The 72089-nt window shown below is 40.9% G+C and overlaps 1 protein-coding gene across 12 annotated transcripts; it reads left to right on the top strand.

Moving 5' to 3' along the window:
- The first annotated feature begins 12724 nt into the window (after positions 1-12724).
- ZMIZ2 (zinc finger MIZ-type containing 2) lies at positions 12725-33885 on the top strand. 12 transcript variants are annotated; one of them, XM_031951504.1, is made up of 24 exons: positions 12725-12919; positions 14222-14350; positions 15683-15813; positions 16027-16078; positions 16325-16397; positions 20813-20949; positions 21216-21330; positions 21782-21984; positions 22322-22514; positions 23153-23416; positions 23808-23987; positions 24711-24794; positions 24977-25148; positions 26933-27074; positions 27189-27399; positions 28565-28670; positions 28858-29015; positions 29435-29502; positions 29819-29887; positions 30399-30643; positions 31162-31334; positions 31485-31811; positions 31894-31917; positions 32455-33885. In XM_031951504.1, exons 6-24 carry the CDS (start codon positions 20900-20902, stop codon positions 32560-32562), a joined length of 2892 nt encoding a protein of 963 aa, XP_031807364.1. In that variant the 5' UTR covers positions 12725-12919; positions 14222-14350; positions 15683-15813; positions 16027-16078; positions 16325-16397; positions 20813-20899; the 3' UTR covers positions 32563-33885. The 12 variants fall into 12 exon arrangements, with proteins under 12 accessions (XP_031807364.1, XP_031807369.1, XP_031807368.1 ...); XM_031951509.1 differs by lacking the exon at positions 16325-16397 and having other exon boundaries at positions 21878-21984; positions 24714-24794; XM_031951508.1 differs by lacking the exon at positions 16325-16397 and having other exon boundaries at positions 21878-21984.
- The last annotated feature ends 38204 nt before the right edge of the window (positions 33886-72089 follow it).

The following is a 72089-nucleotide window of genomic DNA, read 5'->3' as shown; positions in this document are numbered from 1 at the left end:
TGGCCATGCAGTATAGGGATGATTCCCTGAGCTCTGGAAATATGGTACCGAAGAAGCCTTTCCTCTACTAAGCTGGCCCATGGATTCTTAGGCAAACTTGTGTCTAAAACAGGACTACCTCTTATTTGGATCTACTTTCCTTTGGTACAGGTCCTTGTGAGATTTTAAAAGGTCAGAGGAACCACTGAGGCCAGTGATAGGAGTGTTTGATAGAGCCTATTATAGATGCCTCTGCTGAGCCAGGTAAGGTGTCAGCATAGCCCTATATGACCCAACCCAGCAATGGATCAACATAACAGGCAGGCTTCAAAGCCCTACAAGCAAGAGAGAAACTTCTTGAACTGACTTTTGCCTTTTTGGTATCCCTAGTGCTTCACACAGTACTTAGCACATTGTAGGTACTTACTAAATATTAATTGAATGAACTCCATTTATCAGCTATTCTACATTCAGATGTGAACATAGCAAATTTAAGCAAAAGCCTTTAAGTAACCACTTTAAGTTGCAGTTTGCTTTCTCCTATCTTCAGATAGGGAGGTGAAAGTGTGTTCCGCTCAGGAAATGTTTTATATCTCTGTCTTTGCTATATCTTTTCAGTAATTATTTTTCGAAAACTAATTGATACTAGTTAGATGACATTTGAGCAGCAATAACTAGACACTGACATTAGGAGGTACCCATAGAATTAGATCTATCTTCCAACTTCTTAGTGATACCCCTAAGGCCCTCAGGGATAAGTGTAGCTGAGCTCTGAAGAATGACTGATCCTGCTGGTGCTCAAATGACAGTTGAGATTAAGAACCCTAGAGTCTTTGTGAACTATGTAGCTTTTTTCTTTTCTTAGATCATTGTCACTTCCTAATGATAACCTTCCCCTCCAATCAATCCCTTCCTTCAAATAAAGTATAGCAAGCAAAACAAATCAATTGTCATATCTGACAACATATACCTCAATCTTTAACTTCTTCCTTTCCCTCAGCCCCCCCAATTAATTTTTCTCAGAAGTTTAGCTGGAATATTCTCTCCTTTCCTTTTGCTCTAATCTCTTCAGTTCTGATTATCTTCTTCCTTTTATATCGGCTATCAAAGGCATTAAACCCAAAACATTCAGGCCCTAACTGATTGGCCAATAATAGGTCCCAAGCCTCCCTTGGTCAGTGATTGGATTTTGTGGACTTTGAGTGTGAGTAACAATTGTTTCTGTTCTGGCCAGAAACTCTAAATAGCTTTCCCTCCTAGACTGATTTTTTTAGAGGTAAAAAAGGTCATTTTTGCTTCATTTTTTACTGAACTTTCAATCACTGAATAGGTTTTGCCTCAGACAAACTGAGACCTAGTAAAGACCTTGGTTTAAATAAGCCAAGGTTTCCCATTACATCCAGAGCTATCTCCAGTTATCCTGATCTATGTTTTGCCACTGGTACCAGATGGCTCTGGAGGAGAGAGTAAGGATGAAAACTTTACACAGCTCTGCTTCACTTAAATCCAATTCACTTACAAGGCAACACAGCACCTCCCTGATGTAATTAGTCCTCTTCAAAAACAAAGGACAAACAAGGTCTTAAAAAGTTTTCTGAGCCAGACACCTTTCCTGTAACTATTACTTCAGTTAGTGGGAATCTTAGTGTCAAGTTTTTGACTGATTTGGTAGGTGTTGAGGCCTTACTGACACTTCAGAATCATTGATTCCATAAAAATATGTTCTCCCCTAATAAATATAACAGGGCTAAATGGAGTGGAGATGATTTTAGCACTATATTTTGATCAGTGAAAAACATAGATATCTACCTATACAGATTACCTCTAAGATTCTTTCTATTCCCAGATCTTATGATCCTAAATATAACTCAAACACAAAGAAAATTTTAGGCTTCTTATTTGTATAGTAATTATTTTACTGGTTAGTTGAGCTTCTCTATACATGATGAAATACAGAAGTCCATTAAAGCTGGAATGGACTTCAAAGATCATCTAAGCAGGGGTACTTTATTTGGAGGTCTGCAAAATTTTCAAATTATTTTTATAACTGCCTTTTAGTATAATTAGTTTTCTTTGGATTCCTATGAATTTTATTTTATTTCTTTATATACATTAATTACTTCAAGAAAGGATCCATAAGCTTCACCAAATTAGCACCAACTACAAAAAAATTTATAACTTCTGCTCTAATCCAACCTGTTAGCAACATGAATCCCTTCTGCAACATGCCCAATAAGTGTTTATCCATCCTCTTCCAAGACATCCTGTGAAAGGTAATACACTACCTCCAAGAAGACAATTTTTAGATAACTGTAATTGTTAGGAAGTCACAACCTAATTTCATTTTTCTGCAAGCTCCATCTCCTAGTTCCACTCTTTCAAATAGCTTCATCAATTTTTAAGTGACTCTTTAAGTGCCTCCTATATGCAAGCAAGGTGACATCAAACACTGAGGATACAAAGATTTGTGAATTGGTCCCTGTCCTCAAGGAGTTTTCAGTCTATCAAGTAGAAACATGTACACAGAGGAGGCAAAATATATACAAAATGCATACAAGATAATTTTTTGTGAGAAGACTCAGCAGGGAGAAAAGGCATTCTAAGAGTTAGAAATGAAGGAGGCAGGGGAGAGGCCTGTACAAAGGGATGGAAATAAATGATGAATGTCATATGTCATAGCCATGTCATGCCCTCTTCACCAGACCTTGAAACACACACAATTCCCCCCAAGGATTCTCATACAGCCTGGTCTTTAGTTCCCTCACCATTTATATCCTTGGGTTGTTTTTTACATTTTCCATTGTACTTATGTCTTCCCAAAACATGACATCCAGATCTATATGCAATATTCTAGATGTCTTCAGGCTAGGACATACAGAATACATTGGACTCTTCCTCCTTTCTCTTTCTAGAGTTTAATGAATACTAAGTTCAGTTTTGCTTTATTGGCAGCCACATTGTGATATTCACTTATATTAACTCTGCAGTCTATTAAAATTTCTAAACTTTTTCAAATAAGCTGGTATCAAGTCTCATTTTCTCCATCCTATATCCTGTACTTGTGTCATTGATTCCATTTATTGCCTACTTCAATTTGACATTTTTTAGTTTTCAGTTCACTCAAAGCTACTTAATTTTTTTTTTGGTTTCTTCGTCACTCAATGTGTTACCGATTCCCCCAAGAATTGTGTCATCTACAAGTCTGACAAGCATGTTAGCTTTTGCCTTCAACCAAATCTTTTTTTAAAAGTGTTGAAAAGTATGGGGCCAAGGACAAGTCTCTGAAGACATTTCACTAGAGATCTACCTCCTGAACTGACATTGACCCATTAATGAGTGTGACCAGTTATTGAACCAGTTCTAAATTTAGGATTTAGATTTTATTTTGAAGAGTACAAGAAATAATCTCACTTCAGTGGAAGTGGAAGGCAGGAATTATGTGATCATAGTAATCATTAATTAAGAGATATTCAGTCAAAAACAGATTAAGACACTGAAATAGAAGATTTATAAACTTTTTCTTAGGGTTTAAAAACTTCATTCCCTCCATAATTTGAGCCAAGTCTACCTGCCTAATCTTCTTTGGTACTTTCGCATGATGTGCATTCTCCATACAAGTCAAATGCATCTACTCACTGTCCATCTCCCCTCCATACACATACTATTTTTATTCCTACTTCTCTGCCTGTACTTCTTATTGACCCTATCTCAGCTGCCTTCTCTTCCTCTTCTTTGTCTTGAAGTCTGACTCACATCTTCTTTTATGAGCTTTGGGGATGATCTGTGTGACATGTTGAATTTTTTTGAAGTGGTAGAAACATTCATATTTACCTATTTGTATTTCAGTAAGAGGGTAAGGAAGGAAGAAATGGAGATTAAAAAATGGATTAAGCTAAGTGATTATCAAATAATCTTACCTAGAAGAACTCAAAACCCACCAAGTCAGAAGAAGGTGAATCTAAGTCTGTAATTGGAGAATGGAAAATGGGTTTGTTTTAGTGCAAGAATACCCAATTTGACTTGAGGGTATTCTGGAAAGATGACATATTCCTCTAAAATCTAGTTAGTAGTAACTTAAGGAAAATCATCTCATTTATATTTGGTATATGGTATATGGCTCCACCCAGAATTAATTAAGCTAATGTGGTCTTAGGAAGTATTAAGGACTTAGTGTCCAGAGTAAAGGAGGTAATAGTTCCATTACCCATTGGCCTGGTCAGAATGTTTCTGAAGTGCTGTGTTCAATTCTGTGTGATAAATTTTTTGGAGAAAATTGATTGTAGTCACCCTGACAAGTCACTTAACCCTGATTGCCTTGTCAAAAAAAAAACAAACGAGAAAAAGAAAAAAAGAAAATTAATCGTCTGAAGCACCTTCAAAAGTGATGATGGAACTGGGGACCATGCCTTATAAGGACTGGTTGGAGAAAGTAGGGGTGTTTATCCTGGAGAAAAGATATAGGAAGAAGAACGGTGGGAAGAAAGGAAGGAAGGCAGAGAGTTAATGGTTTTTAAATATTTGTTAAGTTGTCATGTAAAAGGATTAAATTTGTTTTACTTGGACCCAGAGAAGATAACTAGGAGTAATGGGTAGAAGTTGCAGACTTTAGCTTCATATTTTAGCATAGATTTTAGCTTCATAAAAAGAAGAACTCTACCAATTATAGCTGTCCAAAACTGGAATGAGCTGCTTTAGGATGCAATGAGCTCCCCATCAGATTTTTGAGCAGAGGACAGATGACAGAGTTAGGAGGGTAAAGAAGAGAGTTAGCTGGTCCACCAGGATGTCCCATTTCCCTTCAGGCTTGGACCCTGTGTTGTCAATTCATTCTCTTCCATAGTACTAGAACCTTAACCTATTTAATCACCAACTGCCTAAAAAGATTGAGCTAAGTCTTTCAATACATCTCCAATCCATTTAACAACTTGGCGACTGTATTAATAACTTGTTAACACAGTATATCCAAGGTACTATTTATATGATAACAAAAATAGTTTTTGACCTTAAGGAACTTTCATTCTACTAGATAGATATGGAGAGAGGGAAATGACAGGACATGTAAAAATAACCTGTAGGTAGAGATTGTTGCCCCATTACACAGAAACAAATAAGGAAAACTGTAGTTCATCATTTAAGTCTCTGAACTTGCATAAACTGGCTTCAAAGGTGTGGGAGAGGGGGAACTGGAGAAAGACCACCAGAATCACATCTCTTGGTTCATTTTGCTCCACCCAGAATTCTTTCTGGAAACCTCAAATATAGCTTGCATATAGAACTCCATAGATGGGGGTAAAATCCTTATATTCTATGCAAACAAATAGGTAGCAGGTACAAGACTGCCTTTATTTCAACCTATGGAAAATTCAAATTAAGAAAAACAAAACAAAACAAAAAACCCCAACAATGACTTGTAAAGGTTACTCACAATAGCCTATAAACAATTGATAGGGTTCTCTAATATTCCTCTCCCCAGTCAGGACTTTCCCAAGTCCACCAGACTCACAGTAGTACTATCTTGTAATTCTGGATTACCCTGAAAAGAGAAATGAACTTGGAGTCCCTTCAGACCTGCATTATCCAAATGATTCATAGTAATAGTAAAAAAAAAAAAAAAAAAACTCTCATTTATCTTGTGGCTCAGTCCCTTAGAACTTTTCTAGCTTCTAAAGCTACATGGTTAATTTTCTTTTTCCAGATAAGCTGTTGGTATAGTTCCCACAATCCCCCTTCTCTAGAAGACATCTGAAAACTGTTTGAGCTTGCTTGAGAAGTAACAGAGACTAATGCTATTCAGGAACCATTCTGTTTCTAGAAAACTGGGGATCCGAAGTTGGTCATGCTCTTCTCCTAGTACTTGAGAAAATATAGATCTGCAATTTGTCTCTGACACTACCTCTCCAGTTCTGAATCCAGAAACTTAAGATGCAAGGAATCCAGCTAAATCACTATTCACCAGGCTGCTGTTGTCTCTTAGACTGAGAAGCTCTACTTAGTTTATTTAAAGCAGGGGTTTTTAACCTTTGTACTAGGAGATCTGGAGGAATAAAAACACAAAAGGGGGAATGAGATAGGGAGTGACACAGGACAATACTTCCTTCAAAAGTTTTTTGTGCATGCTATTTTCAGTTTTTCTGATTATATCAAAAGGTTTCTGATTGCTTCAGGAAGAGAGACCAGATACAATTGTTCTTAACTTTTTTGTATCATGAGCCCTTTTGACAATTTGGCAAAGCTTATGGGCTGCTCAGAATAATGTTTGTAAATGCCTAAAATACATGTTGTGAAAATAACCTATTTTGAAATAAAGATGCCTTTTTTTGTTTAGATCATGCAAGCTCATGGACTCCCTGAAATCCATCCACAGAACCATTTGTGAATCCCAATTAAGATCCCTAACATGAAGTTAAGGACTAGACTTTTCACACAACTCTTCAAGGCATTGCTCAAGTATCATTCCTTCCTTGAAGAAGCCTTGAACAGACAATTTATCTATTCCCTTCCCAAGTTCCTAATTCATTTCAATTCCTGTTGTACTACGAGTTCTTCTGAAAGTTCTTAGTAATAATCTCTTTGATTTATGATAACCTTTTTACACTTTGAACTCACAGAGCTATTTTTTCGTAAATAAATTTTTTGAAAGCAGTTTGGGATACAGGAAAGATCACTGCATTTGTATAGTTAGAAATCTCCACAGTCCACCTGTATAATCTTGACATTGACTAAGTTACTTTCTTACTGAATCAATTTTATCATCTACCAAATGAGAGAGTTGTACTACATGGTCTCTAAGTTTATACAAGAAAGGGAAAAGAAATATGGAAGGATAACTAGCAGAGATGGGTAGATCAAGTGAAGGTTTTTTTGAGGATATGAGAAACATGGACATGTTTACAGGCAGTAGGGAAGCAACCAGTAAATAAGAAAAAATTGAAGATAAGTGAGAGAGTGAAGATTATACAAGGAGCAGTCCATTGGAAATGGGATGGAATGGAATCATTAGAACATATATAGGGAAGCATTTGCCTTGGCAAGGAGGTCACTGTCTCACATGAGACAAGGGTGCAGAAGATGGTAAAGAAAGGCTTCCCCATGGTATGGGATGAAGAAGAGGGGATAAAAGGGAATTCTCAGAGAATGGCCTCAAATTTTTAAAGTGAAATATGAGGCAAAGTTCTCAAGGTTCCTCTGGGAGGATGGGGAAGAGAAAGCAAGGAAAGAATTGAGGAAGATAAAAAGGTTTAGAAAAGACATTGTGATAAATGGTAGTGAATTGATTAGAGAGGTATAAAAGGATCGTTTTGCCAAAGTAAGGATCTGTTGAGTTTATAGAACAATAATTTGTAACGGATCTAGTCAACATGTTCCTGTGATTTTCTCCTTCATTCAGCAGCACATGAGTAGGAGTAAAGAGAGTGTTTGGTGGGAGAAATCCAAGGCTAAGGTTTAGCAGAGAAAAAAAAATTTATTTATTTATTTATTTAATAGCCTTTTATTTACAAGATATATGCATGGGTAACTTTACAGCATTAACAATTGCCAAACCTCTTGTTCCAATTTTTTACCTCTTACCCCCCCCCCCCCCTAGATGGCAGGATGACCAGTAGATGTTAAATATATTAAAATATAAATTAGATACACTAATAAGTATACATGACCAAAACATTATTTTGCTGTACAAAAGAATCAGACTTGAAATATTGTACAATTAGCTTGTGAAGGAAATCAAAAATGCAGGTGTGCATAAATATAGGGATTGGGAATGCAATGTAATGGTTTTTAGTCATCTGCCAGAGTTCTTTTTCTGGGCATAGCTGGTTCAGTTCATTACTGCTTCATTGGAAATGATTTGGTTGATCTCGTTGCTGAGGATGGCCTGGTCCATCAGAACTGGTCATCATATAGTATTGTTGTTGAAGTATATAATGATCTCCTGGTCCTACTCATTTCACTCAGCATCAGTTCATGTAAGTCTCTCCAGGCCTTTCTGAAATCATCCTGTTGGTCATTTCTTTTTTCTTTTTTTTTTTTTCCATCAATTAAGAGAGTTTTATAAAAACAATGAGATAGCATGCAAACAACTATGTACAAACAAGGTATATGGTGGATAAACTAGGGATGGTCTTGGAAGGAAGATTTTTTTTTTTTTAATTTAATAGCCTTTTATTTATAGGATATATACATGGGTAACTTTACAGCATTAACAATTGCCAAACCTCTTGTTCCAATTTTTCACCTCTTACCCCCCACCCTCCCTAGATGGCAGGATGACCAGTAGATGTTAAATATATTAAAATATAAATTAGATACACAATAAGTATACATGACCAAAACGTTATTTTGCTGTACAAAAAGAATCAGACTCTGAAATATTGTACAATTAGCTTGTGAAGGAAATCAAAAATGCAGGTGTGCATAAATATAGAGATTGGGAATGCAATGTAATGGTTTTTAGTCATCTCCCAGAGTTCTTTTTCTGGGCATAGCTAGTTCAGTTCATTACTGCTCCATTAGAAATGATTTGGTTGATCTTGTTGCTGAGGATGGCCAGGTCCATCAGAATACATCCTCATATAGTATTGTTGTTGAGGTATATAATGATCTCCTGGTCCTGCTCATTTCAATCAGCATCAGTTCGTGTAAGTCTCTCCAGGCCTTTCTGAAATTATCCTGTTGGTCATTTCTTACAGAACAGTAATATTCCATAATATTCATATACCACAATTTATTCAGCCATTCTCCAACTGATGGACATCCATTCAGTTTCCAGTTTTTAGCCACTACAAAAAGGGCTGCCACAAACATTCGTGCACATACAGGTCCCTTTCCCTTCTTTATAAAGTAGAGAAAAAATTTTGATAGGATAAAGGGACAAAGGACTCAGGAGGAATGTGTGATCTCATTCACTAAGGGGTCAAAGTGATAGATTTATCCACTAATGGATGATGGGAGTCAAAACTCCAAATTAAGCCTGGAAATTTGGGGAGCTAGGAATATTCCAATTCTCCCATAGCACCCAGCAAGTTGAGTGTGCATGAATGTGCAACCAATGTAGAATATGTAGCCAAAGAAGCCATCTCTCATCAGGATGGAGCCAGATATCAGTGAGTGCAAGATGGAATGGGCAAGAAAGAAAATGATTTAAGATGAAAATTAGTCTGTTACCTATGGAGCAGGCAAACCAAAGTACTGGAAAGAATGGATAGCTTTAGAATGAGATATAGTGGGGACTAGAGGACAAAGGGGAGTTAGATTGAGGGGGGGTGGTAAAATAAAAGAGCAGCTAGAGATTCTGAATCTCTGGGAGGGGTTGGATAGGATGAGGTAGAATTACATTAATCACAGAAGAGTTTAGATAGGTTGTGGTAGTTCTTAGGAATTTGGCCTCAGGGGTGGAGTTGTCCCAGGGTATATCTAGTAGCTATGTATAGCTGAAAAGGAGATGGGGGAGGGGAGGCAACTGCTTTGGAATTGTAGAAGTCAGAAAAGGTGCTTAGAGTTCTATGGAATGACTGCTGTGGTTGGTGAGGAAGCTGCCTTTCTAGGCTGGCAAGCCCAGGAGAAGCAAAGAATTCTTAAAACCTCAATCTCTATAACTCAACACATTCATGTATTTATCGAGGCAGTTAAGTACAGTGGATACTAGTACAATGCTGTACTAGGAGTCTGGAAACTTAAATGAGTTTGCTAGTGAGCAGGCCACAATCTCTCTTATCTGCAGACAACTCTTTAAGACTTATTAAGTTTTAGACTGCTTGGAGATCTACTTTTAAGGCTGCTCTGGCTGTTCCCACACGAAGGAAATCTGAGGTCTTGTAAATCAACTATTGCTTTTTATTATATGTTTCATTCCCTTAAGCAGGGATTCTTAAACTGGTATCCACAAATTATACACATGCATGTGTTTGCATATATATATATATACATATATATGTATTGTAGATATACCTATATGTATATTGTATATATTCATATTTGTATATATGCAAACATACATATACCTATATAATTTCTTTTAAATTTTTTATTAAACTTTTTATTTTCAAAACATATGTAGGATAATTTTTCAACATTAACCCTTGCAAAACTTTGTGTTCCAATTCCCTCACTTCTCCCACCCCCCTCCCCTAAATGGTAAGTAGTCCAATATGTGTTAAACATGGTAGAAATATATGCATATATATTTATACAATTATCTTGCTGCACAAGAAAAATCTGATTTAACAGGAAAAAAAATAAAATAAAATGCAAGCAAACAACAACAAAAAGAGTGAAAATGCTATGTTGTGAACTACACTCAGTTCTCACAGTCCTCTCTCATGGTATAAGATGGCTTTCTAGATCATTGGAACTGGTCTGAATCTTCTCATTGTTGAAGAGAGTTACATCCATCAAAACTGATCATCATATAATCTTGTCAACAAGAACAATAATCTCCTGGTTCTGCTCATTTCACTTAACATCATTTCATATAAGTCTCTCCAAGCCTTTGTGAAATCATCCTGCAGATTATTTCTTATAGAACAATAATATTCTGTTAGTCTGTTTCAGGGTTTTCTTGGCAAACATACTGGGGTGGTTTGCCATTTCCTTCTTCAGCTCATTTTACAAATGAGGAACTGAGGTAAACGGGTTAAGTGACTTGTTCAGAGTCACAGTTAATGTCTAAGACCAGATTTGAATTCTGGTTTTCCTTACTCCAGGCTTGGCATTCTACCCACTGTGTCACCTAGCTGTCCTAGCTGATAATTGTAGAAAGTTTTTCTTTGTAATTTTAGGTAATTTTTGAAGACAGTTCAGTAAAATTGCACTGCACTAAGACTTTTGGGACACCTTATATAAACATTATTCTGAGAAGGAGCTGTTTTACTAGATTGCCAAAGGGAGCCAACAGAAAAAGATTAAAAACCACTGCCTTATGCTGTTTAGTTGTTTTCCTCATGTGGGCTTTTCCATGACTCCTTTTGGGGTTTTCTTGGCAAAGATACCAGAACGGTTTGCCATTTCCTTCCCCAGCTCATTTTACAGATAAGGAAACTGAGACAAGCAGGGTTAAGTGACTTGGCCAGCAAGTGTCTGGAGGCAGATTTGAATTCAGGACCCTATTCGCTATACCATGTATCTGCTTATGTCTTATGCCTTACATTTATTCCAGAAACATAAATAAAGTTAACTATATGAAATCAATCAACTAGCATTTATCAAGCACCTTCTATGGGTCAAGGAGGGGACAGCATGACTGAGTAAATAGAGAGCTGACCCGGAAATCTAGATTTGGATCCAGTTTAACCTCCCATACCAATTATGGCCAATGTGAGTCTAGATAAATCACTTCTTTTCCCAGGTTTTTGCGCAATTTCCAGAATAACTTTCTGTGCCATTACATTGCTAGAGAAAGTTCCCTAAGCCAAAGAAATTATAGGGACTCATCTCTAGCCCTTGCCCTCTGTGCTAGACACTAAGCAAGTCACTGGAAAGGTAACAGTCCTTGCCCCTTAAGGTTAAGATCTGTCCTAGGAAAGTATTATATGTATAATAAGATTACAAAATCTAGACAGGTTCTAAGAGAGATACAAGGTTTAGATAAGTTATTGTTATCTTCATGGAGTTTATAATCTCATAGGCTATATGTACAGATCACTATAATACAAAGCAATATATTAGTATTTAGGAAATGAAAAAAATCAGGTGCTGTGGGAAGGGGGGAAGAAAAGGTGCTTTCTGCCCTGGGGAAGTCAGAGAAATTGGAGGAGGTGTTTTTTGTGCTGAGTTTTAAAGGCTGGAAAGGAATTCAACCAGCCAAGTGGGGGAGAGCATTTCAGACACAGAGACTATCTGGAGCAAAGTCGTTTTCTAGAAAGCAAGACCCAGAAGGCCATGAACTTCCACCTATCCCCCTCCCAAAATCTCTTCCCCAACCCCTTCCCAAAGACATTGGCTCTGCATACTGCAGGCTGCTTGAGGAGCTGAGGGGAATGGTCAGAACCGTTAAGTCTAGCGCTTAACTGTGGCTTCCCGTATTTTCCCCGGACTACTGTGGGCAGACATACTGTGCTCTGCCCCCCCAGCACCTAGTCTGCCCAGTGAACATTTGTCGGCTGCCTGGCGGCTGTCGCTCACCCCAACCGGAGCTAAGTTCCAGGCACTCAGCGCCCCCCGGCTTGCTCCGCATTCCCACCCCTTCCCCACTGCCTCAGGTTTCCTGCCAGGGCTCTGGGGCGAGCGCTGTGGAATGCACAGCACAATTGGCGGGCACGCCTGGCTCTCCCTCCCATGCGTCGCTTCCAGTCTGGCTACCACGGTAGCGCGGGCTCGGTTATCCAGCGCCGTCTCGTTTGCAGGCTTCTAGTCCGGGGCGGGGGACAGTTCATCACTACATATCTCAAACGCAAAGACAACAGCCTGGAGTAGCGGGGGGGGGGGGGGGGGGGTGTGCGTCGGGGGTGGTGAGTGGAATGGGAATCCGGAAGGATAAGGGAGGGGGAAGCTTCGGAGGACGAGCTCCTCTCCCCAGCTCCCTCCCGGCCCCTCTCTTTGCTTCAGACAGCAGAGCAAGTGCCCCCGGTACTGACAACTCCTGCCCGCGCATCCCCGACCGATCGATCATTCGGGGATGCGTTGCTCTCGCCTGAGGTGGGGCTGGGGGCGGAGCCAGTCCCCCGAGCTCATGCATATGGATGATGCGGCGGCAGCGGCCGCTCCATTGTGCAATCGGAGCCGGGAGGTGGCGGTGGCGGCGGCGGCAGCGGCGGCGGCGGCGGCGGCCCCTGAAGCAGGGTGCCTGAGCTGAGCCCCCCGGCTGGCGCGGCGGCCGCGAGGCGGCATGGAGCGGGCGGGCCGCGGAGGCGGCGGCGGCGGCAGGCAGCTGGCCAGGCGCTGAATCGGGCCCGGAGCCGCAGCCGGACTCGGGGCCCCTCGGCCGTTCTGGGCGGCCGGCCGGGAGGTGAGCGGGCCAGTCTGGGGCTGCATGGAGGGTGGGCGAGACGGCCGCGCCGGAGAGCCAGGCGAGGGGCCCGAGGTCGGGCTCGTCCTGGGGACCGCGAGCCCCGCTCCCTCACGCCCCCGCCCGGGCCGGGCCCCCCAGACCCCCTCCCGCCGCCGAGCGGAGCTGCCACCCTCACTGGGGAGGCCAGGGTCGCCATGGCAACGAGGCCGCCGCGGGGGCACCGGGGGCGCGGGGCTGGCCGGACCGAGGCGCCCGTGCCCGTGCCCCGGGCGCGCGGCCGGGCCAGGCTGAGGGGCCCCCGCGGGTATCGGCGGCCGCGCGCCCGGCGGGCCCCTTCCCACGCCGGCGGCTGCACCGTGTGGGTGTCCGGAGCCAGCCCGCCCCCCCAGCCCCGGGCTTCCTTGCAGCGCCTCCTTTTCTCCCGGGCCCAAGCCGCCCTTCGGAACGAGCCAGCCGGGTCCGAGGAGGCTGTGACTGTTTGCCCGGGTAGAACCCAGGCGGGTGTTGGGGCGCTCCCGAGCCCCCCTCCCAACCCACCAGGCGGCTGATGCTTCCGCTGCATGGGAGAAGGGGGGGTGGCAAGGATGATGAGCAAGACCACCCCATCCCCCTTCTGTTCCCTTCCAGCCTCTCCGGCAGTGTCTCTGTTGGGGCATACCTTGACTGAATTCCTTTTCTTGGGGTGGTCCTATGAAGAAATGACCCTATTGTTAGGCAGAAATGACCCTTTTGTCTCCTGAGGTTTTCTTTTTCACCCAACTTGAGCCATTGTTTGGGGTTTGATTGGGGAAAACCCAGCTGTTCCTGGGAACGAATAGGTGTAGGGGGGTGCCTCTTGGCAACAGAGATTTACTCATCCTTCTGTACCTTCCTTGCCTGTGCTCGCCGAGAGGAGTGGGCCTTTCTGGATCTCTTTTCCCTTTACAGATTAGGCATTGCCAGGCCTACTTTGGTTTGTCTTGCCAGGCCCACTTTGTTTTTTCTATCCCATCATCTTCTTAGAGGCTTCCCCATTCCAAATCCCAACATGTGTCCACCAGTGTAGTCTGTGACCTTTTCTAGGCCATCCCAAAGGGTACCATACATTTCTCTTGGGTCCAAGGTAAACTGTTTACCTTTTCCAGTTCCCTGCCATGGCCTCCTAGAGAGCACACCCCATTCCAGAATGGGGAAACTGAAGCCTGGAGAGGCTAGAATTAGGACACTCAGGGGTGGAGCATAAAATAGCAGTACTAATAATAATGTCAGTAGCAATGTCTTGGACTCAAAGTACTTTATTTGTATTATTTATTCTCACAGATTTTTACTTAGAGAAGATTTCACAGGGAATGTCATAAATCATGAAGGGTACAGATAGGGTGAACCTGGACTTAATCACCAAATCCTGGAATACTAGAACTAGGGGGCACTCCTTGAAGCTTGAAAAAGGTAAATTTAGGATAAATAAAAGGAATTCTTATTTTTCATAGTAAACTTAAAGAATTAATTATTCCAGGAGATAGACTAAAGATATTGAAAATTTAGGTAAATTCATAAGTGATAGATCCATAATGAGTTGCTAAGGGAAATTTGGATGTGGGTTTTTTTTTGGGGGGGGGTACCTCTGATATTTTATGATTGCTATCTAAAAGAACAGTTATGCTATTGCATAAAAGATCCCTTGAGATCAATATTATACCTACATTCATGGTCTGAACAGGACATGTTTCTGACCCAGGGTAGCAATTCTTTTGTTCTTATTCACATGACAGTCCTATGAAATAGATAAGAGCAGGAATTGTTTTCCCCCCTCCCCCATTTTGCTTATTGGAGAGTTGAGGTTTAAAGTGATTAAGTAATCTGGCCAAAGTCACTGTGACTGAACCAACATCAGAACCCAAGTATCCAGGCTCCTGCTTGATGCTTATTCTAGTAGCTTATGCTGCCTCCCAGAAATAGAACACAGCCAGTCCAGTCACACAAGGCTGTGGCCCTTTCTAGTAGTACAAATTAATCCTCCTTCTCCCTATTTTACTTGGGACTGAATCAAGGGAATGTTTCATTTTCTTTTCCCTGCCTCTGCCAGGAATTCTTCTGCTCCATCAAAGCCATCCTATCTGTAAATCTTTTTAAAATTCATTTGGTCTCCTTTATCCCTTCCACATTTAGTTGCCTTTGCCTTTTAGGATTCGAAAGGTAGAAATCTGTAGCTGAAAAAGACCTATTAGCAGTTTTTTGCATCCTCTGGAGAATGAGTTACCACAGGGCCATCCTCTTGGGAGTCTGGTTGATTAGCTGGGAAAGCAGAGGGAAATTGGTCCTGTTGCTCAGCTTCGAAGTGAAGTATAACTCCTCTTCCCAGTTGAAAGCTTGGGCTAGAGTAGAGTTTGAAGAGTGTCTATAGTATATGGAGGTAGACTTAAAGACACACTCAGTTTGGCATGCCTTTGCTCTTTAGTAGGCTAATGTTGTCTTGTCTCGTTCAGTCACTTAGGAGATTCAGGGGGATCCCTTCATCAGTTGTCTGGGTGCTTTTTGAGCTCAGGTTGTCAATAGTGAGAAAGAAGGCTAGAAACGTGTTTTCCCATTTTCTTGTGCTATTTGACTATACAGATTGCTCCTGTATCCTAAGGTAATAGTACTGGGGGTGTCAGTCTGTCCCTGCTATCAGTGAAAGTAGGTTGAAATGAAGCCTATTACAGAGAAGGGAGTTGTAGATGGTGCCAATAGAGCAGAGGGAAAGAAAGCCAAGAGAGATTTTGCTTCTGTGTTTTTCTTTAGGGAGTATAAAATTGAGACTCCTCCTGGGTTCTGTTGTTTCTACTCTGTTCCTGTGCTCAGAAGAATAGAGAATGAAATCTGTCTCCATCTCAAAAGGATTAGGATGATGATCCCCCAAGTCTTTCCCTTTTGTGAGTAAGAGACTGCCTGGTATAGTAAAAAGAAAACTAGATTAAGACTCGGGAGACCTGAGTTTTAGCCCTGGCTATATCACCAACTTGTGTGACATGAGGCAAATCACTTAACCTCTCCAGGTCTCAGTTCCTCATCTGTAAAATGAGGGGTTTAGATTGGATGTTTTCCACAATCCCTTCCAGCCATAACATTCTGAATTTCCTTGCCAGGATTCTGGTCAGCCTGCTGAGGTTCTGCCGAGTGTAATAGTATTAGAGAATGGTAGGTTCTTTTTTTTTTTTTCACCCTAAAAAACTAAACCCATGGAAATCTGGAGGGAGCTGTCCACTAAAATTGAAGGGACCACAGAAATTCACAGTAATGAATACAGTAGAAAATCACCTTATCCTTTATAGGCCTTTGGTTGAGGGAACTGAAAATACCTGTGGTCTCCTGTCCATGGCAGGAACTTAGTTGATTTGGAATTCCCCAAACCCATGTGATAGCAGGCCCCTCTTTTCTCTTCAGCTTCAGCCTGACAGTTTCAATTGAGGACCCAGTCCTAACACTAACCTGACCAGAGTCTTGTACAATTTCCTAGGTAAGCTAAAATGCTCATATATGCTACAGATCAAATCTTGACTCCAAGAAGATTTCTTTATCAGTCTTTCAGGTTTCCTTCCTATATCTTTTGCATTCTGGGACAGCAGAGTGGGAGCTGCAGAGATTATAAGGACCCCTATGGAGAAAGAGAGAATGTAATATTTCTATTCATTCCTGAGAGATAAGACTGGGTTTGGGATTAGATTTAGCAAACTGATGTCCCATGTAACTACTTTCAAAGAAGGAAGCTTGTGGATTAAGCCTTGACTCTAGCTCTTTGAGAATCCCCCCACCCCCTTTCCTGTGTGTCATCCCTGCTTCAGGGATTCGGGGAAGCCTCAGTTTTGTCTGGCCCTTGCTGGGACATTCCAGTAACTGAACCAGCTGATTCTGTTTTTCTTCATCCGGGGGGGGGGGGGGGGGGGGGAAGTAAGTCCTTACCCTTCTGGGTAAGGCCCCAGAAGAATGCTAGTGTATCTCATCACCTTAGCACAGTATATGCCCATGGTAGAAGCTCAATAAATCCTTGTTGAATTGAATTTAGGCCCTAGGGATAGAAAGTTATTGGGCCCCTGTTTCCAACTAAAGCTTGTAGAGTCCAGTACTATGGGGTCAAGTCTTGACTATCACTGAAGTATATAGTCCTGACCCCTCAGATCTTGCAACACTTCCTGGCTCAGAGATACCTGTGCATGTAAGGAACAGGAAGGGGTGGGAGGTAGGTGGGCTTGGCTTTCTGCTGCCTAGAATTTCCTAAACCTAACTGGCAAGCTCTGGAGCTCAGTCTTCCCCTCCCCCTACTGCTCTTTCAATTAAACTGCATGCACTTAACTTCCCTCTGGGCCCCTCCCTGTGACTGCCTTGCAGCTGTCCCTGGCTAGAAACATGCTTCTGAAAGACCCTTGTGAGCTGGGTTACTCTTAAGAGGCCTTATTTGCCCAAGGGTTAAGACTGGGAAACCCCATGTTGTATGCAGAGAGAATAGTTGGGTCTTTTAAAGAATGTCTGAACTTCTGGCTTCTCAAGGTTTGGGTTGGGATAATTTTGGCCTTTTGACAAAAGAACCCCCATTTCCGGGTACTACGTATGAGACAGACTTTCTTCTCCTTTCTATACCTTCCTTCCCTCACCAAGTAACTCCACAGTTCTCTAGGAAATTGACTTGAATTCTGAGTTAGAAATGAAACTTCCCTTTTTCCCCATTACCTAATTTAATTCTGGTCCTGTCTCCCTACTACATCAGCTCACTAATCAGACCATTAAGATCATCTAGAGCTTAGTTCTGAACCTTGACTCTCACCATCCCTTCTTTGTACCTTGGTTTCTTCATTCCTACAATTAAAAGTTATAAAATGGTTAGAAGAGTAAGATTCACTTTTCCTATCTTCCAAGCTGTAAATTATGCATAAAGTACTTTGAGATGCTGGGGGAGGGAGAGTGTCAGAGATTTGGCTTTAGTTATGACTCTCTTATTCAACTATGTTCTTGTTATTTGCTTGTGATGACTTGTGCAGGTAGCCATTCCTTTACTCCCCCCAAAAGGGCAACTACCTTTTGGTATGTCACATCATTGCTGAGAACACTGAGACTGTCTTTAGGTCAGAGTTTCCTTTGTTTCCTACTACGGGACACAAAGGGCTAGTCCTCTAGGTGGGTTCCTTTAACACTGAAGGGCATTGATCTACATCCACTACTTTTCATGGGACGGCTAATGGACCAGTTGAAATAGCCCAGCTGTAGGAAGGAATTGTTTCACTGGTGAAATTAATCTTTTGGTCCAAAGAACTAAAATAATCAGAGTTCAGGAAAGAGGCATTTTGATTCTTTCTCAGCCTCTCAGCCTCCTAAGAAAGAATGTCTGGACTAGAAAGGATTGAAGTTTTACCATCTCAAATTAGAAAACATCCAGACTTTGAGTCAGAAGAGCTGGGTTTTAATGACCTTAGACTTGTCACATTTCCTCTTCTGTAAAACGAAATGAGGTAACATAATTTCTAAAACTCCTTTCAGCATTTGAAGGATTCTTTAATTCTTCACCTCCTGTAATATGTACTTGTGTGCTGATGTGCAGCTAGATACACATATATTTATTCCAGTTGTCCTTAAGAGACTTGTCTTTACTATTCTGCTCTTGCCTTTGTACGCCCATCTCACCATTTCTGGCTCTTTCTATGTGTCTTGCCATAGCTTATGCCTCCTCTATTTTGGTTCTACTACGCTCCCTCTTTCATAGTGTATCTCCTAGGCACATGCTCTCTCTCAAAAATTCAGATTTTTTTTTTCCACGTTTGGCATTTTCTATGTTGTCCCTTTTGTTAATTCCTTGGCTCATAAATGTCCCTGCATGTCTAGGGCAGGCTCGCCTGCTCTTTGGAACACTGTCATTCTTTTATGTACTTTGTGTCTTAAGTGTATCATGCCTCTCGTTTGCAACATCTCTTGTGCAAGTCTTATCCTCTGTGTGCTTATGCCATGTGTGTGGTTACTGACAATTACTCATGCTGTATGTGTGTGACAGATGGGAGCAAACACATACCCTCTGACAGATGGATGTATACAATTCCTCAGACGGACACACATGTTCCAAGTGTGTCTATGCATGTCTGGTGTGTGCATCTACGATTTTCATGGCTGTCTCTGTAAAGGCCTATCTCAGTAGTCGCTGCCCTATCCCCTATCCCACCTCTGGCTGTGTACTTCCATCTTAAGTGGCCAATATCAACCTCTCCCTCTCTGAAATGACTGAAGTCTTACCAGCAGTGATGTTCCCACTCTGCCTAGGAGACTGGCAGACTGCACAGAAGCCCTAAGTGGAATGGCTGCTGCCTGTCTAACATAGAGCACAGCTGGCCCAGGAATGGAAACAGAACTAATGCCCCCCTCCCCTATTCTAGGAGGGGGGGGGGGGCAGACTGTGTTAAAGGACTCACACTGGATTCCCAGTGCAATGCTCCGTGTGCTAGAGAGCAGCTTCTGTTGCCTCCTGAGGTGACGGCTGCTTGGCCCGAGGAGGAGGAGGAGGAGGAGGAGGACAGGCAGCTGGCTTATGTGCTCCTTCAAACACGGAGAAGGAATGCTGTTAGGTAAAATGTCCCTCCTTTCTAAGGGATTGGGGAAGATACTATAGGGGATCCTGGCAGAACAGCCTCATGTCTCTGCTCTCCAGCCAGAATTTTGTGCATATTTGAGTAAAGGTTTTATTTTGGCTTTTTTCCCTCTTGCCCTTTTTGTGACTTTGCTTTGTCCCCTTTCCTCCATAGCATCAACTCCTGATAAAGAGGGATATAGTATCTGGTGGTTGTGGTGGTTGAACCACATTGTAATTCCTCGGACTCTGCCCTTCCCTACTAATCCTCTCTGACCTTCTTGACCTTGGGTAGGATTCTATTCAGCACCTTTCCAAGAAAATAATTCTCAATCTTCTTTGGCCTTGTTTTTCAAGCCCTCATCTGAATTTTCTGGGAGCTGAGCTGTTGCCCTTTCTCGACCCTCAGGAAGCTGAACTCTGAGGACTCTTGTTCATATAGGACTTGTGATTCTCAAAGTGCCCGAGGCTCTAACTTTTGACTTCTTCCATGCTTTGTTCCTCTAGGGAAATTTTCATTTGTCAACTAAGAAAATCCCTTTGAGCAGAAAAACACTAGTATCAGCCTTTCACTTCAGTACTCCTAGCAAATGATGGTAAACAAGAGGCAGCAGCTCTCTATAGCAAGACACCTTCTCCTTCTCTCCCTGCTCTCTCTACCTACAAGTGGTGTGTAATGGGAGTCTTTCTTCTACAAGCAGTTCTTACATTGTCACCCTCTCCCTTTGTTACCCCTACTCACCCTTACCACCCCTCCCCCTCTGAGTTTCTGCTGAGAGAAGCTGAGATCTCCATTTTTTTATATGGATACTGAAAAACAGAGGAAAAGTCTTGTATAGAGGAGGAAGGGTGAAAATATTTGGGCCCAGAAATAATAGCTTCATGGGTCATTCATACTGGGGTTCTGGGTTTCTGTGTGGTAGTAGCTGGGACCACATGGGGTTAATGTACTCTTCTTAGCTGAGCTTGCCAGGAGCAGAGGTTTGCCAGACATGGGCAGGACGCCAAGTTCCTCTAGCTGGCCGAGACACCCTGAGTATGGCCCCCTGGGTCCCTAAGCTTAACCCTGCCCTGCCTGGGGTGCCCTCCATGTGCCTCATACTTAGCTAGAATACACATGCTGCTGATGAAAAAAGAGCCCCAGGGACTACACTATCTCCTGAACCCCCAAAAGAGCACACCTGGGAACTTTCCCATTCATCTTTTCTCTGTTCATTATTTGTCATGAACAGGGAATGATTCAATTGCTGTAGTTTCCTATAAGTCCCTCTAGCATCTTCTGTTGAATTTTCCTCAGTATAACAGTTTTTCTCTTTCTATCACGGCAGCTTGGAGCTGAATCCCAGATTAACCCCATTGAAGTCAACTATAGTCAAGTCCCAGACCCCCCTGTCCCTCACGATACTTCACAGCCAATGAACTCCATGAACCCAATGAAACCTGCCCTCCCCCCCACGCCACACGGGTGAGTACAAGACACTCCCATTCCTGTGTTGGGTCTTTCTTAAGGCCAGGACCTATGCAGTTGGTCTCTGCCTGAGTCATGATTATGCTCTCTACTCCCTGTCTTCCCTGGGATGACCTGTCTCTGTACCCAGTCTTCAGTTCCTCTTAGAACAGTGAATCCCTGTTGTACTGTCAGGCACCCCTATTCCACCTAACCTTAAGACTGTGCCAGTTCACTGTCTGGAACTTGAAATATGTTCTTTACAAGCCTCTTTTCCCCCACAGTGATGGTTCATTTGCGTATGAGTCTGTTCCTTGGCAACAGAGCACCAATCAGCCAACAGGATCACTCTCCGTGGTAACCACCGTGTGGGGAGTCAGCAATACATCCCAGAGTCAGGTAAAAGCTTCCCACCCTAATATCCAAGATTTAGTCTGAACCCCTCTACCTCTCCCCAAGACAAATCATAGACATATTAGTCCCCCTCAATCTCCCTTAGTGCATTGTTTTGTGTTGTTTTTCTTGTAATCTTTCAACTGTCTTCAGTAAATCCTCACCCCACCCCCTACATTCCTTTCTTTCCTTTAATATGACATCCAGGCCCCATTGTTGTGAAGTAGTAAAAAGCTGCTGTATTGGAACTGAAACTGTTACTTCCCTTTAAAGAGTAGAGGGCTTTTTTAGCCTAGGGTCTAGGCTAAGAGGTTCCATAAATTGGGATTGAGGGAAAGCATCTTTACCTTAACATTTATTTATGTGTCTAAAAACATTCTGAGAAAAGGAGTCCACGGCACAGAAAGTCCCTGCTTTAGAGGTTCTTGGCAATGTTGAGTATTGTTGCTTTTTGTAGGTTTTGGGAAGCCCCATGGGCCCTGGGGGGAACCCCTCTGGTAGTCCCATGATGCCTGGCATGGCAGGTGGCAGCCCTGCTATGAACTCTCCTCAGTTCTTGGGGCAGCAGGCTTTTCCAGAAGGTGGTGCAAACAAGAGTTATATGCAGCAAGGAATGTATGGCCGTGGCAGCTACCCTGGAGGGCCTGGTTTCCCTACCAGGTAAGGATCATTTTGTAGAAGGGGTTGCTGTCCGACTCTTTTGAATTTTCCCCATTTAGAATTTGGGTCTCTAATTCACAACACCAAGCACAATGCCCCATATCTACTAGGAAGTCAATATTTTTGGTTAATTGTGTATGTACAGACTTAACTCTGCTGCTGTAACTTCAGAAATGATCTAAAATATTTGAAAAAGAATGAATGAAATTCCATTCTGCCTGAGAAGTTAGATAGCCAAGTCCCTTCTGAAAGAACACAGATCTTAGCCTTGTGTGGTTAATAGGAGGCTGCTTCTGAGCCAGGGCAGAATGGAGGTGTAATCTTGTGTCTCCTGCAGCTACACAGGCAGCCCAAGTGGCCCTGGGGGCCTAGGTCTCCCCTCACATGCCACCCGACCCTCCACTGACTTCACTCAGGCAGCTGCTGCTGCTGCTGTGGCTGCTGCTGCAGCTACTGCCACTGCTACCGCTACTGCCACTGTGGCCGCTCTCCAGGAGAAGCAGAGTCAGGAGCTGAGCCAGTATGGAGCGGTAAGGTGCCTTCCCTGACTACTCGCCTTGACCCCGTGTGCCCAGTTTGAGGCAGCATGGTGTAGGGAACGAGTACTGGACTGAGAGTCCAGGTTCTAGCCCTAGCTCTGTCAGTAACCAGCTGTGTGATCTTGGCCAAGTCACTGAATTTTCAAGTCTAGTTTTCTCATCTGTTTATAATAATCAGATAGGTTTCTAGGGGCCCTTCTAGCTCTACAAATGGACAGTTCTGTGAATTCACCAATAAAACACTGACTTAATCTAGGTCCTCAGCACAGCACAAGGAGAGAGCTTTTTGTTCTAAGAGAACATGCATGGATAAATTGAGGGGTGAGGGGAGGGAACTGGGAGGGAAAGGCTGAGGGCTATATGGTTTCCCCTGCACTGTCCTCTTCACACTTCTAGGAACCTTGGGGAGTCTACTCGAGGAAAGGTGGGAGGGGTATTAGATGAAGACTCATGCGGTGGGAAAGATAGTAAAGAAGTAGAGTGTTACTGTAATATGATAGAGGTCAGAGGGGTGGTAAAAATGTTGTGCTGAGCTGAGGGACAAGCAAGGATGATGTGTTATTCTCTCTCTCTCTCTGGGTTATTTTTCATGGGTGTGGTCTTGGATAATTCTTTTTCTCTCTCCCTAGATGGGGGCAGGACAACCCTTTAACAGCCAGTTTCTGCAGCATGGGGGTCCAAGGGGGCCCAGTGTCCCAACTGGCATGAACCCTGCCAGTATAGGAGGGGTGATGGGCCCCTCTGGTATCTCCCCTATGGGCATGAACCCAACCCGGGCACCTGGAATGACTCCCTTGTATGGAGGGCAGAGACTGCCCCAGCATGGGTACCCAGGGGCCCCCCAGACACAGCAGATGCCCCGACAAGGAGTCAAGAGAGCCTACTCCAATGAGGTGAGTATGGGGAGAAGGGAATTGAAAGGTCTGAGAGCTGCTTTCCCCAGGAATCAATCACAGACACCTCACTTATGACATTTATATTCTCAGCTGGTTTAGGTTAGTGACAAGCCTAAAAGGAGGGAGAATGAGTTGATATCAGGTTGGAGTGCCCAGTGGGCAACTGTAGCACAATCCCAAACCAACCCAGGAGTTCTCCATTCAACCCCCTCCCTACCTGATCTATCCTTGTATTCTTTCAAGGGTTAGAGTTAAAGTTCTATGTTCCATGACCCTTAGGCAAGAGAATGGTGCTTTTCAGGCAGTTTTTTTTTCTTCTAGATGCCTTTTCTCTGGTTTTCCTTATGCCCTCTTGACTACTTTTGAGTATATGTCATCTCTTTTACAGGGTTATCCTGCACAGCAGTATATGCAAGGTGGCCAGTATACTCCCAGTGCTGCCCAATATGCACCAAATACTGCACAGCCATCAACACCCTCCCCCTCATACCCTGGCCAGAGGATGCCTATCCAGCAAGCAATGGGCCAATACCTGTCCACCTCGAGCTCAGCAGGACCCTATTTTAAGGTACGAAGCAGCTGCCAGCTTGGCTCTAAGAATTATAGTTTGGAAATTCAATCTAAAGAATAATTGATTGAAGGGAAGTTTATAGGTGTCTAAGCTATTCAAATATTCCTTTGTTGTTTCTGTCAAGTCAAAAGCACTAAGCTTTCTTCATTTTACTATAGAAAAACTAAAGCATTGTAATTGTACCTTGATCTGCTAGTCTATGGAGTGGAGATTTTGAGGATTGCTTCTGCCATGGTTGAACGAGGCATCAAGATGAACCTTGTGCTGATACTTAAATTCTAGAGCTGAGAAGACACTGCATAGTTTCTTACCATATACTGCCTGTTCTATAGCTTCTTTCTTTTTACTCCTTCAGTTCTAGAACTAACAAGAATTAGCAAAAAGATTCCTACAAACTACATGTAACAGGAGTTTACAAGTTTTTTACAAGCTTCTCTTGTATGCTGAAATTTTTGTTCGATTTATTCAAGGGTGATACATATAGATTAGGATAGATTCTTTAGTATCCTGTGGCCTCTTTTCCCTCCTTTTCTCATTCTTTTCTCACAAATGCCTCTGATTCAGGGTTCTTCTATTACTTATCATTGTACTTCTGGCCATCCTTTGACAGTCAAATGTTTGAGAGAATTATGAGCTAAAGGCTAAAGCTATAGGGCTAGGTTCCATTTGCAGGGCACTGACAGGTTGTTGGTTTTTTTTTTTTTTTTTTTTTGTCCCCAGCAGTCCACAGAGCAGTTCAATGGGCAGAACACCAACTTCAATGGAGGGAACTTCAACAGCTACAGCCAGTCCAACATAAACGGGGTATGATGGAAATGGGAATTTGGGCCTCCTTATAAAGCTTGCTTGACACTAGGGCCAGCCACCTCTCACTTGTTCACAGCTCTTCTCCACTGCTCTCTTACCCCCAATATGATTGTGCACTCATTTTGGCTCAGCTATCCAGCCCTTACTTGCTCTCATAGATTTTATCTGTTTTCCTATAGCCTACCCGATCAATGCCTGGCTATCCCAGCTCACCACTGCCTGGGAATCCTACCCCGCCAATGACTCCTGGTAGCAGCATACCACCCTATATGTCTCCTAGTCAAGAAGTCAAATCTCCATTCCTGCCTGACATTAAGCCCAACATGAGCTCTCTGCACCCTTCTCCCTCTGGTAAGTCTCATTTGCAGGGTTTCTAAGAATTTGAACTCCCAGGGGGGAAAAAAAAATTATTGCAGGCTAGTTTGGGAATGAAGACAGTCTTCATCTTCTGCATGAGAAGCCTCAAAAAATCATTCAGTGAGTGTAGAAGACTCTTTATGTGTCAGCTTAGAAAAGTATCCTTCCCCCCCCCCCCACTTTTATTTTCCCTCTGTGGAAATCTTTTTTTTTTTTTTTTAAATTTTATTGATATATTTTGTTTTTCACCTATGCTTCTTATTGTATTTATTCCTTCTCCTTGAGCTCTCTCTTGCAAATGCATTTTAGAAAGATGGAAAAAAAGTTCAACAAAACTAAGACGAGAAAATCTATACAGTGTTCCATACCATAACCCTTCCCCCTTCCCACTTCTGTAAAGAGAAGCTTGGAATTGTCATTTCGCTATCTTTTTTGAGGCAAAGCTTGGTTATCATAATTTCCAAGATTCAGTTACTGTTTTGTTTTTTTATTTATATTGTCCTAGTCACTCATGTCTTGTTTTCCTGGTTCTGCTTACTTCACTTCTCATTAGTTCATATAAGACTAACCATGTTTCTCTATATTCATTGTATTCACCATTTCTTACAGCACAGGTAATATATTCCATTATGTTCATGTACCACAACTTGTCCAACCATTTTCTACTTGATGGGCACCTACTTTATTCCCATTTCTTTTGTTACTACAGCAGCAGAGTATTGCTATATAAATATTTTGCTGTATTTGGGGGCCTTTCTTATTGGCTCCTGATCTCCTTGGGGTTCATATGTAGTAATGGAATCTCTAGGTTGCTGAGACAGTCTAATGAAGAGTTCAGAAAAATACAGAAAGACTTGTGTGAACTGATACAGAGTGAAGTAAGCAGAACCAAAAGAACAATATATACAATGATTACATTAATGTAAATGAAGACAGCAGAATTCAGGTTGTATAGTGGTCAATATTGATGCCCATTGACTAAGAGTGAAAGTTAGGAAGTGATAAACTTAGAAGGGCAGATAGGTATGTGTGCCATTAGTCACAATCACTTGTATTGGATGGTTTTGATTTAACTTTTTATGTCAGAGGATTATAAGGTGGTGGATTTTGGGGGGGGAAGTGACTGATGTGTCAACACATCAATTTTTTTAATTAACTCTAAGTGGATGGAATTTTAAAAAAATCCTCACCACCAAACACAATTTCCTTAGCTTATCCATGGCAGATAAGAGTTTGGGACTCTGAAATCCTCATTAAGCTACAAAGTAAGGGAGAAACCCTTAGAACTTGAGGGTCCTTAGGAAAATCTGAGGAGAGCTCTGCCCTTCATCTAGCTTCCCATCCTCCATAGTATCTGGGTGTGGGCTCCTCCTACCCCCAAAGGTTGGTAGGAGTAACAAAGCTCTGATAGGGGGCCCCCTTTAAGGGGTAATGGAACCTTCAGTTCCCAACATTCCGTGACCGTTGAAAGTGACAGTTGAGAACAGGGGGATGCCCAAACGCAGCCCCTAGCATGGCTCATCACGGCAGCATAGTGCAAGAGAGAAGAGGGGGGTGTGCCCTGGGCCACCCTAAGCAACAGGAGGAAGCTGGGCCACGTGGTTGGCCTGGCAGAAGAGAGGGTAGCATCCACCCCAAGTCCACACTACTGGTCGGCTGCCAGCGGGGCTCCCCCACCGTCCCAAACTCTGCCCAGCACCGGCTCAAGCTGCATGTTCGCTGGCGCTGGGTGTCACTGGCCCCCCTACCCGCCACCAGCCCCTGTCCTCCCCTCATAGGAAACCCATGCGACGAGCTGCGGCTGACGTTCCCGGTCCGAGATGGGGTGGTCCTGGAGCCCTTCCGCCTGCAGCACAACCTGGCCGTCAGCAACCACGTCTTCCAGCTCCGAGACTCGGTCTACAAAACGCTGATGCTGAGGTGAGCTGCCCTCAGGACCTCCGCCTTGTCACGGCCGGTTCTTATTCCTATTCCCCATATTTTGTGGTAGATTTTCTGGGTTATGGGCTCTTTGTTTCCTCTTCCCTGGTTCAGACCTGACCTAGAGCTACAGTTTAAATGCTATCATCATGAGGACCGGCAGATGAATACCAACTGGCCAGCGTCGGTGCAGGTGAGCGTCAATGCCACGCCCCTGACCATCGAGCGGGGAGACAACAAGACGTCCCACAAGCCCCTGTACCTGAAGCACGTGTGCCAGCCTGGCAGGAACACCATCCAGATCACCGTCACTGCCTGCTGCTGTGTAAGTGATTCTTGGGCCACACAGTAAATGGGAGCTGGGAGCCAGGGGGGAGGGAGGAGGGTGACATAGCCAGGGCCTGGAAAACAGGAAACACAGATGAGTATATGATTGCACACACATGTGTAGACTTGTACAAGGCATATTAAGCACAAATATCTGTATACAAACATCCCTATCTGATGATAGGGTAAAACTTCTAGTCCGATTGCAGATGTCTGAGTTGTAGGCTTTATCACTAAAGGAAAAGGTACTGGATTCCCTTCCTTGCAAGCCAAATGTTCACCTTCCAAGTCCCTTCTCAGTGCCCACCAAAAGAGGGAAATGGTTATGTGTGCTTCTGCCAGTGATGTACTCATTAGATTTGAAGTTGACATTAATTTGTATAAATGGTTAAGAAGGGCCCCTGGGTATAGGACCATACTTCTGGAGTCCTGGCTCCTCATTGCAGAGATGCCTGGCCACGTGCCAAGACAGAATCACTGCTCTCCCCAAGGTTTCTTGGTCAGTGGTGGAGAAGGGGGGAAACAATCTTCCCAAATGGAGATTACACCACCTCAATCAGTATTCACCATAAAGAGATATAAGGAAGAGCCTCCCCATACCCAGGTGTATATCTGCTGCTGTAAGGAAGCCTAGAAAAGGCGCTTAAAGGCCAGCCTGTACAGGGCTCTGGAAATTGACTTCAGACCCAAAATGGACAAGAGTAACCCATATTGTGAAGAAGGAAGGCCAACCTTCAGCAGACTTCTCAGGCCCAGTTTTTCCTGTCTTTGATGGAGAGATGGGGACTAGGAAATAATCATTTTGATTAATTCAGGAGGAAGGGGGATCAGTATCTCTTTTTTTTCTTTACAAGTAAACCCTGGGTAACAGCAGCTGTGATTGAGGCTTCTAAATGAAGGCCAATGTGAGGAGATCTGTGTCAAATAGAGGCAGCCACCTGTGTTCCAAATGGGGCCAAAGGAACTTTTATCCCACACCTAAAGACTCACAGGGGAGGGGGACGCTACAGGTACCTAGCTTCTTCCCTCTACTTCCTTCTCCTTTACCCAACAACAGCCCTGATATTATAGGAGCTAGACCCGGGGGCTGGGACCCAGCAAGCGGGGGACCCTCGAACCGCTGTTCTCTCTGCCCCTTTGACCTGAACCTCTTTTCCGTGCAGTCGCACCTCTTTGTGCTGCAGTTGGTGCATCGGCCTTCAGTTCGATCGGTCCTGCAGGGCCTCATCAAGAAGCGCCTGCTCCCTGCGGAGCACTGCATCACCAAGAGTGAGTAGCTCCTGGGGGCCACTAAGCCCACCCTTGTGGAGTGGGGGTGGGGCTCAGAGATTTGTTGTCCAGAGATTTGACTGGGGTCCCTAATTAGCAAGAGCCTTTCTCCATTTACCTCCCTGAAGTATCCCCAGTTTCTCTAAGCTCAGGAAGATCTCATCTGTGTTTTCCTCCCAATGATTAGTAAAGCGGAATTTTAGCAGTGGCACCATCCCTGGCACCCCTGGGCCCAACGGAGAGGATGGCGTGGAGCAGACTGCTATCAAAGTGTCCTTGAAGTGTCCCATCACCTTCCGAAGGATCCAGCTCCCTGCCCGAGGACACGATTGCCGCCACATACAAGTAAGTCGGGAGGGATGGCGCTGCCACGACTGCTTCACGTTTTCTGGCCTTTCGGATCTTTGTAGACCATTGCTCCTCCTCCTGTCGCCTGGAGGGGGGGGGGGGGGACTGAGATCATTTGTTTATCTGTCAGGCCAGTTTGAAGAGCTAGAAATTGGGAGCAGGGATAGGAGGGTGAAAATAATAGGCATTTGCACATATAACTGAGGCAATGTACAAACCCAGCCTTATGCTCTATTACATATCAGTGTCTGCCTCCTCTCCCCCTCTCCCTACCATTAGAATGTAAGCGTTTTGTTAGCAGGGATTACTTCATTTTTTTGTAGACTTATCTCTAGCACCTGTCATTAGTGCCCTCTGGCACATAGTAGGTGTTTGATAAATATTTGTTCATCCGTTGTATCTGATCATCTTTTTAGTGCTTTGACCTTGAGTCCTACCTGCAGCTAAATTGTGAGAGGGGAACTTGGAGATGTCCTGTCTGCAAGTGAGTATAAGGATTATACCTTTTGAAATCACCAAAGGGTTGGGCACAATAGTGGTGGAAATAATGATGATTTGCCTTTTACATGATGTTTTATGCTTATGAAAGCCCTTTAACATGAAACCTCACAAGCTCGTGAAATATGTAAGGCAGGGTCAAGTTAGAGATGGGAAAAAACTTGGATTTCATAGGGATGAAGTGACTCCCTACAGTTTGTCATACATTTTGGATGCTCAGGGGATTGGCTTGTGGTGGAGACAGGAGGGCGTCTCTGAGGTTACTTGTTATTTTACTGACAATATGTCCTCTTTCTTTGCAGTAAGACTGCGTTGCTGGAAGGCCTGGAGGTGGATCAGTATATGTTGGGGATCCTTATTTACATCCAAAAGTAATTCTGATTATGGACTTATCCAGATTTTGAATTGATTTTTTTCTTGGGCCACCAGAGGGCAGTCATGGTCACGCGAGTCGTGTTGCTGAGATCTACTGAAATCTTTTCATCCAAATTACAGTTGGATCATGGAGTCTACTCAGAAATTGGGATTAGTGCCAAGCCAAGGAGATCATATGTCCTACTAACTTAATGATGCTGGGTACAAATGGTAGATAATCAACAATTCATTTCAAATCAATAAGGATTTGAGTTGGAAGATCTCACTTGAAACTCAAGGGACGATAGCAATGCCTTATCCACGTTAGGTATCCAGTAATTGTTAAATCAATTTGGGCAAAGAGATACTCGGAACAGGTTTAGTGAATGGGAAAAATGATATAAAGGGATGAGGGACAGACGGTCAGGTGAGAAATGGGACATATAACATTATCGGTGAAGATAGAACATGTAATCAGAAGATGATTATATGCAAATGATAACCTGGTGCATCCTCTCCCTTCCCCAGCTCAGATTATGAAGAAATCACCATTGACCCCACCTGTAGCTGGAAACCAGTGCCCATCAAGCCCGACCTCCACATTAAGGAAGAATCAGATGGGCCTGTTCTGAAGCGCTGTCGCACCATGAGTCCTACCCACATGGTGATGCCCAATGTCATGGAAATGATTGCTGCTTTGGGCCCTGGATCTTCTCCCTTTGCCCCACTGCAACCTCCCTCAGCCCCTGCCACCAGCGATTATCCCACTCAGAGTGAGTATTAGCCATTAGGCTTTCTTCTATAGTTGGGAGTATAAGCTCTTAGACTTTCTTTTATAGTTTGGAATAAGAATCCTAAGCCAGGAATGAGAGGGACCATTGATGAGGAGCTCATCTCTAATTCCTCTACTCCTGTTAACCTTAAGTCAATATAAGGAGCACATTTCAGTAACTTGGCCTTATTCAGAGTAGAATATGCATAAATCTTTTATGTGTTCCCTTCCCACTGTCAAGGATATTTACAAAAGCTACTGCTATCAGCAACAATAAAGGCTATTCTTTCTCTTTCTGAATAGTCATAACTGGTATAGACTTTTGAAACTGCTGTCTTGAATAAGTCATTTCTGCAAGTAAAACAAAACAATCAGACCCCGAAGACATTTTTGCCAGTCTTCTTCCAGGCCTTTTAAATTTTAATTTGCCTTAAGTCATTGATTTCACAATATAGGTAAGCCACCATGAGACAGTGTTACTTGGAAGAATTGATCTCACAGAACAACTTTGTTTTGCAGGTTCTAACTTTTCAGGCCCTGGAAATTTCCCTGATTCTTTTCCCCCCACCACCCCCAGCACCCCAACTCTTACTGAATTCACCCCAGGGCCACCACCAATCTCGTACCAAGCAGACATTCCTAGCAGCCTCTTGACTCCAGAAAAGCCTCCAGCTCCTTCCCTTCCTGGACAGGTCAGCACAATTTTGGGGTTGGGGAGGAGCAGGTGGCTTAAAGCATAATTCTAGTCTCTGTACCTACAAAGGGAGGAAAATTAGGGGGGAACAAATGAATATGCATCCTCCTGTTCCTCTTCACTGTGTGGCTTCCTTCTTCCTCTTCAGATGGCACCATCAGGCCACATGGACCCATCTCACAATCCTGGCCAGCAGGGGCTGCACAATCCCAATCTCAGTGCCCCACCAGGGTCACAGCTCCATCATCGGAACCCTCCCCCCCCGGCCAGGCAGTCCTTGGGGCCATCGGGTGGGGCAGGTCCTAGTGGCGAGCTGGCCTTTAATTCTGCTACGGGCATGATGGGGCAGCCAGGGATGCCCGGAACCGGAGAAGGGCCAGAGCCAGCTCTCGATGTGAGTGTAGTTTACCTCTTGCTAACCATATCCGTGAAACTCAAGGTTATTGAGAAAAGAGTTGTAGATAGGAGAAGAAAGGTCAGTTGTATTTTTTGGTAATAGAGATTGTTGATTGAGGGCTGGGAGAAACCTCAGCTCATTCAGTTCTCATATTTTACAGATGAGGAAAAGGAAATCCCAACAGGTGAGATTTAAGGAAATGCAGTTTTCTTTTATTTGGTAAAAGCAAGGTAGCCATAGTGAATCAGGAGCTAGTCTCAAAGTCCCAAAGTCCTGGGTTCAAGTTCTGCAAACCATTACAATATTAACTCTCTTAAGACAATAAATTGTGGAGCAGTTCTGAATTGGCAGGGCTCTCTCACTGAGAGGCCCAATAGGTGCAAACACACCTCTACTTTTCAAGCCATAGCTGGGGCAATGGGATAGTCGATGGAAGGCTAGCTTTGGTCATTTGAAATCAAATCCCACCTTGGCTGGCAGTGGGAGCTCCCACGGTTAGTCATAGATCTTTGTCTATACAAGAGCTGGATTAAGGTGGTTTTTTTCCCAAGTTACTTTAACAAATATTTTATAATGAACATGTTTAAGTAGCAACATTTGGAGGGTTGGCCTGTAATTATAATTAGAGGGTTTGTCGAAGGAGGGTGACAGTAGTATCTAGGTTCAGCTGTGAGTAAAAGACTGAAACTCTGGCTCCTGACATTGTTCGCTTTGTCTTCAGCTCCTCCCAGAACTGACCAATCCCGATGAGCTGCTGTCATACCTGGGCCCACCTGACCTCCCCACCAACAGTAACGATGACCTGCTGTCCCTCTTCGAGAACAACTGACCCCTGATTTTCATTTGGATCCCCCGGCTCAGGCTGGGATCTACTCGTTGGTCTCAGAACTGCCATGCCCACTTCTACCACCCACTCGTCATTGCCCCTCGGTCCTTACATACTCACCACTGTTCTCCCTCATCCAGAAGCAGGGAAGCTAAGGAGTTTCAGCTGCCTGTACATCATCTTCATCCAACCAAAGTCACTTCTGTTGTTGGTCAGACCTAGTAGCCACACACCGTGGCTGACCACTTCAGTCCGTCCTTCTTCCTAGCTGTTCTGACAGTTATTTCTGTTGAGGCCCCTCTTCCCTCAGCTCTCTGCCAGCACCAGGACTGAGGCTTCCTTTTCTTGGGCCTGATGTGTTCTTTACATCTTCCTACTGCACAGGCCATCCACAGTGTTCTAGCAGGAGCCTTCCCCAACCCTCCCTTGACTGATACCAGCCCTCCATCTGACTCTGGCTTTGAGCCTTCTGTTTTATCTTCCCTCGTGAATGTGGCAGAGTTGGGGGAGAAGCCGAGCATGATCTGTGGTGTTCTGGGCCTGTGGACTCTGGGAGGGCCCTGGGTTTTTTCTTCCTGGCTCGATGATGAAGTCCTACTGATTCATCTTTAGTAGTCATTATGTATGTGGACCTAAAGGCTACAGCAAGCCCATGCTACTGCCCTTAATTGGGTACTGAGGAGCTGTCTCGTAGACTGGATCTCTCCCCACCAGCCTCGTTCTATCTATGGCACCCATGTTCCTTCTTCCCCACCACAAGCCCAAGTACAAGAGGCTGTATAGGGTGGGGTTTGGGGGGAGGGAGGTGATTAATTACAAAGCACAAAATGTACATAGTGTAGAAACACTAAAAGCAGGGAAAAAGAAAAAGCTATTTAAAGGAAAGCGAATCCCTCTGTTGTACAGCCCCCCCATTCCCCTATTCTTTCCCCTGTTCCCATAAATGTGCATATTCCCTGACTTTGTATGAGTGACCATTCCATTGGGGAGTAGGGGTCCCAAGCTTCACCCCTGGCAGGGAATATATTTAGGGGGAGGGGGGATTGTTATTCACCAGGATGTAGAAATTCTTTGGCTGTGCCCCTCATCCCCCAGATCCCCCTTTCTGCAAAGTAAACAAGTAACAGCCATGTTTTTAAAAAACCACCTTCCCTTTACTTATACCACTAGGGAGATAATCCAAGTGGTAAACTGTCCCTTTTTGGAAAACCATTGCATCCATCTGGCTTATGGGGCCAGAGCCATGTGTGTGAGCAGTACTGCCCAGGGGGCCGTTTTGTGTATCCTGTTTCAGTATCTATATTAAAGGATTCCCTTTTGGTGGGCCTTGCTGACTCACCTCCTTTGTGCTCTGAGGTGGGGAGAGGGGGCCATGGAAGCCTGCACTTTTGACAATTCTCCCAGGAGCTAATGAGATGTGGGTTGCTATAAACCAATATATAAGCAGATCTTTGCTCCGGGTAACATCACAGCCTTAGATTCTCTAGCAGGTAAACTTAAAATAGCCTGGAAACATTTCTGGTGTTCTGTGGCATAAGTATTAAGCTCTAGCTGTATACCAGGCACTTAGTCACCTGGGATTCAAATAGCATGCCCAAGGATGTGGATTTTTTTTTTTTTAACTTTGAGACTAGCTCACCATCATACATAACCCTACTGGGGCTTCATGGAGGCCAAAGCTTTTCTCACTTCTGTTAGTACCATACTTTTCTGTCTGCTCCTCCATTGGCAAGAGAAACCGTTCCAGCCTCCTCCCTGGCCAAGATTCAGTTACTCCAACCCCCATGGAAAATTCCCTTTTCCCCTGGAATTTTCCAAGTTTGCCTTCAACCAGAGGGTGATTCTGTGAACCATAGCCAGGGCAGAAAGGAAATCTGGACTCTGCCTGGATGGAGATTTGCCATCTTTAATCCTTCCTTGAGGATAAGGGTCAGACAACTGGTACCTTGCACTAAGGGAAGGAAAGGCAGACACAAGAGGCCGAGAACCTCATCTTCTACGGTAGCCTGGAAACTGACAGGCATCTTTGATGGAGCTGTCGCCCCATTAAATGTATTAAATGTGCTGTTCCCTTGATGTGGATTATGCTGGAACAATCGGGCTGCAGAGTATGGGCGTGCTAGGAAGCTATGTCATGGAGCAATGGGGGGAGAAAAAAGGCACCACCACAGGATGGGAAGAGGTGTGACAGGGTGTGTTATGCATACGGGGGCATGGTTGTGGCAAATGCTTTTTCAGAGAACTTGTGATGACTTGAAGGGACCAAATGATTTGCACGTTTTTCCTACTGGAAGTAGGTTATTTCTCTGAACCAGGCTTTCAAGGTAGAGATGGTTAAAATCTATTGGCCAAACTTGGATACCCTTGTTAGGAGAGGACTTTGGGAAATCAACGGTTCAGATTATTCGAGCAGGCAAATCCAAATATGTTTTTCTCCATTTAAAATTCTGAACTTGATCAAAATGAGCATTTCCATATAGATAGTAAAACAATTGAATCCGCAGATCTTAATTGTTTATAGCCTTTCTAGATCTCAAATTTCAGCTTCTGATAATCGGTACGTAGGGCCTTACCCTCAGTATCTTGAGTTTGCGTGGCAGATATGTGCCAAGCACATGGAAATACCAAGATAAAAGCAGTTCCTGATCAAAGCTCAGAATCTTAATAGTCTCTCGGTAATCAGGGGTGTGGGTTTATTTCTGGTCTATAATGTCTACATTATAGACTTGTCATTGGGCTTCTGAAATATCTACAGGCTATATAAATGTCTAAAGCAGGCCACAACCATACATAACTACTTGGGAGGTTTTAGTCCAGAATTCCCAGTACCAGTGGATTTTCTTCCCACCTTTTCTGAATCATTCCAGTCTTACCCTTCCTACGAATGTGGGTGGGTAGATCCTAGGGGAATGTAATGACAAGGAAAATGTCGAGAAAGCAATATCTTGCTGAGGCTTACCTGCTATTCCCTCATTTTCATCTTCATGAATACAGTAATATTTATTCCTCACCCCCACGTAAGTCATGAGTCATTTCTATTGTAGCTGCATGGCATCTGAAAATAGCTATTTCCTTCCCACCATTCTCACCTCTCAGGTCAGGATCTTAACTCTTATTTAAGAGAAATGAGAAGCAAAAACCTTGAAATTCATTGCATAGCCAAGATCAGAATTAAAGCCTTTTCTTGTCAGCTGATAAATTTGTAGGCCATTAAAAAAAAAAAAAAAAATTGGTCCCAGGGGCAGCTAAGTGGTGCAGTGGATAGAGCACCAGCCCTGAAGTCAGGAGGACCCGAGTTCAAATCTGACCTCAAGAAACAATACTTCCTAGCTGTGTGACCCTGGGCAAGTCACTTAACCCCAATAGTCTCAGCAAAAAAAGGTCCTTGGGGGGGGGGCAGGGATCCGGGAGGTGGCATGCTTACAGAATGTTGAATGACAGTTCATGTTAGATGCCAGGTGGACAGTCTGAGCATTATGGTATCTGATCATTACTTGGCAAGGTTGGGGATGGGAAAACTAAGGGAAGGGAATATATAATTCCTATTCTGGGCCAGGCTATGTGCTTTACAAATATTTAATCCTCACAACCCTTGGAGGCAGGTGCAGTTGTAGAAACAAGGCAGACAGGTTAAGTGACTTGGCAGTTTAACACAGCTAAGGGACTTCGACTGGATTTGAATCCACATTGCCCCGACTCCAGCCCCCTATTGTCAATATCTAAAGCATCTTGTGTAACACCTGGGAGTGACTGTGTTGTGGGCAGAGCAGTGAATCTCAAGTCTGAGGACCCTAGTGTGAATTCTGCCTCTGCTTAATGCCCGAGTGAGCTTTGACAAGTCCCTTAATCTTGCTAGTTCATTTCCTCTATAAAATGAGATGATTAAACAAGAAAGTCCCATTACTTCCGAGAATTATTTTCACTGTGTTTGGCTTTAATTGATAGGAAATTTTTAGAAATTAAATCGAGCCTTTCTGTAACTCACCCATTTCTCCTTGTTGTGGAATGTTGCTATAAAGATTCCACCCCAACACCCCAAGTTTCCTACCTTAACATTCCCAGTTCCTTCAACTAATTTTCCCCTGGCATGGCCTTCAGAGCTCAGAATTCCTCTAGTAGCTCTCCCTATGGCCAGATCAATTCACAGGTCCACTACTAGCGTATTAATGTTTCCAGCAGCCCTTCCAATATTGCTCGTTTTCCTTTTTGTCAACTTTGTCAATCTCAGATCAGATTTCAGAGTAGCTTGAATTTGCATTTCTCTTCAATATTTATTACTAGTAAGTGCTATATGCAGACACTGGCTCAATGTTGAGGATTCAAAAGAGCTAAAAGATAGTCTCTGCCTTCAAGGAATTTACCTTCTAATGGAGGAGAGGACATAGAAGCAAATATTTAGAAAACAAACTATAGATAGATAGGATAAATAAATAGGAAAGGTCATTTGGAGCCTCCTATCATAGAGCTATTAATTGCTTGGATTTCTTCCCTTGAACACTGTCTAACCATATCCTTTGACTATCAATTGGTAAAAGACTCATAAATTTGAATCATTTTATAGATATATAAAATATATAGAGCACTAGGCCTAGAGTCAGAACGATTCCAGTTCAAATTTAGCTGGAAATGCTGACTAGCTGTGTGACCTGGAAAAGTCATTTAACCTATTTCAGTTCTCTCAACTGTAAAGATGAAGGTAATAATAGCCTCTTATGGTGGTTGTGAGGATCAGATGAGATATTTATAAAGTGCCTGGCATAGGAGACACTAGATAAATGCTGCTGCTATTATGATTATTCCTAACATCTCTCCTTCTTGTACCTTGCCTCTCCTTGCTCAGGGCCTGGAATCCTAGTCTTAAACTTCATTCCCAAAGACTGTAAGTGTAATATTTCCCTGAGGCTTTGCTTACTGCCAGAACTTGGGCCACATGCTCATTTCCAGGCGGTAGACTTCCCTAACAACTTTCTGACTTTTTTCCATTGCTTATCTCCAGTTCCCCCCTTAACACTCTGGATTCTCTTCACAGAATGCCAGGAGGAGTAATTTACTTCATTAGGATCGAGGGAAGATAAGCTGAATTTTCAAATTTCAACAAGACACTCCCTCTTTCTACACACTTAAAACCCCATTGCAAAGCTCTTTCTGGAAATTTTCTCTAACCACTCTGGACCCAATCACTTCTTCCTACATTCACCAAGCCTTTGGGGCACACTGCAATACATTCTATGAGCTCTTTTTGCTTTGGTGTCCTCTCCAAGAACCAGTGGTACCCAAAGGGTGTGCTGCAGCAAAGCACTGTGCTGGGAATTGCATGGAACTTACACTTACAGCCTTCTTAACTGAACTTATATTTGCAATCACACACAGGAAAGTCTCCAGATTTTCCCTTGTTGTGCCATTTCTTCACAGTAAAAATTAATGTGATATGAACAAAAACAATTTGAAGACCACTTCAAATTAGACCCTAAAATTCCCTCACTGGGGAAACTTATAAAGGTTGCAGCCACAGAGAAGAGAGAAGATCCCATCGTCTGAGGTGGGGTCTCCTGTCTCTTCAGCTATTCTGATTCCATTTCTTTCCTCCTCTGTCTCTGACGCTCATCAACAAGCACTGATTAAATTCTTACAGGACGCCAGGCACAATGCTAGAGTGTAGGTCCTCGAAATACATGATTCCTTGAAGAGGTACCATTGTGTATATTAAGGAATGACTTAACTCTGGTGTGTGAATGGAATGGAATATTACTGCATTGTAAGAAATGACAAATATTAGCAATTTAGAGAAACATGGGAAGACTTGTAAGAATACACCGTGAAGTAAGCACAACTAGTAGAACTATATATGCAATGACAACAAAGAATAATTAAATGTAGCACTCCCTCTGGACTCCGTCATCCAACTTGCCCTGGCAAGTTAGGTTCCACCCCTTTGAGTGGTTGCTGCCTCAAGCTGCTTAGTGCTAACTTTGTGGGTGACTATTTTTCAAACACTGTTGTTTATAAGCTATCCCTAGTGTGCTTCCTCTTAACACTCATCCAATAGACTTTATTAGTTTTTTTAAAAAACACATTTACTGAAATGGCATGACAAAGAATAGAATTAAAAAGCATTTTCCCTCCACAAAACCAGGGCAGTATCTCACAAAATCATACAGAATCCAGGAACATGAGCATGAATTTAAAGTATAATGGTAGGGAGATGTACGTGTGGCGACAAACATGACCAAGGCAAAACACAATTCCGAAACAATGTTCAAGGCCCTGTCTTCTGCTGAAGAATGTGGTGAAGTTCTACATGGGTAAAGGGTTTGGTGATGCAGTAAAGTGGCACAATGGACAGGGTACTGGTTATGAAATCAAGGAGACAGACCCAGGTTCAAATCTACCTTCAATACTTGCTACCTTGAAAAAGTAATTTAATCTGCTTCCCTCAGTTTCCTGAATTGTGAAATGGGAAGGATACTAGCACCTCCCTTGCAGAGTTATAAGGATCAAATGAAATAATACTTATAAAGAGCTTAGGATACTGCCTGGCACACAGTAGGCACTTAGTAAACACTGGTTTCCTTTTAGTGATGGATGAGGCAATCTACTGTGGAGCCAGTTGTCTTTTTGTTTTTATTTCTCAGTCACATCTGAATATATCCCTTTCCTAACCACTTAACAGACTCGGCTATCTTTTCTTTCTCCAGGGATTCCACAAGAAGTAAAATGTGGGACAAGGTATCAGTGATGGGTGAGTCAATCTGGTTGCCGAGCTAGTTTGCACAGGTTACTCGACCAATGCGGGCTATTGCAGGAATAGGTCAGGCTTCATGTTAAGAGTAGACCTTTACACTGGGGGAATTTAATCCCATATTCTCAAACCCATTAATACTAAAAGGAACTTTTAAGATTTTCCCAGTCTGTTGTGTCCTGAAACTATCAGTACGGTAGTTCCTTGACCCACACATAAGCCTCTGAACAAGGGAAACCACTTTGGTCTCTAGGAGTACTGTTCTCTCCCTAAGACTGATTTTATTTCTTATTTACCTCATATTAAAAAATGAATGCATTTTCTGGGGGGAAGGGGGGAAATCTGACTTAAGGCTAAAATTTAAAAGTGGGTGTTGGGAAGTTTGAGAACATTCATGATCAGATTTCCACAGCTCCATTATGGGCATGGCACGTGTCTTTTATTAAATATAGATTTGACTTCTTCAGAAATGCTTTTGAAAAGTTTCAGCTCAGAGAAAGCTCAGCTACTGACCTTTGCATAGGGCTCATCTTTGGCACTGATAAGTCTATTAGATTTCTCAAGCTCACTTCTATGAGCATCGCCAGCCTTCACCACATCCAGCCTCTGGTTCAGTTTTTTTCAGCAATGGCAATGACACTTAAATTAACATTGTTAAAAAGACTTATCTCTGACTCCCTCAGAAACAGCCCTAAGGTTTATCCTCTCTAGGCAGGAAGTGGGAGACTTCCAGCCCCTCCAGGACCAAAATTTTTCTGGTAGCCCAGAATATTCTTCTCTAGTGGGAGATCCCATCCTTAAGGTGATCATCCACTTATATACACTTTCCAGATTCCTGTTGAGGGCTTAAACTGATGATGAGTGTGGGGGTGTGAAAGGAATAGGCAAAGGAATTGAGGCTATCGGGGCCCAACAAACAAAATCATTGTCTTTGCTGGCCTATGTACATGCAATTGAGCTAATACTGCCAGATCCTTTATTAGGTTTGGAGTGCTTTCTTCCCAACTCAGAAGGGCTTTCCTTTTATATTTAGATGTTTCAGTTTTTTTTTTTCCTTCCAACTTTCTGCTTCACACAAATCCAAATGAGCATATCCTCATATAAACAAAGTCAAAAGCTCAGTAATTGTAATGACCAATCTTGCCCCATCCCCCCTTTAAAGTAGAGGAATTTAACCTTCCTTCTTTATTTGGAGAAGTGTGGAACTATGGGTGTGGAATGTTATATAAATACTGTTATATAAGGTCACTGTTGGTGGTTTTGTGTTAAAATTTAATTATTACATTGGAAATTTTATCTTGTGGATGAGAGATGTGAATTGTATATTCAGAAATGATTATAAAGCAAAAACAAGATACTAATAAAAACTTTCTTCTATAAGATGGCATCTTTAGCTATATTAGCAAGAAAAGCTGGGAGCATAGCAAACTGGGTTCAAGTCCTAGGTTCTTGTAAGGACTTTAACTTTTTTCACCCTCAGCTTTCTCATCTGGAAAGCAAGGATAATTCTCAAGATCACAAAGTTTTATTTTGTTTTTGTTTTTATGGGAACACTTGGGCAAGTCACATTATTAAATAAGGTGCCACTTATTAGTGGAAATAAGCCTTAACATTTGCATGATAAGCCCTACCTTTAGAGACAGGAAGTTTAAGAGGCTATTGAAAAGTGAAAGCCTTAGGGATGGGTAAGTCATCCCTTAGGTCATTCAAGAATGAGCTATAGATATATATATTTTTTAATTTAATAGCCTTTAATTTACAGGATATATGCATGGGTAACTTTACAGCATTAACAATTGCCAAACCTTTTGTTCCAATTTTTCACCTCTTACCCCCCCCCCCCCCCCCCGCCATCCCCTCCCCTAGATGGCAGGATGACCAGTAGATGTTAAATCTATTAAAATATAAATTAGATACACAATAAGTATACCTGACCAAAACGTTATTTTGCTGTACAAAAAGAATCAGACTCTGAAATATTGTACAATAGGCTTGTGAAGGAAATAAAAAATGCAGGTGGGCATAAATATAGGGATTGGGAATTCAATGTAATGGTTTTTAGTCATCTCCCAGAGTTCTTTTTCTGGGCATGAGCTATAGATATTTGAAGGTAAAGCCAAGTCCTAAGGATCCAGAGCCCTCAACTAATTTTGCCAACCCTCTGGGTGTTTTTGCCTCCCCATTGTAGGATTGTTGTTGTTCAGTAGTTTTTCAGTTATGTCTGACTCTTTGTGCTCCATTTGGGGTTTTCTTGGTAGAGAAACTAGAGTGGTTTTCCTTCTCCAGTTCATTTTATACATTTGGAAACAAAGTTAAAAGTGACTTGCCCAAATGATTTGCTCAGGGTCAATAGTTAGCATCGGGAGGTCAGATTAGAACTCTAGAAGATGAATCCTCCTACTCTAGGCTTGGTACTTTATCCACTTGGCTGCCCTATTGGAGGATAGGGAACTTCAATTTCATAAACATTTATTAAGCATCTATTATTTGCAAGGCATCATGCCCGGCAGATACAGAGATAAGAAAAATGAATTGGTTCTTCTCAACAAAGAGAAATGCAAAGTAATTTGAAGAGGGAGAAAATTTGTCTTATTTCTTTGAAGTTCTCTCTTCTCTGAGCATGACCATAGGAGAAGGACCAGGAAAGTAAACTGAGACCCTGAAAGGGTCTTTGAACTCTTACCTTTCACATTTTGTTAGTCACAAAATCCTATCAACTCTACCTCTCTGCATAGCTTCTTCCCATCATCACCATCCTCTGGCTAAGGTCCTCAATAAATTCTTTCTGTCAACCAGCCACTATGTGCTAGTCCTAGATCAAGGGCATAGGGATACAGAAGCAAAAACAAATCAGTCCCTGCCCTAAAGGTCCTTACATTCTATTGAGAAAAACATGTACACAGACAAGTCCATTCCCCTGGCAAAGACAGAGAAAGGAGATGAGTGTCATGTATGCGGAATATACAATATTGCAATAGCCTGGTTCCTCATCATTTCAGTGATGTCCTCTCCTTCCTCCCTCAGACCTCTAAGTTGTTCACCAATCCCTTCTCTAGTGAAGGAGGGGAGGGGAGGGCTACCTGTCTATCAGGATTGTCTACCAAGGGTCTGAAGTTGTTCTGTAATCTTTGAAAGATTATGGAAAGTGCTCATATTGTCAGTACATATATTAAAAAACAGCTGAGTAGCACAGTGCCTAGAGTGCCAGGCCTAAAGTCAGAAGGATTAATTTTCCCAAATTCAAATTTACTGTGTGGCCTTCGGGCAAGTCATTTAACCCAGTTTGCCTCAGTCTCTTCATCTGTAAAAATGAACTGGAGAAGAAAACAGCAATCACTTTAGTATCTTTGCCCCCCCCCCCCCCAAAAAATTCCCACAAACCCCCCAAAACAAACAAAAACCCAATTGTGATCACAAAGAGTTGGTCATGACTGAACAACAACATACTAGAACTGGAACAATGTAAAGACTACCACAATCCCTAAGCAAGGATGACAAGCAAATTTGTGAAAAGCATTCTATATTTTTTACTTACTTGGGAAGAAGAAGAGAAGATCATGGAGAAGTATCTCAGCAGATAGGGAGTAAACTTATGGGGAATACACTGTCAGACAGGGACAAAGTTTTGCTTTGCTTTTTTTTTTAATTTTATTTTTTAAAATACATGTCTTTTTTGTTTTATTTTTGTTTTTTTAACTTTTGCTTTCCAATTTTATTTTATTTTTAAAAATGTTTTTATTAAATAAGCTTTTTATTTTCAAAACATATTCATGGATAATTTTTCAAAATTGAGTCTTGCATGTCCTTGTGTTCCAATTTTTCCTTTCTTTCTCCCCTCCCCTAGATGGCAAACAATCCAATATATGTTATACATGTTAAAATAACATATTTCTTTTTGAATCATGTTGAGAGAGAAAAATCAAAACAAAAAGGAAAAACCATGGGAGAGGAAAAAAAAAAACAGAAAAAAGAAGTGAACATAGCATGTGTCAATTTATATTCAATCTCCATAGTTCTTTTTCTAAGTGCAGATGGCATTTTCTATCCAAAGTTTATTGGGATTGCCTTGGAATTTTTTTTTCATTTTTTTTTTTGAGAGGCAATTGGGTAATAAATGTTAAGTATCTAAGACCCCATTTGAACTCAGGTCTTTCTGACTCCAGGGCTGGTATCCACTGTACTAACTGCCCTTTGCTTTGCTTTACTATACCTTCTTGTTACAAAGGATAGTTCTATTAGTGTGAAAGGAATCAGTGTAAAGTGAGTTATAGAAGAGAAGAACATCAAAAAAAATTTTTAAGAAAAGAAAGATCACAGAAAATTAGGAAAAGTGAAACTAGCCTAAAGAAGCAAACTTTATTCCAATTTTAAAAAAAAGATACTGTAATCTAAAAAATAAACTAGTGAGCTTGAGTTCAATCATTGGCAAAATTCAAGGATATATCATTTAAAAAGATGGTCTGTGAGTTTTCTTTAGAATAATTTTTATGGATACTTTTGTTTTCACATCACCTACATTTCCCCCCTGTATCCTCCCTTTCTCTCCTCAGAGCCATTCCATATAACAACATATTTTTAAAAGAAAAAATAATAAAATGAAGAAAAAGAAAACAATTGAAGGGTTATCTTAAGAAAGAGGAATTTGACTTATTTTGCTTGACCAAGAACAGAATTTAGGAGCATATTCAGGAGCAATACAAGGAAGTTAGGATGAAACAGATTTGGGTTTGCCATAAGGAAAAATTGCAGAACAATTAGAGCTATCCAGGTATAGAATCTGCTGCCCCAGGGGACAACATGATTCTTCCTCACTATGGATCTTCAAAGGAAGGCTGACTAAATGACAAGGGAAGTCTGAAAGAGGACCTCCTGCTAAGGTTGCCCTAGATGGCTCTGCCATCTGTTCCAACTCTGAGATTGATTCTAAGTTAGTCTCCTTTCTTCCTATAGGAAGTAGCAGGGAGCAGGGTGGGAGGTAGAGGCATTGGTGTTTCATTTATTCAATATGCATTTATATAAATTTATTGGGACTGAAAAGTGTTTGTGGAATAAGTGATTGAATGAATGTATGAATAAATAACCACCAACTATGTCCTAGGTCCTATGCTAGCTACCAGAGGAAAAAAAGACAAAAGTGAAAACAGTTTCTGTTCTCAAGGAATTTAATAATTTTTCCTGGTCATGGTTCCTGGTTCCTTCTCTTCCTTATTGTAGAAACGTAGGCTGCTGAGCTAGGCAGACTCATGACTCAAGTTATGTACTCTATAGAATATTTCTTTATATATATGTATGTATGTATATATGTGTGTGTAATCATGTTAAATATATTTCCACATTAGTAATATTATGAAAAGAAGAATCAGAACAAAAGGGAAAAATCAGGAGAAAGAAAGAAAACCAAAAAAAGTGAAAATAGTATGCTTTTGATGTAATCTGACCTAAGAGTGCTCCTGTTCTAACAATCCTGTCTGTCAATAATTGTAGAGGAATATAATGATATTTCTTCTCTAGGATTTTAGGGAAGATGTATTAGTAATCCTAAAGTCCTCTGACCTAAGAGTATATTGTTCTAACAATCTGTCTATCAATGATTTCAAAGTCTTCTGGCCTTGGAATAGTCCTTCAAACATTACTGACTGTCAGACAAATAGATAGATAATCTGATCAGTAATAACCAAGTTCCTTAGACAAAAGTGAATAAAACCACCCCTCAAACCTACATGAAAGCCACAAAATTAGCAAATAAGTAACATGAAGCTCTGATCCAACTAAATCTATCCCTTCTCTTGGATCCCTTGCTAATTTCTTTTGGCACTTAGCCCGCTGCAATTGGTGTTACAATTACAATAAACTTTGCCCCTTGACTAGGAAATGGGTTTTAGCCTGCAAATTCTTCTGAGACACTTCACATCACCGATCTGTGACCCCAAACTTTTGGGGTCCCCTTTCCCACCTCAACATTTTTGATCTGCATTTAGATTCCATACTTCCTTCTCTGGATGTGGATTGTATTTTCCATCTTGAGTCTATTGGAATTTCTTTGATCACTGTAATGCTGAGAAAACCTGTCATCATACTTGATCATCACACAATGTTGCTGTTACTCTGTACAATGTTCTCCTGGTTCTGCTCATTTCTTGGCATCAGTTCATTTAAGTCTTTCCAGGTTTTTCTTACTTTTATAATCTCATTTTTTTCCCACAGTCACTCTAATAAGCTTGAGTATATCTTCAACTTCACTTTGAATTACCCAGTTCTGCTCACCAACAGGTCTTATTAATACCAAGCTTGTTAGTCCCAACCAAAATCTATTTTTTCTTTGTCTTGATTGTTTTAAGTCTGCTTATATCAGATCACCTAACCTTGAAAGGTCAAGACCATTTCAAAATTTTTCCTTTCCCAATCTATTAGTCACCAAATCCTATCAATTCTACCTCTACTATCACCTCTTTTCCCCCTTCCATCATCCTACTCTACTTAGCTAAATTTCTAAATACTGATCACCTGTCCTGATCGTTTCCTAAATAGTAACAAGTTTCAGTCTTTCTCAGATTCAAGCTATCATTCCCTCCCTGCAGTATTACTCTTCCTAAAGCACAGATTGCACTAATCACTTCAGTCCTAATTTAAAACTTTTACTTTATTAGTTTCCTGCCAGATCAATATTCATTCATTTTAACAAACAGTAAGTGCTCATGTTGTACCAGACTCAGTGCTAGATACTGGAGTTACAAGGGCAAAAATACAACAGATCCAAGACGTTCTGCTAGAAGTAAAATAAAACCTACAGAAAAGTAAGTATAAAATTCAAAGATACAAAGTAATTTCTGGGGAAAAGGGAATTAACAGCTGTGGGGATAATGAAGGAAGCTTAAAATTCTAAGAGGTAGAGTTGAAGATGGAATGCATTCTAGGCATGGGGGACAATACATCCTGTACCAAGACAAGAAGAAAGTAGACCAGCATCCCTTTGCAACCTAGCCCTAATCTATTATTCTAGCTTCATTTATTCTACTGTCACTCATGTATGGACTATGTATTGCATTTCTGGAGTATACTTTGCTGAGTCTATCTTCAAACAATCTCTTGATCTAAAATGCCATTTCCAGTCCCTATCTGTGCCTCACCAAACTGAGATAACAAATAGCACCTTTTTTTTTTTTTTTTTTTTTGTGAAGTTGTAGGCTGATCTTAGAGCATGAAAGAGAGATTTAAAAAGGGAGTGTCCTTGTGTTCCATTAGTATCCATACACAGTGTCAAGAGATCCAGATTAAGGCTCAGATGGGAGCAGCAGGATAAAAAAGCATGGGTGGGCCAGTCTCCATCACTGAAGGAAGTAACCAATTGGTTTGGGCTTTCTGGTTACGGATTGAAGTCTTCCTTTATTAATTTTTCTCTCCTCACATCGACACTTTTCCTTGAGAACTGGAATCAAGTCTTAGTAATGACATTTCCCAAGAGAATATCCCCAGAGGATCTCCTACCAAAGTACACTGGCATTTAAGGAACAACAAGATTTTAATTAATGACCGGTCACCTCTTCAACTCCTTCCTGCCTAAAACAAGGAGGGTCTTTCCCCTAAAAACAAAACATTACAAAATAAGGAAGGATTTGGGTGCTGCAGTAGAGATTTGTGTATCTTGAAGGGAGAGAGAGACACACAGAAAGGCAGAGACAGGAGGTTACTCCTCTGATGACCTCCCTATTCTCTCTGGATCACTGGGACTGGAATTGTTTTTCTTGGCTCACTGGGGCTAAAGGAACTAGTTAAAGACAAGCCTGGTCCTCTCCCCACGCACCCCCTGCAGGCAAACACTCCTGCAGTTATGGGCTTCCCCCTCCCCCATCTCAAGTTTTAAAGGGACAAGTCATCTTTCTTTTTCTCCCCAGCTTTAAAGTAGATACCTGGAAGGACAAGAGAAAAATGCCTTTCCCCCCACCTCCTCCTAGGAGAAATGAGAAAATGCTAACAATAATTAAAATGTTTCTCCTTACCCTTTTTAAAGTGAAGACAAATCTTTCCACTTCTTCACTGGGCAGCTCCTTTCTCTGGGTGTTCTGAGGGTATTCTGTTCAAGACCACCCCCAGTGCTCTCTCACTACGTTTGTCCATTTAATAAAGACATAAAGATTGAAGGGATAACCTCACAAAAGGATGGGAGCTGGTCTCAAGTCAAGAAGACTTTCCTTGGTTCCCTACAAGCGCACTGGAAGCTCCCTGGGGTCAGCAGAGGGATTTGGCTAATGCAGTGATTGCATTAATAGTAACTTGTTTCCTGGACTAAGATGATAATTGGTCCTGCTGTATTTGGCATGGATCCAGCATATCAGTAGTATTATGGTCACTTCTAGACACAAACTATAAGACGGACACTGATAAGCTAGAGAAGATCCCTAAGGTGAGCCCAAGGAAGGTAAATACCTGGGAGTCCATACTACATGAAGCTCAGCTTAGGCAACTGGGAATGTTTAGCTTGGAGAAGAGAAGACTTGAGTTTGACAGGATTTTTGTGTTCAAATATTTGAAGGGTTGGCGTTTAAAATGTTTTCCTTATTGTTTTAATTTTTCTGGTTATACATGTATATTAGTTTTTTTTAATACACATTTCTTTATGAATCATGTTGGGAGAGAAAAATCAGAACAAATGAGAAAAACCACAACAGAAGAAAAAGAACAAAAAAAAAGGAGTGATCATGGTTTTGTTGATTTACATTCAATCTCCACAGAATTATCTCTCTGGATGCAGATGGTGTTTTCTATCCAAAGTTTATCGGTATTATTTTGGACCACTGAACCACTGAGAAAAACCAAGTCTTTCTTTCATAGCTGACCATCGCACATTCTTGCTGCTGTTGTGTACAATGTGTTCCTGGTTCTGCTTGTTTCATTCAGCATCAGTTTGAGTAAATCTTTCCAGGTTTTTCTAAAATCAGCTTGTTCATCATTTTTTAGAGAGCAATAATAATCCATCATGAAGGGTTAGCATGTTGAAGAGAGATTAGATTTAATCTGGTTAGCTCCAGAATGGAAACCAGGAGACAAATTTAGGCGGGACACAGGAGAAACTTCTAAATGGGAAGTGATAGTTTCTTCCTCAGAAGTGATCTACAAGCAGAGGCTAAATGATCACTAAGTGTCAGGCATATTTCAGGGGGGATTCTTTTTGGAAAGGGATTAACCCAGATGGCCACTGAGATCTCTTTCAATTCTAAAAATGTGGTAATTATGTGAAGTTGGATTATAGAGGCTAAACTCAACTTCTTTGAATTGATTTATTCTTTTTTTAAATTAAAACTTATTTTCAAAACATATGCATGGATAATTTTCAACATTCACCTTTGCAAAACCTTGTGTTCCTCCCACCCCCTACCTTAGATGGCAAGTAATTCAATTTATGTTAAACATATGAAATTCTTCTGTACATGTTTCCACAATTAGATTGATGCATTCTTTTGTAAAAAAGAGTACAGCACTTAGCATTCCTCCTTTACAGGATGGTTGTGAGGCTCAAATGAAATACTGTATAAAACTTTTTAAAAAGCTTAAAGTACTATGTAAATGTCAGCTGTGTAGGTTCTTTCCTAGTTCTTGCTTAACCTCTTGCAACAGGCAACTCTGCTCTGAAATTGTGCCCTTTCACCTCTCCAAACTTCTCTGAAGAGATGGCAGATTTTTCCTATGTGTTGATTAGTTTTGCTGAATTGTTCTCTCCCCCTCCCTTTTTTGGGATGAGGAGGAGGGAAAAGAGTATAGTAGGCAATGTAGATGACGTAAAAATTAGAAATAGGTTTAAAAACTTTCTTTTTTATTTATTTTTGTCAAGTCAGTTGGGGTTAAGTAACTTGCCCAGAGTCACACAGCTAGGAAGTGTTAAGTGTCTGAGGTCACATTTGAACTCAGGTCCTCCTGATTCCAGGGCTAGTGCTCTATTCACTGTGCCATGTAGCTGCCCCTTGCTTTTAAGTTGAAAACAAGAAAAGTAGCATCTTAATAAGCATATAACAAAAAAATTTATTTTCAAAAAAATCATGGTCTAAGGAGATGCCTTATGTTTTTTCTCTCTCTCCCTTCCTCTCTCCAACTAAAGATTCAAGAAAAATGGATTTTAAAATGATAATAATACATAAGATCGCAGAGATTTCTCTTTTTGCATCTGGCCATTTTCTTCTGGAGCTTTCAGCTGATTCAGTGGCCCAGAAAGGCACCTTTGCCTTCTCAGAAACCTTTTGTCTTTCTTCCAACCTCAAAAGCTGCAGAGATGAACTAGTTAATCTACAAACTACTGTTGCTGCTCAAGCTGCTGGATTACTCTTAGCTGGAGTGTGGTTCCTCTGGGAAAGTGAGTGTGCTAGTGAAAAGAATCTGGGACTTGATGTTAGAGGACCTGAACCTCCTGAGACTGGAAAATTCAGAAGTGGAAGGGGATCTCTGAGGGTGTCATCTCATATCCTCTTCTTATTGAGACTTAGAGAGGTAAAGTTATTTGCCTAAGGTCACACAGACCATAAATAACTAGCATGGACACTTAAAAGTCAGCTCCTCTGATTGCACATTGAGTGTTCCTTGCAGTGAGCCATACTGCTTCTCGAATGATCTATGGGACTACGGGCAAGTTATTTAATTTCTCTGAACTTCAGTTTTCTCTTCTGTAATCAATTAATAGATATTTATTAAGCACTTACTAATTGTCAGATACTGTGCTAAATTCCGGGAATACAAAGGCTTGCCCTCAAGGAGCTTACAATCTAATGGGAGAGATAACATTCAAATAAAAATAGACAAGTTATATGCAGGGCAAAGAGGTTATAATTAACAGAGGGAAGATAATAGAATAAGAAGGGTTGAGGAAAGCTTCCATTAAAAGATGAGATTTTAGTTTAGGTTGCAAGGAAGCTGGGAAAGTTAGGAGGTAGAAAAGTTGAGGCGGGAGAGCATTCCAGGCATGGGAGGCAGCCAGAGATCTAAGATGTCCAGAGTGAAGAGATGAAGTGTCTTGTTTATGGAATAGCCACAGTAACTGAAATGAAGAGTAAACAGATGGCAGGAAGTAAGGTATAAGAATACAGGAAAGGTAGGAAGAAGTAGGTTATGAAGGGCTTTAAATGCCAAACAGAGCATTTTGATTTTGGAAACAATGGGGAGCCAGTGGAAGCAAGGGTGACGGTATAGCAATTGAGCTTTAGGAAAACCACTTTAGTGTTGAATTTAGTGGATTAGAATGAGGAGAGGCTTAAGGAAGACTGACTCCCCAAATGGTTCTTGCAATAATAAAACTGTGACATGATCAGGGTCTACCCTAGTGTGCTCGCAGTGTCAAAGGTAAAAAGAACACTTGTTTAAGAAAGATATTGAATGACTAATGTGGAAATTTGTTTAACATGATTGCACATGTATAACCTATATCTGATTCCTTGCCATCTTGGGGAGGGGAGATGGAAGGGAGGGAGAAAAATCTGGAACTCAAAATCTTATAAAAAAATGAAAGTTAAAAACTATATTTACAGTAATCAGGAAAAAATATTATTTACTAAAAATAAATAATAGAGATGTTGCAAAGGGAAAATCAACAGGTCTTGGCAATAGGTTTGGATATGGGGGTGAGAGATAGTGAGGCGATAAGATTAGCTCCTAACTTTATGAAACAGAGGGATTGGGAGGAGAATGTTGTCCTCTATAGTATTAGAGAAGGAGAGTAGAGTAGGGTTTAAGATTGAAAGTTAGTCAGGTTTGGGACATGTTCAGTTCCTGTTGGACATTTAGTTTGAGATATCTGAAAGAGTTAGGGATGTGATATTGGAGATCAGCTGAGAGGCTAGGACAGAATGGGTAAACTGAGAATTATCCCTTTAGAGATGGTCAATTAAATTCATGGGAGTTGATGAGATCAAATGAAGTGGTACAAAGGTAAAAGACAAGAGGGCCATGGATGGAACCCTGAGGGTTCTCACATATGGTGGAAGAGATGTGATCTGGAAAGGGATCTAGCAAAGGAGGCTGAGAAGGAGCAGTCAGAGAGGTAGAAGGAAAACCAGGAGAGGGTTCCGGGGCAAAAACTTAGAGAGTAGAGAAAGTCAGAGGGGGTGAGAGTGATCAAAATGTCAAAGGTTGCAGACAAATCAAGGAGAATGTGGACTGAGAAAAGAACATTGAATTGACAAAAGATCATTGGTTAAAGAAAAAAAAGATAAAGAGATAGTTGATAACTGGCAGGAGCAATTGCAAGGGAATAAGGTTTCAAGCCAGATTGTAAGAAGTTTAGAAGTTCGAGGAAAGAATGTAAAATGGAAATAATGCCAACATTATTTACCTCCCAGGAAAGTAAATCTTGACTCCACCCCATTTCAAATAGGAGCTTTTCTTCTTGTTGTACTTCCCAGTCCCCCTTCATCAGCTAGTTCCTCCTATCCTTCGGTATTCAATAGTTATGAAGCCCCTGCTCCCCACTAGGCCCCGAGCCATCTGTGCCCTTGCCTTGGCTGTGTCTCCCCGCTGGGAACTCCCTCTTTCCTTATTGTTTTCTCATAGAACTCCTGGTTTTTAATCCAGTCTCCATTCAAGCACTGACTTCTTAATGAGACCTGTTGGGGGGCCTTCTACCCCCTACAATCTCTTATCCCCTCCCCACACACTTCCTCCTAAAACTACTTGTGTTTATTTTGTATAAATTCTGTATATTCTTAGATACACTTCCCCCTCAACACACACACACACACACACACACACACACACACTGTCCTTCCTGCTTTAAAATAGCTGTTTTTTGCCTTATAGTCCTAAGGCCACCTAGCATTTAGTAAGTGCTTAAAAAACACTTCTTGACTGATAAGAAAATTTGATAAGTTTGTGGGAAAGAATACAAACTAATCCGAGGTGGAAGAAGGCTCTCACACGGTGAGAGTTGAAGAGTTTTAGTTTTTACTAGGAGGCAAAGTAAAGAGAACATCCTAACATGGAAAATCCTAGGAAGAGCAGGACTGTTCCAGGCAGCTCTTTCATCCCTTGGAGATCAGGATCCTTTGGGGATTGCCACAAGGGATTTAAAGCGGCAAGCATGTATTAAATGCCTACTATGTGCCAAGAACTGTTCTAGATGCTAGGGATCTGTATACAAAGAATGTAATAATTCCTATGCATGAGTCATCGGAAAAACATTTATTAAGTTCTTAGACGACACAGTGGATAAAGTTCCTGGGTCCTACATTTTAAAAGATCTGAATTCAGATCCTTCGTCAAATACTTACTAGCTGTGTGACCCTGGGCAAGTCACTTAACTCTGTTTTCAGTTTCCTGATCTGTAAAATGAGCTGGAGAAGGAAATGGCAAACCTCTCCAGTATCTTTGCCAAGAAAACCACAAAAGGTCATAGAATCAGACACAAAGGGAAAAAATGACTCAATAATGAGAAGATATAAAAGAAAAGTAAAAACAATCCCTACTCCCCAAAAGTCTGCATTCTAATGGGGAAATAACATGTAAACAACTATGTACATTCACTAAATATCCAAAGTGGATGGAAAGTAACATTAGAAGGAAGGTACTTTCAGTGGAAGCTGAGGTGCTAAAATAGACCTGCAGAAGGGGGAATTTGAGCCGAGTCTTGAAGGAAGCCAGGGCATAGCGGTCAGAAGGGAAAGTATCCTAGGCACGGGAAAATTCAGTCAGGGAATTTCACTTGTAGAGATAACAAGTAGCTAGATGGTGCTGAGATTTTATTCTAATAGGGAAGACAAATACATATATAGAAAATAAATAAATAGGAAAAAAGTACATATATAGAAAATGCAAATAAATACAAAATAGTTAAATAAAAGTACTGTAGGTTATTAGTTAAATTAACATACAGCAGTTTGGAAAGGAAGAGATATTGGGAAAGGTTTCATATAGAAAATGATGCTTGAGCTGAGTCTTGAAACACCTTCCCAGATTTAGCCTATGGCCTCTGAGGCTGTTCTTGAGACTGAGTGACTTACACATTATTCTTGGCTGTCATGGCAACTAAGAGTATTACTGAGCCTGGGCCACCAAAACTTTAGGATCTGGGAACCACTATACAACATATGAGGCCTGAGCTTTTTAGATTTAGTTTCACAACTCTTGAACTCCCTAACTCCCTAGTCATCATCAGATCCATCTAATACAAGAACATTTTAGGAGACAGAAATAAACCCTGGGTTCCAAGATGATATTCTCCAAAAAGATTAATAATTCCAGAATAATAACTCATTTTTTTAGACTTTAAGGTTTACAGCAATCCTAGGAAGCACATAACTGAGATATTACTCTCCATTTTGCTCTCTGACTTTCAGCACCACATAAGAGACAAGATTTGAACCTTTGTCTTCTCAACTCCATTCTATCATACTGCCTCTTAAAATAATCACCCTTCATGAACTTATTTAAAAAGAACTGAAACAAGGAAGAATCCAATACCTCTAAGAGGAACAACCAGTCAGCAGAACCTTATATGGTACAATTGATTAGGATGGAGAAGACAGGACTAGACAGCAGAGTTAATGTTCTCCAGTTTAGGAACCCCTGCTCTCCAACTTGCCTGGAAAACTATGGAGCATGGCAGCTCTCCATTGGTTTTTCCTATCTCTTGCTGTGACCAGCCCATATCTTCCCCACCCATCATTTACAGTCACAAAGCTTCCATTAAAGCATCGTGTTAAGACACAAACATAGATATTGATGTCACATAAGGCAGAATGTGATGAGTACAGAAGGAGGGGTACGAACTGCTGGGAGCAAGTAGAAAAGAACATTCCTCTTGAGCTGGAGGGATCCAGAAATACTACACGGAGGTGGTGGCACCTGAGTTTGACCACAGAATTAGATTCAGAGCTTTTAGGCTCCAAGGGTCCTAATTCCAACATCCTAATTTTATATTTATCCTCAAAGTATAGAGAATTAAGAAAAATTACCCAAGTTCACACAGTTAGTAAATGGAGCTGAGATTTGAACCTTAGTCCAAAGACAATGTTCTTTTTACCATAATAGAGGAATTTCAATACATAGGGATTCTGGGGGGTTTACAAGGCACAGTGCAAAAGTAAAGGGACAAAGATGGCAAAAGAAGCGTGAGCAAGGTAGATAGGATAAGAATGGTGAGTATCATCTCTGGCTCAAATATAGAATATGAATAGAAAAGCAGTAGGAGTTAGGCAAAAAAAATCTGGAACCAGACTCTGGAGAGGAGAACTGATACTTATTTGGCGCTTCTATGTGTATATATTGCCTCCTTCATTAGTATCTAAGTTCCTTGGGGGCAGGTGCTGTTTTTGTTTGTTTCTGTTAGTTTTTTGTTTGTTTTTCCCCCCTCTGTATTTTTAGAGATTAGAACAGTGCCTGCCACTAGCAAGTGCTTTAAACACTTAATGATTGATTGATTGGTGGCAATAGCTACCCAAAGTAGGCTTTTGAACAAAACCTTGGAGATATACAATAGAAAGACTAAACCAGTACAGGTGTGAATCAGATTAAAATGGGGGGAAATAATGAAGACTGGAAGCTCAATTAGGAGGCTATTAAAATAATCCAAACAAGAAGGGATGAGGTCTTGAACTAGAGTAGCTGTGGTAGGAGTAGAAAGGAGAGGATAGATGCAAGACCTGTTTAGGGAAGCAGAAACAATAGGATTTAGGAGTTGAGTGGATGTTGTAGGAGAGGGATGAGTAAAAGATAAATAAGGCTTCTGAGTTTAAATGATTGGAGAAATGGTAATGCTACCAACACCGACAGAAAAGCCAGAAGGAGGGATAGGGTTTTAGGAGAGTTGAAGAATTCAGTTCAGGCACATTCAGATTCGTTCTCAGATTCCCCCAGTCCTTTTTTGTTTCTTTGCTTTATATATTTTCTCTGGGTCTGGAAGGTATCTTTTTTTTTTTTGTCATTCTACCTTTCTGTAATATTATTATTTTTTCAAAATACATGCATGGATAATTTTTCAACATTGACCCTTGCAAAATCTTGTGTTTCTGGAATGTTATTGAGACAAACTGGGTGACAAACAGGGATAGAATGCAAATGACTCAGAATCAGAAAGTCCTGACTTCAAATCTTGCTTCTAATACTTAGCTGTGGTGATTCTGGGCAAACCTCTAAGTGCTTCAGGCAGCCCCCTTGAACATTTTGTTGGCTTTAGTGGAAGTTTTCCCTGGGCCCAGCTCATTATAAACACTATATTTAACATTTTGAAGTCAGAAAAAACCTAAGAGATCATCAAGTTCATTCATGATGGGTGATATTGCTCATTTGAAAATTCCCATTGCACTTCTGGAGGTCTAGAATATTATTTTAAAAGTCAGTTGAATCTGCCCCACCCTATATTCAAAGATACAGCATTTGCCTCAATTTTTCACAATGTCCAAAAAATCAGAAAGTCTGAGATTGGATCTGGGGCTACTGAAACTGAGTGCAAACCTTGGTCTTCCTAGCTATGTTATCTTGGGGAAATCAATTCCTTCTGTAGACTTCAATTTTCATATCTACGAATATGGAGAGTTGGGGCCAACTTTATCTTTCTAACTTTAAATACTTTCGTTACCATGATTCAAGAAAACATGTCCCAAATCTCATTCCTACCTTTACTCGTGCTGTTTCCCTACATGAAAATGGCTTCCTTTTAACCTGTCCAAATCCTACTTTCAAGTTTCAGGACCCTCCACAAAATCTTCTTTAATGATCAGAACTGAAATTGATCTTTTGCTTTCTAGAGTACATAGATATTACATCACACAGTATAATTCTTTTCTTCACTGATCTTCCTAGAATGGCAAGAGAAATCATGAAATGCTGCCATTTCACCTGAAATAAGCTTATGGGAGTATATGTGCCAAAGTATCACAGGATGGGCAGGCATAGAAATTTCTAAATAGATGAAAACACAGACGCATTTGAGTACTGAGTATCATCCTTTAATCATTTCATGTGAATAAGACTTGTCATTTCTATTAGTAATCTCCCCGAAGGCACTGATAATACCATAATTTTTGTGTGTTGTCTGCAGTGCTCATTAGGTATTCAATTTAATTTTTAACATATTGTTCCATAATTAATTGTTGTTTGAGCTACTCTGGGGAGAAGTTAATGCTTATATTTAGAGGACATAGCTCCATACAGTCATTTTATCCATTTATCCATCATCAAAGATTTCTTTGTTTTTAAGTAATAATTTTGATTTCTATTTCTGAGTGATTCCTTTTGATTTGGCAGTATGGTGAATATGGTGGATAAACATCCTGGATTTGCAGACAGAAAACCAAGGTTTAAATTCTGTCTTTGGCATTTACCCACTGTATGATCCTAGTCAAGTCACTTATTCTCCCTAGCCTCGGTTTCTTCATCTGTAGAGGTGGGATGATAATACACAGCACCTATTTTAAAAGGTTGTTGTGATCAAGTCAGATGATTAAGTGTGGGATGCTATACAAATACTGTCTTATTATAGAAGTTTTGTGCCCCAAAAGAAGATTTATTTAGAAGATTTGAGTTTAAATCCTGCCTCTGATACCTACTACTTGTGTGACCTTGTGCAAGACACTTAAAGTCTCTTCTCTGGTCTCAATTTTCTCATCTATAAAATCAGAGGATTGAATTCAATGCCCTGTGAGCTTTTTTCTAGGACTAAACCTTTGAGTCTATGAGGAGAAGACAAGGAGACAGAGGAAAGTGAATCAAAGGAATGTGGTATAACCAAAATCAATCAGAACTAAAGAAGACATTGTGCAAAAGAATTCTCAGCCTTTAGGAAACACTTAACAAGGGAGTGAGTCAGGCAAAGTGGAGCTATTGTTGCTGCCCAATATTATAAAAAAATGAACTACACAATCTTACCACACCTGAGGGGAGGTCCCACTCTGACACATGTAGAAATATCTGTGTCTCACCTTCGCTGATCACCAGGTAAAATTTTGGAGCTGGCCAAGGCTCCAGGAAAGATCATCATCTGATGTCATCTGGCCAGGATCCTATAAATTCATGATGTAAGCTCATTGTCCAAGCTGTATCTCCATCGACATTTCCTTCACATTTTCTAAAGCAGTGACCTTTCCCTCAGTGTTTCATGACGTTAAACTCCAGATACCCAAGAGAAATGGGGGTGGGGTAGAAAGGAGGGAATCCTCTATTGCTATGTCCTAGAGTGACCTCCACTCAAAATCTTAAGTGCAACCAGGTAACTTCCTGCCATGGAGTCTGCCTCTGGCCTGTTTTTCTGGCCTGGTCTGCCTGGCAAAATGCCCAAGCATGATTCTCTGGTGTGGTGCCATAAGGAAATTCAGGCAACTAGATGTAAAGAAAGGTCCATCAAAGCCCTCATATCCCCTAAGGCGTATAAATTACTGATACTTCCCCCATTTGAAATTTTTCAGATGGAAGAAATATGTGGGGATATTAAAAAACCATAAATCTAGCCAGCAGATACTACATTCATAAAGTGGAGGCAACATTTAAAGCACCATATAAATACAGACTATCATTATTAGAATTATAAGGTTTTGATTGCCTAAATGTAAAGAGCCACCCAAATAACTGGTAGGTTTTACATCCATAGGTTATATGGGGTAGAGTAAGGTAAAATCATGGATTTGAAGTAAATTTAAGGCTTATCTCATACATTCTATAACTGACATTCATTCCATTAAGTATTATAAAGTGTCTTCAGTCAGTTGTCCTTCACGATTGTTTTAGAGTCTACTTGCAGTGCATCTGACCGTGGCTGATCAGGTGCAGATGAACATTCTCTAATTTTGCACATTTTCCATTTCTTCTGGGCTAACTCCCTTCTGCTTTGCCCACGGAGCGCAGACCTTCTCTGATGCCAGGATCTCCCGGGTCGTACAACTGATTCTGAAATTCTTAGGCCCCGAGAGGGTCCTTGGGTCGCGTTCTGTGACCCCGCGTGGGCGCTTGCCCTGTGTGAGTTCTCCATAAAACAGGCTTTGGGGCAAGCGTGCCTTTGGCCTCCGAACCCCCCCAGCAGGGCGGCGCTCTCTGCCGGGGAGAAGGAGCTCGGCGTCCGCTATCTCCTCCGCGGGGGAGCTTCCTAGGACAAGGGGAACGGAGGCGATTCGGTTTCCCCGCGGCGCCGCTCCGCGCCCGGGTCTCCCAGACGTCCCTCGGGGAGGTCCGCACGCGGCTCTGCAGACCTTCAGCGGGCGGTCAGGCCCAGACCTGGGTGCAGAGGCTGCGAGCACCGAGCGGCCCCGGCGCTGCGCGCGTCAGTTTCATCTCCAGGCGGCCGTCGCTGGGAGGTCCCCTGCCGAGGGAGGAGGGCGCGGCCGCCGCACTCAGAGCTTTCATTGACTGTAACAGACCGCTCCACATATGGGCGGTGTGGTGCTGGCTGCCCGAGGACCAGCAACTGATCGGTGTCAACTGTTAGGCCACAATTAGCACAAGCAGCAGGAAATCGATCCATACTTTGTTGCATCTCAGCTTCAGAGGCTGCATCGAGTGCACAGTCATCTGCAAACAAAAAAAATCATAAACCAACCTTCCCTCTACTTTGGCTCGCAGCCTTTTCTTTTTTCTTTTTCGATGGCTTTTCAAGTTGAAGAATCTACCGTCAGTGCGGGTAGCTTGATTTCATGTTGTCCTCACTGAAGGCGTTTTTGCTGAAATGCATGGGAGCAGGTCTTGTTTCATCCATCGATGACCGGGAAGGCTCAGGAGCATTGCCCATTGTCCGGAACCGAGCCAGCACGCTGTGATGAAATTGATGTACTATACTGATGAACTTCTGAACAACAACATAGTGATAATTACTGTCCTAAGCCCTGGAGATAGAAAGTGTTAGAACAGTGGGCACACAAACAAGAAAAACACAAACAAGCAGAGGGGCACAAAGAAGACATACTGCCCTAGGTAACTCGTGCTTCCTGCATGTCAGGGACCTCCTGTCCTGTTTCTTTTCATGATGCCTGTTTATCCCTACCGTGAGGTATCTTCGCAGGGCAGTTGGCTTACCTGGACTCCCTTGACCTGTTTCTGCAGCTCTACTCCTGACTATCAGGGTTTATTCTCTCTTAAATCTATAGCTAGCTCTCATCCTTGATGCCAGAAGTCACTCTCTTTAGAGATGTCACACCTGGGTTGTGTTTTGTTTTGGGTTTTTTTTGGGGGGGGGGGGAATTGCCTGCTCTCTACCAAATCCTATTTAAGTAAGTGACTTAAGTAAGTGTCTTTACTGGAAAATAAAATGGCCTATGGTTTACTAAGGAGGGGCTTCCCCCCACTGCCATCTGGTAGAGGTATCAGAGGAAAGACAAAAAGCAATCTCTTCTCAAGAGCCGGGTTCCCTCCATTGATGGCTCTTTTCTTTGTGGTCAGGGGTCACACTCTACAAAGATATCCTACTTTGATATCTCTTGAAATTGAAGATTGCTTTTAAAATTCTATCCTTCCATGTAATCAATCCTTGGTCATTCACTAGTTAACCATTCCCTAGTTCTATCAAAGAGAACTTCTTCATACTTGGTAAAAGATGATGTGCCTTTTTTTCTTGTATATAACATTAATATTTCATTGCCTTTATTATCTGCAATTCCATCAATTGGCTGGAGTGAGGATGTGAATCAACTGATTAAAGTTATCTTGATCCATTTGCCTCTCTCTCCAAAAATGTGTTATAGTTACTTATCTGTGTCTAGTTTCCCTACAGTGGATTATAAGCTCTTTTAGGGCAGTGACTTTTATTTTTGTCTTCTATGTGACAAGCACCTCTTTAATAAATGTGGATTTTTTTGGAAAGAAATATTAAAAAGTCTGAGAGAGACCATTAGCCCAGATATGAATGCATTTACTTCAAACAAATGGAATTCCTCTAAAGTGGGTGGTGTTGGTTCATAGATGGAAAGGACTTGAGGAAACATAGTCCAGTTCCTCATTTTATAGATGAGGAAAGCAAGACCCAAGAGGTTTAGCAACTTACCCAATGTTATAAAGGGAGGAATTGGCAGACCTGGAACTTAAACTAAGGATTTCTGACTGAATTCAGTGCATTTTTTTCAATGCCATCATTGTTGTCTCGTTGCTCACATTGATGTCATTAGCTCAACAAATAAACCATATATATTTTTTCAAGTCCTTGTTTTGGGGATTCAAGGTGATTCTGCTGGTTACTTTAAATTCAAATCAGCAAGGCTTTATTAAGCACATACTATGTACCCGCCCTCTTGTAGCTGATAATTTATGGGGAAGGTGAGAATACAATATGTACTTGTTTAAACATAGTGCAGAAAAACAAGGCAGAAAAGAGCAACTAGGATATTTGGGTGGGTCTCATGGAGGAGCTGAGCCTTCAAAGACAAGGATCTTGAGAACCAGAGATGAGGAGAAATTATATTCTAGGCACAGATATTCGTAGAGATAGAAAATGAAATATCTTATATGGGAAACCACAAGAAGCTAGTTTGTGAAAAGAAACTATTAAAGATTTCTGAAAAGATAGGTCAGACTTAGACAGTAGAAGACCTTAAATATTCATTTAAGAGCTTTTCCTATAATCAGTCAGTCAATAAACATTTTTTAAGTGTCTACCACACTATGCTAAGCCCTGGGGATATAAAGAAAGACAAAAGAGAGTTCCTGTCCTCAAGGAGCTTATGATCTAAAGAAGGAAAAACAGCTGTGTACAAACAAGCTATACAAACATATCTCCTTTTGTTGCCTTAGAAGATATTTCACTTTTTACAAATCAAAGATTTGTGGCAACCCTGAGTCAAGTAAGTCAATAGCCGTTTTCCCAATACCTTGTCTTTACAAAATGTTTTTGTGTCACATTTTGGTAAATCTCACGATATTTTAAACTTTTTCATTGTTATATTTGTTATGGTGACTTGTGATCAGTGATCTTTGATGTTATTATTATAATTTTTTAGGGGTACCATGAACCATGCCCATATAAGACAGGGAACTTAATTGATAAATGTTGTGTATGTTTTGACTGTTTCTCTGACCAGATCTTCATCTCTTCTACCCTTCCTATTCCCTGAGGCATAATACTCAAATTAGGTTAATTAATGACTCTACAATGGCTTTTAAGTGTTCAAGTGAAAGGAAGAATCAATAAGTTCACTGTAGTCTTATTTTGAGAAACTGCCAAAGCTCCCCCAACATTCAGCAACCATCACTCTTCTTAGTAACTATCAGCAAGGGCAAATACCCTTTACCAGCAGACTGGAAAGCACTAGAGGTAAGAGGGATATAGAAATTCTTCCTATAGTAAGTGGGACAGTAGAAAGCCATTGAAGTTATCTGAGTAAAAAACTGATTTGTCCTTAAGGAAGATTATTTTGACAGCTATATGGAGAATGGTTTGGAGAAGGGAAAGACTGGGAGTAGGGAAACCAGTTGGGAGATTACTTTTTCCAGTAGAGGCTAATGTAATGGCTATGTAGGATAGAAAACCACCAAAATCAAAATTTTGGAGTCTGAGTCGAAGATCAGAAAAGGTCTTTATTTTTTTCTCATTAGAAAGGGCATAGCCTCAGTTGCTCAAATAGCTATATCCAGAGTGCTTGGGGAACTGAACAAAGAGCAAAGCTTTTATACCCTTCTCCCCATCTTACCGTTTGCTAATAAGAGAACTCACAATCTTCTTAGATAATTGAAGCGCAAGGTATTATCAATCCTTTATTATCCTAATTATTCATAGCTATTTATGGGTTATAAGAAAGTTTATTTTCTACAAATACTAATTATGCTTTTCCTTTCACCAAATTTGGAAGCATCCAATTGAAAGGGGACTAATATAATTCCTCTTTTGCATTTACCTCTTCTTAAGCTGTAAATCTGAGCCCATAAGAATATAGTACTGAGGAAACTTCACTGGAAGTCATATCTCACAGTGGCCAGTAAAAAGTAAAAGCGGTCAGCAAAATAGTAGAGATGAAAGGAGTTAAGTACCGTGAAATGACTATGAGATTTAACCATTAAGAAATGATTGGTAATCTTGAAGAGAACAGTTTCAGTAGAGTGAGGAGGTCAGAAGCCAGATTGTAAGAGAATGGGAAGTGAGTGGGTGGTAAGGAAGTGGAGGCAGAGAATGTGGATGATATTTTCATTATCAGAAATCTAAATAAGGAACTGGAGAAATAAGTCCATCTCATACTCCTTGGCTGTTCTTCCTGATTTTTAAGATACAAGGCAGAAAGTTTCCCTATCATATCCGATTTAAATCAGATACAATGACTTTACAGACAATTCAAGTTCATTACTAAAGATTCCCTTTGTTCTGCACAAATAAAGAGATAACTCTTCATATACAGAATCATTCCTTCTTCCTACCCAGTCTGTTTCCTCTCTATAGGGTACCCAGAAAAAGTGACTATAGATACAGATTGTAAAATGTCCGATTAAGAATTTGAAAAGAAGCTAATTTTTCAGGTTTTTTTCATAATTTATATCCTTTCTTGACCCAAAGAACCAAATCTCATCTTATTAAAAAATGATCTTATAAAAAATAAAGAAGAAAAACAAAAAAGAATTTATACATGGTAATAGAGGAGACTATTATCTATAAGATATATATATCCATATATATGGAAACAACTATATCTATACAAGATATATGTAAGGAATCTCGGAGAAATCTCAGGGAAATATTGGGGTTAGGGTGGGGAGATGGATGAGAAGACTGGGAAGAGCCTCTTGTAGAAAGTAATATTTGAAGTGAGTCTGGAAGGAAGCCAAGAAAATCAAGCGGCAGGAGTGAGGAGAAAAATCTTTCCAGGCATGGAAAAGAGCCATTGAAAAGCCATGGAGTTAGGAGATGGAGTGTCAGGTGGGAGAAGCATCAATAACGCCCTGTCACCCAATCTTAGAATTCCTACTTACCTTCCTCTGGACTGTCTCCAGCTTATCCATGTCCTTCTTAATGCGGGTGTCCTGGACAGAACTCGATACTCCAGATAAAGACTGATTAGGGCAGAGTGCAAAAGAACTATCTACTATTTATTCCTAGAAGCAGTCCAAGATCACATTAGGATAAAGACTGAGAAAAGACCACTCAGTTTTTTCAGTGAAGAGGTTGTTGGTGGCTTGGGAGACAAGAAATTCAATTAGTGTGATTAGGTCAGAATCTCAATGCAAGGGGTCTTTGTATGTCTGTGTAAAGATAAATTTTAACATTCTTTAAAAAAAAAATTTCGAGTCCAAATTTTCTTTCTTCCTCCCCTCAACTTTCTTCTTTCTAAAATAGTAAATAATTCAACAAAGATTATATATTTTCAATCATATAAAACAGATTTCCATATTACTCATGTTGTGAAAGAACAGGACAAAAGAAAAAAATACATGAAAAAAAATTTTAAAAGTGTCTTCCGTTCTGCATTCAGATTCCATTAATTCTTTCCCTGGATAGAATAGCATTTTTTTCATCATGAGTCCTTTGGAACTGTTTTGGATCTGTAGTAGATCACATGAAAAAAGATTCCCCATCTGTCTAGATGTAACCCTCAAAGTTCTGAAAAGAGCTATTAAAATAAGTCCCATCCCATTAAATCCCATTAAAATAATTTCCATCATGTGGCTCTTTTCAACAGTAAGGTGATTTAGGCCATTTCCAATGGACTTGTGATGGAGAGAGCCATCTGCATCCAGTGAGAGACCTGTGGGGATTAAGTGTGGATTACAACACAGTATTTTCTTTTTTTCTTTTATTAAAGCTTTTTATTTACAAAACATATGCATGGGTAATTTTTCAACACTGACCCTTGCAAAACTTTCTGTTCCAAATTTTTCCCTCCTTCCCTCTAACCTCTCCCCTAGATGGCAGGTAGTCCAATACATGTTAAATATGTTAAAATATATGTGAAGTCCAATACACACATATTTATACAGTTATCTTACTGAACAAGAAAAATCAGACCTAGAAAAAAGAAACCTGAGGAAGAAAACAAAATGCAAGCAAACATCAATAGAAAGTGTGAAAATACTATGTTGGGCTCTATACTCAGTTCCCACAGTCCTTTCTTTGGGTGTAGATGGCTTTCTTTATCATTGAACATTTGGAACTGGTTTGAATCATCTCATTGTTGAAGAGAGCTATGTCCATCAGAATTGTTTATCGTATGATCTTGTTGTTGCCATGTATAATGAACTCCTGGTTCTGCTCATTTCACTTAGCATGTTCATCTCTCTAGGCTTCTCTGTATTCATTCTGTTGGTCATTTCTTACAGAAAAATAATATTCCAAACACTCATATACCACAATTTACCCAACCATTCTCCAACTGATGGGCATCCACTTAGTTTCCAGTTTCTAGCTACTACAAAAAGGGCTGCCACAAACAGTTTTGCACATGTGGGTCTTTTTCCTTCCTTTAGGATCTCTTTGGGATATAAATCCAGTGGAAACATTCTTGGATCAAAGGGTATGCACAGTTTGATAACTTTTTGAGCATAGTTCCAAATTGCTCTCCAGAATGGTTGGATCCATTCACAGTTCCACCAACAATGTATCAGTTTTCCCACATCCTCTCCAATATTCATCATTATCTTTTCTTGTCATCTTAGCTAATCTGACAAGTGTGTAGTGGTATGTCAGAACAACACAGTATTTTCACCTTTCTGTTATTTGCTTGCTTTTTGTTTTCTCATTTTTTTATCTAATTTTTCTTGTAGAGCATGATAATTGTGAAAATATTTATAGAAGAATTGCACATATTTAATATATATTGGATTATATGCCATGTAAGGGAGGGAGTTGGGGGAAGGGAGAGAAAAAAATTGGAACAGCTTTGCAAGGGTGAATCTTGAAAATTATCTCTATATATATTTTAAAAATAAGAAGGTTTAAAAAATAAAAAAAAATAAAATAATTTTTATCTATTGAATCATAGAATCATAAACTGTCAAAAATGGAAAGGACCTTGGATGCCATCAAGCCCAAATTTCTAATTTTCCAAATAAGGAAACTGAGTTCCAGATTGATGAAATAATATGCATATGGTCACTCAGGAAGTTAAAGAGGCATTATAACACAGTGTGTTATATATAACACAGTACAATTCTCTATATTTAAGTCAGAAAGGGTTTGAATCTTGCCTCAGATACTTATTAGCTATATGACTAGGGGCAACTAAATTTGCACCTCCGAGTCTCAGTTTCCTCGTTAGTTAATTAGGGATAGTTATACCTGTGTTATATGTGTTATTGTGAGATTGTATGTAAAGTACTGTACAAACTTTGAGTAATATAAATCATCAATGCAACAGAGCTTGAGTTCAAGTTCCTGAGTTCCAGTGCAGGATTCTTTCTTTTGTATTAAAAACAAACTGCTTGAAGGTGAACTATTCTCAGTTTAAGAAGTAAGTGTGGGATGTTATCAGTTGGATGTTGTAGTAGTAAATGTACTACATTTGGAATCCAGATGCTTAAGAGTTCAAATTCTGCCTCAGACACTTATTGTGTGCTCCTAGAAAGTTACTTAATCTCTGAGTAAAGCAGCAGAACCAGGAGAACATTGTACACAGTACCAGCAAGATTGTGTGCTGATCAACTATAATGGACTTAGCTCTTCTCTGCAATGCAGTGAACCAAGACAATTGCAATAGACTTGGAATGAAAAATGCCCTCCATATTCAGAGAGAGAACTATGGAGACTGATTGCAAATCAAAGCATACTATTTTCATTTTTTTTTTTGTTGTTTTTCCTTTCTTGTGGTTTTTCCTTTTTGTTCTGATTTTTCTTTTACAACACGATTAATATGGACATGTTTAAAATGAATGTACATTTATAACCTATATCAGATTGCTTGCTGTCTTAGAGAAGGAAGGTAAGGAAGGGAGGGAGAAAATTTGAAACTCAAAATTTTACAAAAATGAATGTTGAAAACTATCTTTACAGGTAAGTGGAAAAATGAAATATTATTGAGTTACTTAGCCTTTCTAGTAAAATGAGGTAAATAACAATATGCTTCACAGGGTATTTGTTTTTTGGATGGTTCTAAGATCATGAATTTTAGAGCTGAAAGGGGCACTAGAAGCTGTTGGGGCTAGCCCAGAGACTATACAGCAGAGGAAAGTGAATGCCAGGAGGTTGTGTATTAGGTCGCACAAGTAGTAAGCCAGGATTTTACTTTAGATAAACCAGCTCCAAATACAGCATTTCACCATGCAGTCTCAATTTGTTTGGATGCTCAGAGAATTATGCTGTTGTTCACACGGGAGATTTTATCTGATATGTCGTACAGTCATGATGAAGAGACTGAGGAAAAAAAGCCATGGAGTGTGTCTTAAAGGCCAGGAGAAACTCAGTGCAGCTCATAGCTGAATAGGCCTACAAATGACTCTTTTTCTGGCCTCTCCAGAGTATAGTTGCTGAGTATGAGGAGGAGCTGGGCAGTCCTGGGCTCTAGGGAATTGGTGGATGATAGCCATGTCTCTGCACATGCTGCCCAGCTTTCCCAGGGGTGCTTGGGAAGTTCTAGAGTTATGTACTAGAAAGAAGAATGGAGACTGAGGTATGGGGTGGGGGAGAGGTGGGTTAATGGAGAATGATAAATATGGAGAAAATAAGCACTAACAAATCTTTAAAAAAAATTACACAGGGAAAAAAATGCTCATCAGTATCAGAAGTCACAAAAAGAACAATTTTAATTTTATTATTACATTGTTAAACACATATTATGCATTTCTTTTTTTAAATGGTATTTTATTTTTCCAAATACATGTAAAGATAATTTTCAACATTCACTTTTGTAGGATTTTGAGTTCCAAATTCTTTTCTTCCTCCCTTTCGTACCTTCCTCAAGACAACAAGCAAACTGATACAGATTAAATAATGCATTTTTCTTCAAAAAACGCTGCACAGCAATGGGAAGTCAGTTTCTAATAAAATTCCTTCCATGTTCTTTACATATTGAAATATTTTGTTGTTAAATTCACAATTTAAAAAAAGAGTTAAGCATTTATGAAACCCTCACTATGTAATGGGAGCTATGCTTAATTATAGAAAAGAAGCAAGCCCTCCAAAATCCAAAATCCCAAAACAAAATTCAGTCTGATTCAAGTCATATGCATTTTAATGAGAGAGATCACATGTAAATAACTAGGTAGTAGGACATTCATATACAATTGAAAGGAGAAAGCACTAGCAATGGCAAGGGGCAGAGGAAGGAACTATGGAGAAAGGCCTCCTGCAGAAAATGGGATTTGAATAATCTCATAGGATGCTCTGGAAACTAAAGAGGCGGAAGTGAGGGGGCAGAGCATTCTAGAGATGGGAAAAAGTCAGACTGAAAAAGCATGAAGATGAGAGATGAAGTCTGTTAGTCAAGGACCTAAAAGTAGGCCTATGTAGGAGGTAGTAAGGTATAAGAACTCTGGAAAAGCAGGCAAGGGATAGGTTATGAAGAGCTTTACAGGGCAAACAGATAATTTTATATTTGACAAAGTAAGTCAGGATAGCTGAGCAAAAACCCTGAATTGGACACCAACCTGTTTTTGTAAGGCTGCTGAAGATAACAGATAAACACAGCTAGTATTTATAGAGGCCTGTAGTGTAATTGTTTCCTATTCCTGTGTAAATTACATTGGAAAAAGGGAAAGCTATTGAGACTTTTTTCATAAATGATGGTACAATGCAGCTGTTTGATGCCCCTGATTTTTTTTTAAGTGCTCACTAATTATCTCTTTAATATCGGATTCTAGAACTTTTCCATGAATCAATGACAATCTCACCAGTGTGTGGTTTCTGAGATCTAGATTTCTCCCCTCTTTGAAAATCCAGATATTTTTCTATTTCTAGGATCTAGATATATCTCCCATTGTGAAATTATTCAGAGTCTTGATCACAAATCCAAACTATTTTTTAAAAATTTTTTCCTTATATATTTTTATTTTATTTTTATAACTTTTTATTGACAGAACATATGCCTGGGTAATTTTTTTACAACATTATCCCTTGCACTCACTTCTGTTCTGACTTTTCCCTTCCCTCCCTCCATCCCCTCCCCTAGATGGCAAGCAGTCTTATACATGTTAAATATGTTACAGTATATCCTAGATACAATATATGTGTACAGAACCGAACAGTTCTCTTGTTGCACAGGAAGAATTGGATTCAGAAGGTTATTTTAACCTGAAGAAAAACAAAAATGCAAACAGTTTATACTCATTTCCCAATGTTCCTTTTCTGAGTGTAGCCGCTTCCGTCCATCATTGATCAATTGGAACTGAGTTAGATCTTCTCTTTGTCGAAGAAATCCACTTCCATCATAATATATCCTCATACAGTATCATTGTTGAAGTATATAATGATCTCCTGGTTCTGCTCATTTCACTCAGCATCAGTTCATGTAAGTCTCTCCAAGCTTCTCTGTATTCATCCTGCTGGTCATTTCTTACAGAATAATAATATTCCATAACATTCATATACCACAATTTACCCAACCATTCTCCAACTGATGGGCATCCATTCATTTTCCAGTTTCTAGCCACTACAAACAGGGCTGCCACAAACATTTTGGCACATAGAGGTCCCTTTCCCTTCTTTAGTATTTCTTTGGGATATAAGCCCAGTAGAAACACTGCTGGGTCAAAGGGTATGCATAGTTTGATAACTTTTTCGTCGTAATTCCAGGTTGTTCTCCAGAATGGTTGGATTCGTTCACAACTCTATCAAAAATGCATCAGTGTCCCAGTTTTCCCACATCCCTTCCAACGTTCATCATTATTTTTTCCTGTCATCTTAGCTAATCTGACCAGTGTGTAGTGGTATCTCAGAGTTGTCTTAATCTGCATTTCTCTGATCAATAGTGATTTGGAACACTCTTTCATAGGAGTGGAAATAGTTTCAATTTCATCTGAAAATTGTCTATTCATATCCTTTGACCATTTATCAATTGGAGAATGGCTTGATTTCTTATAAATTAGTCAATTCTCTATATATTTTAGAAATGAGTCCTTTATCAGACTCTTTAACTGTAAAAATGTTTTCCCAGTTTGTTGCTTCCCTTCTAATTTTGTTTGCATTAGTTTTGTTTGTACAAAGGGTTTTTAATTTGATGTAATCAAAATTTTCTATTTTGTGATCAATAATGATCTCTAGTTCTTCTTTGGTCACAAATTTCTTCCTCCTCCACAAGTCTGAGAGGTAAACTATCCTGTCTTCCTCTAATTTATTTATAATCTCATTCTTTATTCCTAAATCATGGACCCATTTTAATCTTATCTTGGTATATGGTGTTAAGTGTGGGTCCATGCCTAATTTCTGCCATACTAATTTTCAGTTTTCCCAGCAGTTTTTGTCAAATAATGAATTCTTATCCCAAAAGTTGGGATCTTTGGGTTTGTCAAACACTAGATTGCTATAGTTATTGACTATTTTGTCTTGTGAACCTAACCTGTTCCACTGATCAACTAATCTGTTTCTTAGCCAATACCAAATGGTTTTTGGTTGCTTTATAATATAGTTTTAGATCAGGTACGGTTAGGCCACCTTCATTTAAATTCAAATTCTTTTAGTGCTTATTCACCTAATAATTTGAGGTTGGAGACTTGAAATTATACAGATTTCACTAGATGCTTTCTTACTATTTCCTTACCTTTCTTAGCCTTCTGTCCTTCTTTAACACCATGTATGTTCTGTCTTTCCTAATATAAAAATCATTCCTCTTTATAGTGAAGACAAAAGTTAACATTATCTATCAGAATGGGTACTTCAACATCCCCTGCATCTCAGGTCATCATCAGTTGTCCTGACCTTTGTCCTGTCACTGGACTTTGATGACTCAGGAAGAGAGAGTGAGGCTGTTTCTGCCTTACTTAAATCTAATTCACACAAATCAAAATTCAACTGTGTTATCATTGGTCTTCTTTGAAAATGAAGTACAAAGAAGAACAGGATAAAATATAAACTCCTCTGGGTGATTTTCAAAGCCTCTAACAATCTGGTCTCAATCTTCCTTCCCATCCTTATTATACATTACTCCTCATCCTTGCCCTTTATAGTCTAGCCAAAATGCCCTTTTTGCCATTTCTCTCACATTCCTCTATCTCCAGGCATAAAACCTTTGAGGCTTATTGTCCTAAAGCCTTTTTGTGTATATTTTACATTCCAGACAAGCGGGGCTATATACAAACATCTACTTCTGCATTTTTCTTGTCCTTCAGGCCTGGAATGAACTCTCAGACTCCTTAACTTCCTTCAAAACTCATCTTAAGGATCACCTCCCAGATTAGGCTTTCCCTGGTCTTGCTAGTTGTCACGGCGTTTCTCAACCCTCCCCATTATTCCTCTGTCATTTTTTGGACTGGCCTTATGATTTCTAGATTTTGATAAGAAAACATTTTTTGTCAATGTAGATGGGAGTCTATTTTGCAACTTACAATCTTAGGAAATTGTCTAGAACATTGAGAGACTAAATATGCCCAGTATCATACTATCAGTATGTGTTAGAGACAGACCTTGAACCCGGGTCTTTTCTGACTCTGAGGTCAGCTCTCCATCCACTGTGTCAGGATACATATGTACTTTTCTTTTTCTCAGTGGTATTTTAACAATCTTCAACATTCACTCCTGCCAGATTTTGTATTCCAAATTCTTTCTCCCTCCCTTCCTCACTTCCTTGTTTCTCTCCAAGACAGCAAGCACTTTGACATAGGTTAAACATGTACCAACCTTTTAAATACATTTCCATATTTGTTTTGTTGTGCAAGAAAAATCAGAATAAAAGGAAAGAAACCACAAGAAAGAAAAAGCAAACAAAAGAGAAAATACTATGCTTCCTAGTTTTCTCTCTGGATATGGATGGTATTTTCCATCCCAGGACTATTGATCCCTGTATTGCTGAGAAGAGCTAAGTCTATCATAGTTGATCACCACATAATCTTGCTATTACTGCGTATAATGTTCTCCTGGTTCTGCTCACTTGACTTAGCATCAGCTCATATAAGCCTTTCCAGACTTTTCTGAAATCAGTTATTTCTTATAGAACAATAATATTCTATTACCTTCATACCGTATAGCTAATTCAGCCATTCCCCAACTGATGGGCATCCACTCAATTTCCAGTATTGAATTATATCATCAAAAATTTGCTATTGAGTTTGTTTCATAGAAGGAGGGCTAGAAAGACTTTAGAGGTTATTTAATTCAACCTCCATTGCTTGGTGCTGGTGGCACAGTAGGTTCAGTGCTTTAACCAATATGACATCCAGCTGTCCCATGGAGACTGGATGGAAGATTTTTAAAATCCTTTCCAGCTCTTCTCCTATAAGACAAACTTACCTCAATACTCCCCTTTCTTCATTGTATGTTCTCCCTGATCCATTCATTCTATGCTGATTTTCTCTACTTTGTTGTTAAAATCTTCTTTCCTTGCTTGGATTTCATTACTCCATGAACTCTGGCTCAATCCAAATCCTGTTTACTTTCTCAGATAATAATAGCTGACATGTATACAGCACTTTAAAATTTACAAACACTTAATGGAAGTTTCATTTGATCCTTCCTAACAACTCTATGAGACAGGGACTACAGGCATTATCCTCATTTTACAAATGAGGAAGAGGAAACGGATTAAGCTACTTGTTCATGTGAGGTTACATAGCCACTGAGAAGCATCTATTAAGCAACTATTGTGTGCTAGGCGCTTTATAAATATCTTTTCATGTTCATATATGCCTCGGAGGTAGGTGCTATTATTAATTGATCTAGACCTGATAGTTAGGAAACTGAGGCAGATAAAGGTTAAATGACTTGTCGGGAATTATATAGCTAATAAGTGCCTGAAGTCTGTTTTGAATCCCTCATCATCCCCAGATAAGGTAGCCTCTGAAG

This window comes from Sarcophilus harrisii, chromosome 2 (genome assembly GCF_902635505.1).
Source record: "Sarcophilus harrisii chromosome 2, mSarHar1.11, whole genome shotgun sequence".
NCBI lineage: Eukaryota > Metazoa > Chordata > Mammalia > Dasyuromorphia > Dasyuridae > Sarcophilus > Sarcophilus harrisii.
This window is presented reverse-complemented; position numbering and strand designations above follow the sequence as displayed.

Bases quoted from the DNA above. Each gene is read 5' to 3' on its own strand.
- ZMIZ2 (XM_031951500.1), top strand. The intron at 22,515-23,152 runs GTAAGGTGCCTT...CTCTCTCCCTAG, and splicing joins AGCTGAGCCAGTATGGAGCG to ATGGGGGCAGGACAACCCTT. The intron at 30,644-31,161 runs GTGAGTATTAGC...TTTGTTTTGCAG, and splicing joins CAGCGATTATCCCACTCAGA to GTTCTAACTTTTCAGGCCCT.